Source organism: Petaurus breviceps, unplaced genomic scaffold (genome assembly GCF_028583685.1).
Source record: "Petaurus breviceps papuanus isolate PSGF00001 unplaced genomic scaffold, PetGlider_PUasm1.0 187, whole genome shotgun sequence".
Classification (NCBI taxonomy): Eukaryota; Metazoa; Chordata; class Mammalia; order Diprotodontia; family Petauridae; genus Petaurus; species Petaurus breviceps.
The window spans coordinates 26,124,681-26,196,769 of NW_027185799.1; the positions used below are offsets into that span (position 1 = coordinate 26,124,681).

The 72,089-nt window shown below is 38.8% G+C and overlaps 1 protein-coding gene across 5 annotated transcripts; it reads right to left on the reverse strand.

The window, feature by feature from the left end:
- Window positions 1-946: 946 nt before the first annotated feature.
- PDCD1LG2 (programmed cell death 1 ligand 2) lies at window positions 947-56,440 on the reverse strand. 5 transcript variants are annotated; one of them, XM_069090771.1, is made up of 7 exons: window positions 56,166-56,432; window positions 42,114-42,198; window positions 31,273-31,341; window positions 24,432-24,779; window positions 19,456-19,728; window positions 11,160-11,294; window positions 947-1,738 (listed from the first exon to the last, which is right to left on the reverse strand). In XM_069090771.1, exons 2-7 carry the CDS (start codon window positions 42,136-42,138, stop codon window positions 1,725-1,727), a joined length of 864 nt encoding a protein of 287 aa, XP_068946872.1. In that variant the 5' UTR covers window positions 42,139-42,198; window positions 56,166-56,432; the 3' UTR covers window positions 947-1,724. The 5 variants fall into 5 exon arrangements, with proteins under 5 accessions (XP_068946872.1, XP_068946874.1, XP_068946875.1 ...); XM_069090773.1 differs by lacking the exon at window positions 42,114-42,198 and adding an exon at window positions 33,446-33,566 and having other exon boundaries at window positions 56,166-56,431; XM_069090774.1 differs by lacking the exon at window positions 11,160-11,294 and having other exon boundaries at window positions 56,166-56,440.
- Between the last annotated feature and the right edge of the window lie 15,649 nt (window positions 56,441-72,089).

Sequence of the window (72,089 nt, forward strand, 5' to 3'; positions counted from 1 at the left end):
GGGTTTTTTTTTTCCCCATCACAATTATCCTCTCAGTAATCTTCAATTTCTTCTTAATTTGTTTCTTCCTCACTACCTCCAAACATGATCTCTGAAACAACCATATGTATGTGTGTTATCTCCAGCCTCAAAACAACAAACAACTCTTACTAGACCCTATCATCTCTTCAAGATATCATTTTATATCTTTCCTTCATTTTTTAGGCAGAGTCCTAGAAATCTCTATCCAACACTCATTACCTCTATTTCCTTTACTTCTCAACCCTTTGCAATCTGGCCTTCAACCTTATCACAACTTTGTCCAGAGTTATCAGTGATTTTTTTAAACTGCTAAATCCAATGTGCTTTTCTCGGTCCTCGTCCTTCTTGACCTCTCTTCCCCATCTGATGTTCTTGACTACCTATTCTTTGTGGCTCGATGCCCTGGGCTTTTGTGACACTGTTCTCTCCTGATTCTCTTCTGATTTGTCTGACCACTCTTTCTCAATCTTCTTTGATGGGTCATCATCCACATTCCCAATATTTATATAGATATGCATCAAGACTCTACCTCAGGCCCCATTCTCTTCTCTCTCAACATTTTCCCACTTGGAGATGTCATCAGCATATGTGGGTTCAATTATCAACTCTGTGGAGATGATTCCCACTTCTACATATCCTGACTTAGTCTCTCTCTTGAATTCCAGATCAGAAATCACCAATTGCCTGTTAGATATTTTGAATGAGTTATAGCATAGACATCTCAAACCCAAAATGAGTACAATAGAATTTATCTTTTCACCCAAACCCATCCTTGAGAGCAATTTAGACATGGCTGCCACATTAACACTTCCATATTTTCAGTCAATATTCATCATTGGGTGGAAAATGAGAATTGTTCTTGGAGAAATTACAATCATAAATACATGATTTCACACTGAAAAATGACAGACCCAACCCAAGTTGCTATAGATATTTTTGAATTTACGTCAATTTTATTATATAGTTTAGAGGACTATTACATAGTTCCATATTTTCTCTTTGGTAGAGTATCTTTAGAGGGCTCCCCGAAGGTCTGTAGTTTCTATATGTACATTGTATCCTTGTACTTGTTGGTTCCCTGCTGTGCAGCTCATAACCTGAATTACAATTCAAGTAACTCTTAGATTATGGAGGAGAGACCAAATATTATCCTTTCCCCAGTAGAGGGAGTCTCATTGGCATGCTGTCAATTCTTATACAAGAGCAAAGGCCAACTCTTCTCTATTCTTGAAATTTGTCCTGTCCAATAAATTTGGGGGAAAATGGTTCTTTTCTTTCAATCCAGTAGTGATGGAAAAGAGCCTCAGACTGGGATCAGAGGCCACCAGGTCCTTACCCTTTCCAGAAGAGAAGTCAAACGACCAGTAGGGTTTTCTTTCAAAGTACAGAAACCCAAATAAACATGAATTGAACAAAAAGGTCAATATCCAAGATACCATTGCTATTTACTGTCCAGCAGTATTTAGCACCTTTGTAACAGCTGGTATCAATAAACTTAAGAAACATCATGGCCAGGCTATATATCACAAGGATTTGGAGAGGTTTAGTGCTATGCTCTTGCTGTTATCCAAGATTCAGCTAACTTTTTGTGGGTTTGAATCTAAAGTGCTGTGCTGTTCAAGTTTTTTGAAAAGTGCAAGCTGCAGGTGTAGCAAACTAGTCTCTTGAGTCTGTCAAATCAGAAAAATCTCCAACTCTTGAGGTCACAGGTCCAGACCTGAAAAAAAAAAATAAAGATAAAAAAATTTTTTAAAGATCATCAGGGTTTTTTATTCATTCATTTTAATAAAAACCTTAAACTTTGGCAAAATTTTAAAAAATAACTCCATCCATTTTAGTATTTGGGGGCAGCATGGTGCAGTGGAAAGCATACTAATGGTAGGGTCCTTTGATTTCTGACTTCAAGGGTCCTGTGATCTGTGGCAAAAACACTCTTGTGGGAACAGAAAAGGTCACAGAATGTGTTGTCAAGGATATGGCTGTTGCAAGCATTTTGAAATAGAGCCACCGTTACACAACTGTGTGGTTTTCTGTTTTGATGAAAAAACTACTTGTGATGTGACCCAAGACCTTTTCCAGAAGGATATGCAACACAGAGACCAGGGAAAACTGTCCAGGTAGCCATACTCCCTTCAAGCTAAACTATTCTGCCACAGTGAAATATCATCTGATTCTCTTGCTTTCTGTCCTATCAACTCAGTCAGGTCCAGAGTCATTTTATAAGGACCAGTTTAGAAGGGATAGCCAAAAGCTTGGACTTACACTGCTTTTATTCTCTGCCTGAAGGTAGCCTCATAGTATAAGAGAAGTTGGGGTCCTTGGGACTATTGCTGCTCCCTTTATACATCCATCTGCATCTTATGTGCCCTTCCTCCCTGAGTTTTGTTAACAACTAGTCTAGCATTTTGAGGAGTCTAATTTAATTTCTAATTTGCTTTGTGGCATTGGGCAAGTCACCTCACATCTCTAAACCTCAGTTTCCTCACTGAAAAAATAATCTCTAAGGTCCCCTTCAACTTTGACATTCTGTGATCCTAGAAAATAACTGCTCTTAGAAGTTTTGTTTTGTTTTGTTTTGTTTTTAAAGCAATTAGGATTAAGTAACTTGCTCAAGGTTACACGGCCAGTTATTTTGTGTGGGTGCCAAGTACCTGAAGCCGGAACCGATTCCGAGGCTTCTGACCCCGGGGCCAGTGCTCTTACTCTCTGTCACCTGGCAGCCCCTCTCAGTTTTGTTCCTTTTTAATGGAAAGAATGGAAGATGATAAAAATGATACCAAAATTTAGACTCTCCTAAGCTATTCTGCATGTTGTCTTATCTATTTGAATGTAAGCTTCTTGAGGATAGGGATGGGTTTTACCTTTATTTTGTATCCTCTAATGCTTAACACAGTGTCTGACACATAGTAAACATTTAACAGATACTTGACTAATCAACTGGATGACTTCATATCTATTTACATAAACACAACTGGGAATGGACCTAAATGGCAATATCCAATGGAATGAGGTTAGACACAAGGAAAACTTTCGAAATGGAAATGTTCTTAAGAAACTGGAATGTGTCCTGAAAGGGGATTGTGGTATTGTCTTTCCTAGACTATGTTAGGGACAGAACTTCTTGACAACATTAGGTACATCACTGTTGAGATGAAGAGTGAGGAACTGGAAAAGCACTGAATCATCTAAGTATGCAGGGCAGACAGTGGTAAGAGCCATAGAAAGGCTCTTTCCTACCATGTTTTCCCACACTCTCCCAGCCCCATGCCCAGGCAGAACTGTGAAATTAGTACTTCCCACCTCCCTCATTCAATCCAGACCAGTTTAACTGATAACAAAGGTGTGATCATTTCCAGGAATATTTGTTCTTTAAAGAAGGACTGCTACTGGAGAGAAAGGGTCCAAATGGTTCCAAAGGGAGGACTTGTGTCATATCTTTCATTACATCTCCAGTGCCTTAGCACAATGCTTGACACAATGCAAGGCTTAATAATTGTTGAATATTTGTTAAATATAGGCTTTCCTGGAAGAGAATCCATAAAATAAAACTGGAAAAAGGTAGGTTTGAGCTGATTGTGGATGGCCTTAAATTATACTTTAAGGAATTTGTATTTTATTCCATAGGCAATGTGGAACCACTACAGTTTTGGGTTTTGGTTTTTTTTTTTTTTTTTTGAGATGTTTTGGAAACAAGCAGCCACTGGAGTAAATAAGATATATACATAGAACCATCCTGAAAATGGTGTCAAACTGACCTGAGATGTGAGAGTCATGCAGAAGAGTGAGCTCCAGGCATTATTCACAAGCCCTGAGGCAATTCAAAGTAAGAACCATAAAACTGGAGAGGATCATAGCATTTTAGAATCTTAAAGATCTCTCCAAAGCTGTAAGACTGGAGAATTTGTCAGGATAGGGCTGGGGATAGCAATGATAAGTCAGTACTGTTTTTATGTTTATTCATTACATATATTCTGTTGAAAACATCAGGGTCTCATCTAATGACTGAAGAAAGATAATTAAATCTGAGAATGTTATGCAGCCAGGATTAGATAAATGTATTAATTCCTTCATTTATTTTCAGTGAGCTGCACAGAGTTGATGACCTATAAGACTTTGGGGCATTTCCACATCTATTTAAATCTGAAGGTCAAGATCACTGGGTAAAATATTTCAATTCCTCATTAGTCAGTGGCCAAGAAAACAGTGTATTATATCAGGCCCCACCAGGATGAGAACTAAGCTCATGATTTTTATCATAATCCTCATGAGAAGTCATTTCCAGTTCAATATTTGGATAAAAATTTTTTATCATTTCAAGGTCCTAGTCATTCTGGCTGCTGGTTCTTTCCAGCTTTACTTAAAAGTTCATGATTTCAATCTATGGCTAGAAAAACGCTTATCAAACTACATATGATCTTTGGTCTCTGGCACCTACATTCTTTCAGGGGAGCAGATGCTTTGCATGCATTTACATATAGTTATATACAGCTTGAAAAGAGAAGAGGCAGTGGGGTGAGAAAGAAATCTGCAGAAATAAACAAAAAGCCCCAAATCAACCTTGCGTGCAAACCTGGAGTCCCCAAGTTTGAAGCATAGTGGTTTAGGAGAAAGGGCTCTGAATCCCCCAACTGTTTCTCCCTTCTGTTCTTGATGTTCTCTCCCACCTCAGTTATATCTCCATATTTGTTTAATAATAATAGCTAGCATTTCTATAGCACTTTAAGGTTTACAAAGAAATTTATGTAACATGTCATTTGATCCTCACAAGAACCTGGTGAGATAGGTGCTATTATCACTCCCATTTTACAGATAAGGAAACTGAGGCAGGTTACAGGACTTATCCATGATCACATAGGTAAATTTCTGAGGCAGGGTTGGAATTCAGATCTCCCAGATTCCAAGTCCACCACTCTGAACACTGAGACACCCACGCTGCCTCTTTTTGCTTCTTGTATCCTCCTAGCTCCTTAAAGGGACAGAGTATTGGTTTTCATTTTGCCTTTGTATCCCCGGCAGCTAACATAGTCATTGCTCAGAAGGAGGTGCTTAATAAATCCTTGTTGGATCTGCAACATATAGGTTTTCGAGTCAGAGGACTTTGATTGAAATTCTGGTTCTGTTACTTGATACATGTGAGACTCTTGCCAAATCGCCGAGTTAGTTTCTTTGTACAATGAAGGCATATGTAGAGATTCTGGACATGGTTAGACTAGGTCCTTTCCAGTTTTAATCTAATGTGATCTCAAGTTATGTGGAAATTACGTGTGACTTTAAAAATGAATTTTGATTGAATTCTGAACTCATGACTGATCCAGAAATGACTGGTAAAGGAAATACTACTCTCTCAGGAAGACTAGAGTTACTTGTTTCACAATGAGGGGAAAGAGCATCTGAAGAGTCACATTTACATCCTCTCCAATGATTCTGGCCTTTGGCCAGGCTCTCCACTAAAAGACAGTGGAAAAAGCATTAGCTCAAGATTTAAAGGACCTGGGTTTGAATCCCTCATCTCTTACTGCCTACCTATATGACTTTTGGCATTCCTTTAACCTCCACAGTTAGTCAACCAACAAGCATCTATTAATCACTATGTATCAGGTACCACACAAAATGCTGCAAATGCAAAGGAAGGCAAACATATGCCCTGTCCTCAAGGAGCTTACAGTCTAAAGGGGAAGACAACATGTAAATAACTAAGTATATTTAAGACATATACAATCTAATGGGAGTTGATCTCAGAGGGAAAAGTGCTAGCAGCTAGGGAGACCAGGAAGTCCCCTGAAGAGGGTGGAACTCGAGCTAAATCTTAAGGTAAGTCAGGGAAGTCAGGAAGGGAGGCTAGGAGGGAGAAAATTCCAGGCATGGAGTACAGCCAGTAAAAAGTCATGGAGTGGGGATGAAGAGTCCTGTGTAGGAGCAACAAGGAGGCCAGTGTCATTGGATTTTAAAGTAAATGGAGGAGAGTAGATCATTAAATAACTGGACAGGTAGGGGTGGGTCAGATTATAAAGGGCTTTAAAAGCCAAACAGAGGATTTTATGTTTGATCCTTTGGTAACAGGAACCTCTGTAGTCTGTTGAGAAAAGGGAATGGTGAAATGGTCAGACTTTTAAAAAAAAAAATATTTCACTTCCTTCTCAATTACACATAAAAATAATTTTTAAAACATTTTTTGTTTTTAAGTTTTGAATTCCAAATTCTATCCCTCTCTCCCTGCCCCCCCCCCAGATGGTAAGCAATCTGGTATATGTTATATGTATACAATCATGTAAAACATTTCCATATTAGTCATTTTGTGCACAAAACTTAGAAAGGAGAAAGAGAAAAAGCAAGAGAAAGCAAGAAAGGGGAAGAGAGAAAGTGAAAAATAGGATGCTTCATTCTGTATTCAGACAATATTAGTTCTTTCTCCAGAGGTTGGATAGCATTTTTTATCATGAGTCCTTCGGGCTTTGGTCAGATTTTGTTTGAGGAAGGTCACTAGCAACTGGTGGAGGATGGAGTGGAGACAGAAGGGATTTGAAGCAGGGAGACCAACCAAAATATGAGCACCAATTCTGGGAAACCAGACTGAAATGTCTTAGAAGGGCAATAAGCAAGTGCCTTTTGGTAAATGGCACAATTTGGAGGCAGTGCTGAATGATCCTCACATCCTTGGGTTTGAAGGCAGCCTCAGTAGACAGTGCTGAGCACCTTCCTTGAAATGAGGTGATAGTCTGTACCTCTACCATGAAGATTGTAATCCCACCTAGCTCGAGGGTGGTGGTGAAGATTAAATGAGAAAAAGTATTAGAGCACTTTAAAATAAAAGGTATGAGGTGATGGTCTCAGTCTATTGAATAAACGAAACATTCCCAACCATTTCTAGTATTCAAGGCCTTCTAGAATCGGGCTCCAACTGTCTCATCATCTTGTGATGGGGCTGAGAGATTGTGGATGAGAGGTTTCTGTGGCACCTTCTACCACTAAGATTCTGACTATTGACTGATATTGATGTTACTATGCCTCAGACGCCATCCTTGCTATCTAGGGGAAGACTTTCTATGAATCCCTTAGAGTTGAACAATAACTGCTTGTTGCTGTTAGAGCAATTTTGTAGTGATAACAAGAGCTGACATATTTCTATGGCATTTAGAGTTTTCACATTATCTCATTTGAGTCACACACATACGCGCGCACACACACACACACACACACACACACACACACACCCCTATGAGGTAGATAGAGAAGGTCTTATGACCCTCATCTAGCCACCCAGAAATAGAAAAGTTAAATCACTTGGCCCAAGGTCATATAGCTAATAAATGGCTGGACTGGTCTTGGGACAGTGTCCTGACTCTAAATCCACTGCTGATTCTACTAAACCACAGCTGGTGTTCCATGACACAAAGTATCTTGGCCACAAACAGATATCTATAGCAGGAAAGTCCAATTTACAGTATAAAACTGTTCAGTTTCCCATTGTTTATTATTAGAACAGTGTCACATTTCCCTATTTGTGTTGACAGAGAAAAAGATGTGAAAAAAGGAAAAAAAAAGTTTGTGTCCATCTATAGTTAAGTTCACTTCCCTGTATAGTGTGGCAATGTATTTGTCTTTTGTGTCTGGGAGAGAGAAATGAGTCAAGGTTATATTCGTTCAAAGAAGAAAAAGTGTTTTAATTTCAGGAAAAGAAGTTAAATAGTTGGGTAGTAGGGTATAGTGGAAAGAATATTGAATTTGGATTCTCAGGGTTCAATTCTGACTTTGCTGCTATGGTACCTATGGAACCTGAAGCAAGAACTATTTGAGTTTCACTTTCTTTGTCTAAAAAGTATGGTACTGGAGTAAATAACCGTTAATGTCCCTCCCAGTTCTATTTTCTGTGACTCTGTGACAGTACCAAAAAAGAAGTACATATAAATAAAGTTTAAAAATATCTGCATTGATTTGGGATCACAGATTGAGCTCAACTCTCAAAACTAGTCCTATGTAGTACTATCAAATAGTTTCCTTTGCGTCTTTCTCAATATCCTTTCATGTACCCTTCTCTCCAGGGTATCCAGTGTCTTGAATGTTTACTGTTGTGATACTCCATGTAGAATGACTTCCTTAGGCACTGCCACTTCTCCAATGGCATCCCTCCCTCTTTCTCTCACTTTTAAATTTCCTTTGTCTCTGGTATTAGAGCATAAATTTAGAACTGGAGAGGACCTCAGAGGTCATGGGGTTCAACCTCCTCATTTTATAGATGAGGAAACTGAGGGACAGAGAAGTTTTGGTGGGAAGGAACTAACCTGCAAGTATAAACTGAGGGTTATCCTTCCTGCAGAAGAAAAGAGATTTTTTTCTGAACCTCTAAATATTGTACCACTAGAGATATTGGTGGGGGGGGGTAGGAAAGGAAGAGGGAGAAATATAATTCTAACTCGATTCCACTCTGGAAGATGAGGAAGGGAAGGGAACAAGCATGCAGCCATGTTCTTTCTCCTTATTCTCTCAAGGCAGAAATCATAGTCCAATGGAGAGGAATAGACCAGATTCTAGAGATAGCTATCCATGCCTCCCATGAACTGCATCTCTATATTTAGATAATTGATGAAGACATAGATACCTTACATCGATGCATATATCTTACATGTATAACATGTATATCTTACATGATAACTTGGGATAGGTGAGAGGAAAGGGAGTGGAAACACTACATAGCCATTCTGTGTACATAGAAAACACTTTGCAAAACTTACAGTGCTATATACATGTTAGCTGCTATAATTATCATTTTCATCATTATTATTATAATATCTCTCAAAGATTGCAGGGACAAAAGGCTCTGCTACTTCTTCCCAAGTTGAAGAGTTAATTCTTATGGCTTTGAGCCAGAGATGATGGATTAGAGTTAATCATGGACAAAATTGACAAAAAGACTATGTACATTTTGGACATGGTCAATGTGTGGATTTGTTTTGCTTGGCTGTGCTTGTTTATTATAAGGTAGAGTTTTTTAAATCATTTTTTTGTTGGTAGGAGGTAGAATTTGGAAGACGAGGAGAGTGAGTGATAATGTCATATATGGCAGTAACTGTGCCAAGAGGAAACAAGTTCAGTATGGTCTCTGCAGGACTATCCTGTAATTCTTCCTCTTTAAAACAAGGATTTCTCTTACCTTTTCTCTCTTTTTTTATTAATTTATTTTTAGTTTTCAACATTCATTTCCACAACATTTTGAGTTCCAAATTTTCTTCCCATCTCTCCCCTCCCCCTCTACTCTTTTTTTTTTGCCCTCATCCTCCCTAGCCCCTCCCAGTTCTCTGTACTTCACACAATAAGTAGTGGGGGCTCAAGGTCCCTTCCAGCCTAGTCAGCAAACTAATGGACAAAAATTAGGGTTTTATCTCATGATGAACATAAATATAAAAATAATGACTAGGCTAATAAAAGAAACAAAAATAAAACTAAACAATTATCCAATTGGAGTATCATATGATAATATATATTGTTTTCCCTCCTTATTTTGGAATGGGGAACCAGCACTGTGGTCCTTTTGAGAGACTAACTTGGTTCTGATAAACAGATTGTTTAGGAAAGTACCAGACATACCCTACCAACTCTCTTGTTGGTTTTGTAGACAGGGGCCTTTCATGAAAGCCAGTGACAAATATATAGGACCCAAATCTACTAGCTAGGAAATAAAAAGATCCTAAGATCTAGAGCTGGAATGAACCATTAGGCTAACCACTTAATCTTAGAGATGAAGGCAGTAAGTCCTAGGGAGGGAAAGTGACTTGCCCAGGGTCACAAAGGTGGTTCATAGCAGAGCTGGAACTCTCTTGCTCTCATTCCAGCATTGAACACTATTAACATCATGGCTGATTTTCCATTTTGCAGGGTTTTAGTCAAAGGAACTTTCTTTTCCTACTTTTTCTAAGAGTTCAGGACAGAGTTAAGCAAGGGGGCCAGCAAGATGAGAGAAAAGAAAGACCATGCAGGGTGCCCCTTCATTTTTATTTCTATTCATGTCCAAACACCTGACCCAAATTATGGTGGAGCAATATCCTTACAAGGATTTTCTAGGAAATCTAACAGTGGGGAGAGTAAGAGATGAATTCTTCAGGGAAATTAAAATCAAGCCACCCTTGAGGGTTCTGTAGGGTGCTTGATCTTATCTCTTCTATAAGGAGCACTGGTCTGGGAGGTGGATGACCTAAATTCTAAGACTTGGGAAAGGGATTCGACTGTTTTGCTTGGCCTCAGAGCAGCAGAACTGGGAAAAATATGTGGCTGTTTCACATAAGTAGATTTTGGCTCAGAATAAGAAAAAATTTCTTAAGAATCAAAGTTGCCTGGGTGGCCAGATAGCACAGCGAGTAAGAGCACCAGCTCCAGTGTCGGGATGACCTGGGGATCAAATCTGGGCTCAGATACTCAGCACCACACCCAGAAATAACTGGCCATGTAACCTTGAGCAAGTTACTTAACCCCAATTGCTTTAAAAAAAAAAAGAATCAAAGTTGCCTATAAATGTAAAAATGGACTGCCTCAGGAAATAGTGAGTTCTTTGTTACTGGAGGTCTTCAAGTGGAGACTAGTAAGGTTTAGGGGAGATAGCAGCTGAGGTCCCTTCCATGCTGAGACTCTATGCCATTACGTACTCTGAAAGGCTAACACTGACCAATACAGTCCTCAGAGCCAGCAGAATTACTCTTTTAACATCTGGATCTCATAAACACTTACATATCCTTGGATCAGAGAGTGAGCAGAACAAGACAGTCATGCTTTAAGGAACAGAACATTCCTCTTCCCCCCCAAAAAAATTGTTTTTAAATTGAAAGGAAAACAAGTGTTTGCTTATGAAAGATCAGCATCAACTACTTTAGGGGAAACACTATGAGAACATCAAATGAAAACTAGCAGATCAGAGTGGAGTTTATAGTGTCATGGAGATGTAGAACAGAGAGCTAAAAAGGTCCCTACTGATTAGATAGTTCAAACTCAATTAATGAGTTTGAAGAAGAGGCTGAATGCAAAGAAATGAAGTGACTTGTCAGCTATTAAGGATCAGAGCCAAGATTGAATGCCTGATTTCCTGACTCCTGCAAAGTCCAGTGCTTTTTTCATTATGAGTCAAAGCAAGTTATAGAGGCAATGGAGTTTACCTGTTCTGTGTGAGTCCTTTGGGCAAAGTTGTCTTCTAAGAAATATCAGGGCCGCCACAAAAATCAAGATGATGATGAAGGTGGGAATGAAAATATAAGTCAGGGGTAATTTTTCATCTGGAATTTCTGGTGGATCTGTAGAAATAAGTCACACCAGAACACTGTTAACAGATGGCCAGTTTCAACAGGTATTCTGATACATACCATCACCAACTACACTGGGCTACCTGCCTCATGCCACCTACCATGCTGCTAAGGTACTCAGGAATTGCGAGGTGAATTGGATTGGGTCAAAAAACAGTTGGTTCTTGCCCTCTAGGAGTTTATAATTTACAAAGAATTTTTGAGCTGCTCAGGTGAAAGGTACTTTTGAGGGAGGATTCTGGGAAGATGGTGGAGTTGGTCAAAAAACTTTCAGCTCAGGGCGGCCAGGTAGCACAGCGAGTAAGAGCAACTGGCCCCAGTGTCAGGATGACCTGGGATCGAATCCAGGCTCAGACACTTAGCACCCACCCAGAAACACCTGGCTGTGTAACCTTGAGCAAGTTACTTAACCCCAATTGCTTTAAAAAAAAACTTTCAGCTATCCAAATTTCCTCCACAAAAAAAAAAAAAAACCAGTACATTGGCCTCAGAGCAGTAGAAAAAACATGGGGTAAAGCATTATCTTCCTATGACATTTTGAGAAGACCTCAGGAAAGATGACCTCCAGGGGTGGAAGTTTGGTCTTAGTAAAGTACAAACCTCCAGGGTGGCTCCACAGAATCAACAAACAACAAGCCCTGGGAGCAGCTGGGGTTGGAAAGCAGTCCCAACCTTAAAAACATTCATCTCACTGATAGAGTGGGGATCTGATTGCTGAGTAGAAGTCTGAAGGACCTTTTATTGTTGAGGGAAGCCAAGCACAGCTGTGCTGACTTGACATGTTCTAGGTTAGGCTGGGCTGCTGCTGTGGGGGAAAAGGAGCTAGCACAGGCCAGGTGAGTGTAGTAGCACTGGGACAGAGACATGGCTGCCTGTGAGTACTTGAAGGAGAGCCGAGTCCCTGGTTTCAGTTTCAGGGCAGAGAGGACATCTGTAGTTTGTATCCATCAGTGGGACCACACAGGGAACAAGATCATTTGTAGGACAGGATGGTTGGGGGCCCTAGCTGTGGCTTAGGAGTAGAGAAGAGAGTCCAAGTTTGAGTCATGGGACAGACCTCAGAAAATAATAGTAAGAAGGGCCTGAGGCTTGGGACATCATTCCTCATACCTCAGGATGAGAACTTGATTACACTAATAGCTGCTAAAAATAAAATAAAACAAAAATAGACAAATAAAAATGAGTAAGCAAAAAAGAAAGAATGCAACCATAGTTACCATGGGGATAGAGAAGATATGGGTTTATGTTCAGAGGGAGATAAAGGAAAAACTACTTCTTTTTCAATGTGAAACATCAAATGACTTTAAGCACAACAAGGATTCTTAGAAGAACTTAAAAAAGGACTTTGAAAATCAAATAAAGGGTGGCTAGGTGGTGCAGTGAATAGGACACTGGCCTGGCAATCAGGAGGATGTGGGTTCAAATCTGACCTCAGACACTTAACACAAAAACTAGCTGTGTGACCTTGGGCAAGTCACAACAACAATTGCCCTCCAAAAGGCAAAAAAATAGATAAATAAATAAATAAAAATAATTGTTTAAAAAATCAAATAGAAAAAAAATCGAGAAAAAAATTAGAAAAAATAAGAGTAATACAAGAAAATTATGAAAGGAAAGTCATCACTGTGAAAAAGAGAATAAAAATCTTAAGGAAGAAAATAATTCCTTGAAAATGAGAATTGGGAAAATGGAAGCCAATGACATTCTAAGATACCAAGAAATAATAAAACAAAATCAAAAGAATGAAAAAATAAAAGAGAATGTGAAACACCTCATCAGAAAAACAACTAATCTGGAGAACAGATTGAGAAGAAATAACATAAGAATAGTCAGACAACCTGAAAATTATGGTTAAAAAAAGAATATTGATACAATATTACAAGAAATTATTGAGGAAAATTGCCCTAAAGTTCTAGAACAAGAAGGCAAAGCAGAAATAGAAAAAATATCAACTGATCACCACCTGAAAGAGATCCCATGGGTAAAACTTAACAGGAATGTCATAGCCAAGTTCCAAAGCTCTGAGGTTAAGGAGAAAATATTGGAAGCAACAAGGAAAAAAAAAAACAATTTAAATATCATGGAGCTACAGTAAGGATTACACAAGACCTAGCAACTACTACATTGATGGACCAAAGGTCTTGGAATGCTATATTTCATAGAGCAAAAGAACTGGGGTTAAGACTAAGGGTAACTTACTCAGCAAAGTTAAATATACTCCTGAATAAAAAAAAAGGACATTTAATGAACTGAATAATTTTCAGGTATTTGTGACAAAAACAGCAGAACTTAAGGGAAAATTCAACATACAATATCTAGGAGAAATGTAAGGTAAACATTAAAGACAAGGTCAAATTGTTTATTTCGTGTATATGAAAATATCATTGCTCTCCTGACTCTCATTATTTGGATAGTTTGAAAGAAAGGCTTGGGCTGAGGGGTCATTCTAAAAATAAAACTGTGTAGGGAGAGATAAAAGGAGTAATTATCTCATACAAATGAGGTATAAAAGGAAAAACTGATACAGAGGAAACTAGTAGGGGGGAGGGTAGGTAGTGCTGGAATCTTACTTTCATTAGGAATGGGTTAAAGAGGGGTCAACATATGTATCTAGAAGGGTATAAAAGTCTTCTAAATTCAGAAAGAAATAATAAGGTAAGGGGAGAAGATGGTGGAGAAGATAAGAGAGGAACTCTGGGAGGGGTGGGTAGGATAAGGAATAGGAGGACAAGGTAGTAGGTAGAAGTAAAGCAGAGGAGTGAAGGATAGGAATTGGGTAAGATAGATAGTTCAAAAAAATAGGAAGGAGAAAAATAAGACAAATAATTATTGCTTAGAATGTGAATGGGATGAATTTACCCATAAAATAAAAATGATAGCGGGTTAAAAATTTGAATTCAGCAATATGTTGCTTTTAGGAAATACTATAGAATTATATGAGAGATAACACACAAAGGTAAAAAAAAAGGTCAGTAGTAGAATTTATTAAGCTAAAAAAAAGAAGAGATAGAAATCATGATCACAGACAAAGTAAAAGCTAAAATATTTAATCAAAAGAGAAAAATAGGGAAACTACACTATGTGTCAGCAATATTATTCAGTATTGTTTTATACCATTTAAAAGAATTAGACAGTATAAAATACCCGAGAGTATACCTGCCAAGACAGACACAGGAAATATATGAACATAAATATAAAAATGCTTTTTATATAAATAAAATCAGGTATAAATAATTGAAGTAATATTTCTTGTTCATGAATAGGTAGAGCCAATATAGTTTTGAAACATGATAATTTTACCTAATGAATCTATTTATTCAATGCCATTACAATTAAATTATTAAAAAATTATCTTACTGAATTAGAAAAAAATAACAAAGTTCATTTAAAAGAACAAAAAGTCAGGGACTTCAAAGAAACCAGGAAAAAAGATGTAAAGGAAGTAAACTCAGTAGTATCAGGCTCTAAACTATATAAGGTGAGAGCACTGTTGAGATGTAAAATGGATAATTTTGATTATTTTAAATTAAAATTTTCTTGTACAAATAAAACCTGTGCAGTCAAGAATAGATGGAATGCAGAAAATGGGGTAAAAATTTTCATAGACAGTCTTTTAAATAGGATATGGTTGTGTTAGAATACTGTTGTGATGTAGGAAATGATGAGCTAGTTGATTTAGAAAAGCATGGAAAACTTGGACTTATGAAGGAAGATGCTATCTACCTTTAGAGAAAAAGATGACAGGTATGAGCATAAGCATAGTATGGTCTTACATATGTGTGTATGAGTATATATGTATATAATTATAGATATGTATGTGTGTGTGTGTATATATACACACACACATACATATACTTATATCTGTGCTTAATTGTAACCTTCTTTAGGGAGGGGGGTGGGGAGAGAAGGGACAAATAAAGTTTAAAATGCACAGCAGAGAACAAAAGAAAACCTACAAGGAAAACAAAGAAAAGCTGGGCAGTATTGAAAATAATGTGTAGTATTTATAAAATAGGTTTTCTTGAAATAGAAATTAGTTTTATATTAAGCCCTCTCTTATGTTCTGCTATGTACATGGCAGGTTTTTTTCTTCTTTTGTATTTGTTTAAAATAAATTTTTAAAATTTCAAAAAAAAAGAAAGAAAAGAAATCTGCTTTTAAAAATAAACTTGCAAGGAAGAAATTCCATTTTAAGCAAACAAACAAAAAAATGATCCAAGGATCCAAATATTATGTTAAGGTAATGCTAAGTTAACTCTGGGACTGCTAGAACTTGAATATATCTTAAATCATTCCATAAGCTGCTGAGGTACACTTGTTCACAATTTCCACTTAAGCTTGCCTTGATGATATATTGAGAAGGACTGTCAGCCACTCCAATTATGAGAAGAATGTGGTCACCCTAAGAAGCCAAGAACAGATGTCTGATAGGGATATATTAGGTAGAGAAGGGGCAAACAAGTCTAAGTACAGTGGAGTGGAAACACATGAAGCATTTTAGGAAGCAGAAATGAAGAGGTTTGAAGGTGAGGTAACCGCAGGGAAGTCAGTGATAGTATCAACACCAGGAAACCATAGAACTGCAGGGGCACTATCAGCTACCATAGAACTTTCCTGCCCTTGCATAGATGTCGACACAGTCCTTTAGGGGAAGGTGTTGGGGGTGGAATGACCCAGCACCAGTGACATCCAATCAACAGATATTCAATGAAAGTCTAAGGCATTCACAGAAGGAAAACTTGAGGGCAAGGACCGTTTAATTTTTGACTTTATATCCCAGCATACAGTACAGTGCCAGACATGGGGTAGGTTCTTAATAAATGCTTCCTGAGTTTAATTGAATCATTGAAGCTTATGCCTTGCTCAAAAGAAAAAAGGTCAGATGGAAGAGGTACGGTATTAACATTATGTCAGAAAGATATGGAAATCCATGAATCTGAGGATGGATACATGAAACAGCATCTGGATGAGCATAAACAGAAGGGAAAATATTGTGGGTGTATACTACTGGTTATCTTGCCAATAGGAGCATATATACAAATTTCTCTTGAGAGATATTACAAAAACCCAGAGATAAAAAAAAAGGAACAGACTCATAAGCATATAAATATCCAGAGCAGCAGTTGGGGGGGAGAGGTGGGAGTGAGGGAGGAGGTTGTAGTAAAGACCTGGAAAATAAGAGAGAGCCCATCAACTGGAGAATGGCTAAACACATCATGGAATATGAATGCAATCATATCATTGTGTTGTCAAAAATAGCAAAAAGGATGAAGTCAAAGAAGCCTAGGAAAGCTCAGATGAACTGATGCCAAGCAAATGGATAGACTTGGGGGATCAGTTTATACACTGACCATTATATTATAAAGAAAAACAACAGCCTTGAAAAATGTAAGAACTCTGATCAGTACAATGACCAGCCAAGACTTCAGAAGACTAATGATGAAGCATGCTTCCTTCCTCTTGACAGAGAGGTGGTGGTCTAGAGATACAGAATGAGGTATACATTTTTGGATATAGCCAGTGTTTGTGGATTTTTTTTTGATTGACTATACTTATTTGTTACAAGGTAAAGTTTAAAAAACACTTTTTTTTTTGTCCAGGGTTGGGGATGATAGAGGGAGATTTTGGGGGAAGAGAGAGGGTAGTAATAGAGATGCTAAAAAAAGAAGAAGAGAAAAAACAAAAGTGCTAGTATAGCATTTCTTAAAATGCACAGAAGAGAATATAAGGAAGTTCAATTGAAGACATAACCAAGACAAGTTTTGGAATTAATGTGTTGTATTTATTAAATACTTTAAAAAACTAATAACTACATAACTGATTCGTGGTTTCATATAAATCCCTAGTTTTTGGTCCTTTGTATATGGACATGTTTGTTAAAGTGTTTGCCAAGTTAAGAATAGCAAAAAAATGAAAATTAAAAAAAATTTTCCAATTAGCACAGAAACAAGACATGATAGGAACAATTTGGATATCTACTTGAAGTCTCATTCTGCTGAAAAGCAGAGAATCTGACAAGTGCTTTACCTGCTAATGTCTCATTACCCAGAAAAATAGAGGAAATGATGAGGTAAGTTACTATTCTAGATCTAATTCTCACCAACAAGGAAGAATTGGTTGGTGACATGGAAATGTTGGGAACCTTGGGAGAAAGTGCTCAAGTAATTTTAGAGTTCACAATAACCAAAGAGGAAAATACTGTGCACACTATCAAAGTCACTGGTGCAGCCTTGAAGGTATGAAGAGGGAGAAGAATAATCAAGGGCACTCTGAGAAAGAGCCATACCCATTTCTATTGTCATATAAGAATGGTTGAAGGAATTGGAAAGGTTTATCCTGGAGAAGAGAAGACCTCAGCAAAGACAAAGCTACTGTCTTCAGTTCCTTGAGGGATGTTATCTGGAAGAGAGATTAGGTTCTTTTCATGGCTTCAAGTGCCTAGACTAAGTCCAATGGCTAGAAATAAGGAAAATGATAGTAATTGTTATTACTCCCATTTCTATAGCTTTCTGTACACATTACCATCCCTATTTTTGTTGTTGTTAAGTCATTTTTTAGTTGGGTCCAACTCTTTGTGACCCCAGTGAGATTTTCTTTATAAATATACTGCAGGGGTTTACCATTTCCTTCTCCAAGGTTCCCATTTTACAGTTGAGGAAATTGAGGCAGAGGATAAATGACTTGCCTAAAGTCACATAGCTAATAAGTCTCTGAGGCTAGGCTTGGACTCCAGTCCTCCTGACTCCAGACCCAGCACTCTATCCACCTGTAATGGGAATGGGAATTTGAAGATCTTCCCTGCCCCTTAATAGACCTAGGGGGGAGTTTGAAGACCTCCCCTGCTTTGAAAGTAAACTCTGCCCCCTAATAGGCTGAATATAGTCATATGGAACCTGTGGTGGGAGGAGGTTTGCTCAAGGGAAGCAGAGCCCATAGGAAGCTGGTTCAGAGCTAGCCTGACATTGGGGGAGAGAGAGAGGGTGCTAATTAAGGAGATAGAGAGGTTTGTGAGTAAATATTGATCTCACATTGGTCTGTGGGAAGGCTGAACGATGCTGTGATTCTCAGCATTATTAGGGCTTCTGAATATCTTTGGAACTATAATGGAATCAGCTTACTGGTTTGGGGATTTGGTTTTCTAGTGTCTAAATAAATGTTTCAGTTCTGTTCTCTACCTGGAGAATCTGGTATATTTTGCAATTGAACCTCATGCGATACTCATAGTCACGGTCTTTATTGTGATTGTGGGTGCTGTAAATATTGCATTAGCGCTCCACCACCTTACCATCTAACTATCCTCATTTACAGGTGAGAAAACAGAGGTTTAGAAAGACTGACTCCTATCATCACACAGCTAGAAAGACCCTTTAGAACAAAGTATCTAAAGCTGTAAAGGACCTTAGAGATCATTTGACCTACACCCTGAATTTACAGGTCAGGAAACTGAAGTCCAGAAGATTACGTTATCTGCCCAAAATAATATAGGTGGTAAATAGCAGAGCTGAGATTATAGGTAGGAAGGTAGCAACCAACAGTAAGGCACCCCAAGGAAGAGACAAAAGGCAGCATGTGCCAACTTGGTCAGTAGAGGAGGGAAGACTGAGTCATCTGGAAACCTTTTATGAAAGAGGCATACCAGCTGGTTCTTGAAGGGTGTATAAGATTTAGGCAAACAGAGAGGAGAGGATGAGGAAAAGTCAAAGTCAAGAAGTATTTGGAGGACAATAAGCCTTTTTGCCTGGAGCCAAGGGCTATTGTACCACCAGATGGTAAAGCCCTTTTTTAAGAGCCTGTGAGGTATTATGGAAAGAGCTCTGTTCTCAAACTCAGGAAACTTGAGTTTGAAATGATCAACTTTGATGTTTACTTGCTGTGCAATTACTTTGCTTCAGCTTCCTCATATGTAAAAAGGGAAGAAAATACTCACAGGGTTGTTGTGAGAACAGAGCTTTGGAATTCCTAAGAGACATCAAAATGTGGGTAAACACCAGAAAGGGTCTAGATTTCCCAAGAAAAAGGCAAAATAAGATTGCCATCTCTGGAAATGAGTTACTGAACTTTTCTGGGTTATGTGTTGTTGCCAAAAAGCATTTGATAAGCAGCCCCCTTCCACTGGCAGTCACTGATGTTTGAAAGGGGAGTCAGTGATTACCTAAAACAGGGTCCACGATGGCAGATGTCCTTTCTTGGGTAGCTTGATTCCAGAACTCACAGCTGATGTTCTTATGAGTATTTTCCTTTAGCCTCAGGACACTGGTGATGTTATAGAGACCCTCGGGGGTCTTGGAGTGGGTGGTATTCGCAGGTTCACTGATATTTAGCCAGGATACCACTGCCAGAGGATAGCCTTTAGACTGACAGGTAAGCTCCATTTCGTTGCTTCCTGGGACCCTGATGACTTGGGTATTTATTGTCTTGTAGGAAGCTAGGCAATGGAAAAATGAAAATGGAGTGAGTTTTCCTTTTCTACTTCACTTATTCCTTCTCCTCATAGAACTTACATTTTCTTGCTAGTTGCTCCCAGGAAAATCTTTGGTTGAAACAGTTAAAAAAAGTGTTCTGAGGGTTTTAAATAATTTTTCAATTCAATAAACATTATTAGTCACCTACTATGTGCATCACTCTGCTGGGTGGAAATATATATGAAATATAAATATGAAAAATGAGACAGTTCCTGCCCACAAGGAGCTTATGGTCTACTTACTGGGAGGCAAGGAGTCTCCTCTTTTGATATTAAAAATAAAGGAAACTGAACATCATCATAGGTCATGACCAGGAGAGCAAATATAATCAGATTAAGGTTCCTAGAGCACTTTAGCTGCATCTTTCCCTTGCCCTTATCATACACTAGCCTGTATTAATATTAAATTGTGTGTGATGGGCCTCCCTCCCTCCTCATAGACCATAAGCTCCTTGAGAGCAGGAACTATGTCACTTTTCATATTCATATTTCATATATACATATAATATATATTTCTGCTTAGCAGAGCCATGTACACAGTAGGTGACTAATAAGTATTTATTAAATTGAAAAATTAATTAAAACTCTTGGAATACCTTTTTAATTTTCAACTAAAGCTTTTTAAAATATAAATTTATTTATTTTTAGTTTTCAACATTCACTTCCATAAGATTTTGATTTTCAAATTTTCTTCTCCTTCCTCCCCTCCTCACCCCCAAATGGCATGAATTTTGCATCTGATATGGGTTCTATATGCATATTAAACATATTTTCATATTAGTCATGTTATAAAGAAGAATTAGAACCAAGGGAAGGAACCACGAGAAAGAAGAAACAAGCAAACAAACAAAAAGAGAACAAATAGTATGCTTCAGTTTGCAGACTCCGTAGTTCTTTCTCTGGATGTGGGTAGCATTTTCCATTACGAGTCTTTTGGAGTTGTCTTAGATCCTTGCATTGCTGAGAAGAGCTAAGTCTAACAAAGCTGATCATTGCACAATGTTGCTGTCACTGTGTACAAGGTTCTCCTGGTCCTGCTCACTTCACTCAGCATTAGTAAGTCCAGGTTTTTCTGAAGTCCACCTGCTCACCATTTCTTATGGAATGATAATATTCCATTGTATTCATATACCACAACTTGTTCATCCATTCCCCAATTGATGGGAACCTCCTCAATTTCCACTTCTTGGCTACCACAAAAAGAGTTGCTATAAATGGGTCCTTTTCCTCAACTAAAGCTTTTCCTGGGGGCAACTTGCAAGAAAATGTAAGTTCTATGAGAGCAAAGATTCTTTCATTTCTTCTGCTGGAGCAGAAGCAAGAAACAGGAACTAGATACCCTCAAATAATCACAAGTTGATGGTATTTACTTAGCACTCACATACTTAATTGTTCTCTGTGTATTGTGACAAAAAAAAAGTTAGACACTGAGATCTAAAACAACATTAGTGATCTTGGTCACTCAGTGGACAGCGTGCTGGACCTAGATTCAGGAAAACCCAAGTACAAATCTCGCCTCAGACACTTAATAGCTGTATGACCCTGAGCAAGACATTAAACTTCAGCCTCCTCAGTTTCCTTAGTTGTAAATGGGGATAATAATAGATGGTTAAAATTAGAGAATATTTATAAAGTGCTGTTCAAATCTCAGAACCCTATATAAATGTTAGCTATTTTATAGAAAGATAAATTGTACGACACAGAGAAGATGACATAACAAGGGACCATGCTAAAAATAGCTCAGTAAATATTGACCTCATTTGTGAACATCAGTAAGCTGTGGAAAATGTGAGTTGCTTGTTGGCATTGGGTGAGAAGTGGAGAAAATCATTCCCAGACTTCCAAGCCAGCAGAGAAGGCCTTTTGGAAGGAAGCAGAATTTTATGATGTTTGCACCTGGCTAATACACTAAATCATGTAATAATGTTATGTTATGATTGTTGGTGTGTGTTTTTTCTCCCTACTATTACTATTATGTAAATTACTATTTTAACTTACTATTATGTAAACTTCACAAAGGTTGGGGTCCCTTTTTGCTCTGAACCTGCTTGCTTCTAGCACCTGCAACAGTGCTCTGCACACAATAGATGTGCTATGTTTGTTGAATGAATCAATGGATGATTAAAAGAATATACTTTGTAGAAGCCTATTCAGGCATAGGGATGAATAGAGAAAAGTAGAAGGCTGGGAATGGAAGCAATAAACAATAGTGACAGTGGTTTTACTTACCTGTGTAGGGCTGAAAGGCAGCTTAGTTTATGTAATTCTTAGACTACTCACTAATTAAGGGTAAAAGTCATTGATCCTGGTATACAGGGAGATACTACAGACTAATGAGAAACGTGAATGAAACACTAAGCAAACTTTGCCATCATCATCTTCATTCACATCAACAGAAAGTGTTCACTGTGAACATAGCACTATGTGAACTGGTGACTTTGGCATCCATTTTCAGAAAGAGGACAAAAGCAGAAAATCCAGGACCTAGAAGGTTGCAATGAAAGTTTTTTTTAATTGAATAGCATAACCTAGTCAGAAGGGCAGCTAGGTAGAGCAGTGGATAGAACACTGGGCCTAGACTCAGGAAGACCTGAGTTCAAATCCAACCTCAGACTCATAGTAGCTGTGTGACCCTGGGCAAGTCACTTAACCTGGTTGACCTCAGTTTCCTTACCTGTAAAAGGAGTTGGAAAAGGAAATGGCAAACCACTCCCATATCTTTTCCAAGAGAATCCTAATTGAGGTTGCAAAGTGTTGGGCATGACAGAAATGACTAAACAACAAACCTAGACAGAAAATGACTAGTGGGTGGATTCGAGATTTGAAATGGAGGCTGAAAGGAGAGAACATAAAAGAGTGAAGTTTGGTATGAAAAATCATTGGGATTTGGAAAACAATCAGCTAGCATTTGTTAAGGACCTACTATGTGCCAGATGTTATATTAAGTGCAGGGGTTATAAAAACAAAAATAAAGCAATCGCTGACCTCAAGAAGTTTACCTTCTATCCAGGGAAACAGCATGTACAGATCTAAGTATATACAGTCATATCAAAAATCACATCAATTCCTTGTTTGAGAAGTGAGATAGCAGCGTTATTCACCCACCTTCCACAAAATGTGGAAGTTGGGCTGAGGGCAAGTTTCTTAAGAAAAGCTGAGCAATTTTTGTGGAATTATATATCATAGAGTCTTAGAGGTGGGATGTTAGTAGCCGTTGGGTCTAGCCTCATGCTCAGGGTGCAGTCCTTTCTATATCAGTCATAACAAATGACCACTCAACCTTTACTAATATGGGGTTCGAAAAGAATGAGATACTATACTCTTTGGGGATAGCCTCTTTCACTGTTGGACAGCTTAAGTGAATCAGGAACATTTATCAAAGACCTAGTAGATGCCAGTCATTATGTTAGGCACTGAAGGTACAAAGAAAAAAAAAAGAGTTCCTTCCATTAAGAAGTATAGGGTCTCCTGGGGAAAGCAAAATATAAACAGATAAATTAATGCAAAACATATATAAGGCAAATTCAGTGTCATTTGGGGATGAGGACACTAATAATTGGGAGAATCAGGAAAGGCCTCACGGAGGAGCTGGGGAGAATATTTTTCTCACCTCTCACTTGCCCCAGCAATAGCTATGGCAGCCACATACATGGTGGTGAGAACAGATGCTGGCCTAGGTGAGCCTGAGATGGGCCCTCAAATTTTTGGCTGCCTCTTTAGCCTTGTGTTTCTTTCCTCAAACACAGGTCATCAAACAACAATCTCAAGAAATTCCTACTTTCAGATTTGGTGGCTACCTCATGAATTCAAGAGGTGTAGAGTCATTGCTTTGGATGCTGCTTGCCCAACAGTAGGAGATGTGCCCTGTAACTGTAGCTTTCATGGAGAAAAAGAATGCCTCTTCTAGGAGGATGGGGCATTCATGCCTGACTGTCCAGAAGATATGGGTGTTGAGTTGCCATTTGGACAGTACATATTTGAAGTGAATGTGAAATATATGTTAAGCAGTCCCATAAATCTACCACAGGTCTTTATCTCCCTGGAGTGTATTTGAGGGAATGAGTTATAGTTTATTTCTTAAGTGTGTATCAATGAGCCCTTTGCATTTTAAGCATTTCTTTTGTTACGAAGTAACTGTGTCCTAAACCTATATCTGCTGTTTTATACAGTGAGTATCCTTGCTAGAATTAGTAATTCCTTTTAAGGGAAACCTTAGATATGAGCCATAACTAAACTTTGTTGTAGAGATTAAAGGACCTATAGATTTAAGCTGGAAGGAATCTTAATATCAGGTTCAATCCCTTCATTTTGTTGGGGGGGGGGGAGGACTGAGACCCAGAGAAGTTGGGTGACTGGCCCAGTATCATACAGCTAATAAATGGTAGCAGCAGGATTTTTACCCAGGTCATCTGACATGAAATACATCATTCTTTCCACCATACCATGGCGACTCCTAGACTTCAGGTAGTAGGCATAACGAATCTCCCTCTTTTTGGGGTCACTCCTCCCCATGAATGGAACCAAATCTGATCAAGCCCAGAGTTGGAGCCCTTTGTATCTGAGATTCAAGGGACCTCACACATTCTGGAATGTATCTTCATTTTTTTATCCTTACACACCCTTACCCACCTTCACATATGGTCATGCACCCTTACAAGATAACCAACCTTTTACTTTCAGAGTGACGTACTTGTAGTCAGCGGCATCCCTATAGAGAAGCAGGCAGTGGTACTGGCCAGCATCCATTATTTGGACATCCCTAATATGCAGCAGGGCCTTCCTGAGGGGCAGCTGGTCCTCTAACATTGTCATTCTTCTTCCATTGTGCTCACTGTAAATTTCCAGGTCTTTCTGTTTACTAGAAAAATTCACAATTTTCCTTTCATCCTTTGCCCAAGTGACTCTTAAGGCTTCAATGTCCACTTGTCCTCCAGTATCAAAGTTACACTCCATTGTCACATTGCTTCCATAGTCTGCTATATACAATTCCTTGGGAACAGTCACTGTAAATAAACCTATGGGGGAAACAAAACAAAAATACCATGGCATTATCTGCCCATAGATCCCAAGTTTTTCTTTTCTTTTCTTTTCTTTTGAGGGGGAAAGCAGGGCAATTGGGGTTAAGTGATTTGCCCAAGGTCACACAGCTAGTAAATGAGGTTGGATTTGCACTCAAGTCCTCCTGACTCCAGGACTTTATTCACCTAGCCACCCCAGAACCCAATTTTGTCTTATTGAGACAAAAAAAGATCAGTCCTATATCATCCCCATGGATTGCATGGTACAGTGAACAGATCACTTGAATAGATGTCAAGATACTCTGTCGCTATTGGTGTAACTTTAATGTGTGTCACTTTCCCTAGTCTAGATCTCATTTTTCTGTAAAATGAAAGGTTTGGACTAGATGGTCTCTAAGGAGCCTCCTACATGTAACTGTCTTTGAATCTACAATCTGTGTCTTCATAACTTTATCTGGGGCTCCTCTTTCTTTTACTTCCTCTCATTCTGCATATCAGTGACTCTTCTTTTTGCATTATTTCTTGGATATACTGTCACTGCCCTTTCTTATGTCCCTAAACAGCTTACACCTGGGTAACACAACTATCTTTGTCTCTACTTCCTTTTTAATACAATCAAAAAATCATCCTCATCAAACAATGTTCTTTTTAAGATCCTGCAGTAGGGCTCCTTCCTAATTATGTCTCATGTCAAATTAAACCTCCTTTAGTGTTGTGGGAAAAAAAATTGCCTCTGAAATAAGAGGATCTGGGTTAAAATCTTCTCTCTGATACTTCCTACCTGTGGGACTGTGGGCAAATTATTTAACCTCCTTTGCTCTAAGTTTCCTCAGCTAATAAAATGAGGGGTTTGGACTAGATGACAGCTCTAGATATGTGGACCCATAATCCTTGTTGAGAGTCTTTCCATGATGTTTTAATAACTGAGCCCTAATCACTTCAGCAATCCTTAGTTTTCATCCATTACCCCAATCATTTGTGCATTCAATCAAAAAACACCCTGTGAATATCTACTGAGGGCAAGGTGCCAACATCTTCCCAGTCACCCAGGTTAGTAATGTCCAAGTCTTTCTGGACTCCTCACTCTCTCTCACCCCCTTCCCCATATCCAATCATTTACCAAGTCTTGTCATTTCTATCTTCTTAATGTCTTACATACATACCACCTCCTCTCTTCTCTGATGCTGCCACCAGGACAGTGCTAACTCTACTACTGCAGGCCCTCATCTCCTCACACCTGGATTATTTTAATATCCTGTTGTTAGATTTCTCTGCCTCAAATTTCCCCTCACTCCAATCCATCTTCTACTGAACTGTCAAATTGATCTTCCAAAAGTGTAGGTCTGATTATGTCACAACTCCCTCCCCCCACATTAAATTATCTCCAGTAGTTTATTATTGCCTTCTGGATTGAACATGAAATCCTCTGTTTAGTTTTTAAAGTCCTCTGTAATGTGCCCCCCTCCTACCTTTCCAGTGTCTTTACACCTTACACCCCAGCAGGTAAGCTGCAGTCCAGGGTCATTGATCTTGTTCCTCAAATGTGACATTTCATCTCCTGACTGAGCATTTGTACTAGCTGTCCCTCATGCCTGGAACCTTCTCCCTCTTCATCTCAGCCTCCTAGCTTTTCTGGCTCCTTTTGAGTCTTAGATAAATTCCTACATTCTACAATTAGCCCTTCCTGACCACCACCTAATTCTAGTGCTTTCACCCTGTTGATTATCTCCAATTTATTATATATGTATATGTGTACACACACACATGCACACAGAGTTTGTACATAGTTCTTTGGATGTCTCCCCATTAGACTATAAGTAGGGATTGTCTTTTGCCTTTGTATCCCAATTACTTAGCACAGTTCCTGGCAAATAGTAAGTGGTTAATAAATGCTAGCTGATCGACTTTACTAGATGTTGAGCTCCAAGTGTAGGAAAAAAAAATATATTTTTAAACTAAAGTGCTCCCTTTTTTTAAGTATGTGCATTTCCTGAAGTTTTCTCCTAGGCTTTCTTCTCTTCTTATTCTATACTTGTTCCTTCCATTAGTGATCTCATCCTGTCCATGGATTCAGTTATTATTTCAATTCGGATGACTCCCAAATCCTAATATACTCAGTCCTGATCTCTCCAGTCCTGGATGGAGAGTGAATATCTAGGTGTCTTATTATCATCTAAAACTCAATATATCCCAAACTCTTCTTACAATCTTCTCTAATAAAACTTGAACCTTTGCTAAACATCCCTATTTCTGTTTAAGGCATCACCCCCTTTCGTAACTTCAGTCTAATCCTTGATTCTTTCCTTTACTTCCCATATCCAAACCACTGCAAATTCTTTTTTTTTTTTTTTGCTTTTTTTGGAGAGGGGAAGGTAGGGCAATTGGGGTTAAGTGACTTGCCCAAGGTCACATGGCTAGTTTTGTGTTAAGTGTCTGAGGCCGGATTTGAACTCAGGTCCTCCTGATTCCAGGGCTGGTACTCTATTCACTGTGCCACCTAGCCTCCCCAATAAATTCCTATTAAACATAACATTTCTCACCATTGTACCCTTTCCTCCATTCAAAGGACCACCAACTAGTTCCAAGTTTCTTGGACTTTTCAACTAGTCTCTCTGCTTCCAAACTCATCCCTTTCCCAACCTTCTTCCACACAACTGCCAAAATAATCTTCCTAAAATACCATCCCATTTCCTAAGGTAAATGTGAGAGAGAGTGAAGAGTCCAGAATGACACCTACATTGCTAGGCTGGGTGGATGGGAGAATGTCCTTAGTAAGTGCTCATTAAGTGTTTGTGATCGAATGCAAAGTGATTAGATAAATGGATGAAGGCTAAAGACTGTTGGAGTGATTAGGGTTCAATTATCAAATTCTACTTCCCCAAAACCTTCACTGGCTCACTATTGCCTTGAAGAAAAAATGCAAACTCCTCAGTCTGGCATAAAAAGTCCTTCAAAATCTGGTTGTTCTTCTTTTCCAGCCTTATTTCAAATTATGTCCCTTCACTGCTCCCCTTTCCTCCTACTATGTAATAATCAAACTGAACTACTATTCTCAAACTTGACATGTCATCTCTCCCTGCAATCCATTTTCACAAGCTATCCATTATATCTGGAATACACTATTTTCTAAGCCTAGACTCTCAGAACACTCTTCCCTTAGGCGCAGCTCGGCTGCTACCTCCTCAATGAAACCTTCCCTAATTCTCTCCATTTGTTAGTATTCTCTTCCTTTCCAAATTGCCCTGTATTTATTTAAATGTGTACCCATTCATCTTAGCAAAATGTAACCTCATTCAGGGCAGTAGCTGCTAATATTTATATCTTTGTAACAAAAAAATCTAGCACAGTATCTGACTTTGTTGGTTCTTCTTTGACGTTTGTTGAACTGAATTGTTAAATGGTAGAAAGCTGTGGTAAAAGCTGCTAGCAAGTAAAAGTGATTTGTGAACTTAGCTCCCCGACATGAACCAAAAATACACTGGGGAACTCCAAACACAGTTAAATATACCCCTAATGACACATTAAAGCAAAGAGCCTCATACAAACAATTAACCTGGTTAATGGAAGCCTTAGTAGAAATTAAATACATGAATTTATTAACCAAAAACATAATTGTAACTCCCATTTCTATAGTACGTTGTAGCCTACAAACCACTTTTCTCACAACAGCTCTATGTTGTAAAGTAAGTGTGTAACTAATCTTTATTTTGGAGATTAGGATTATACTGCTATGTATAAATAAATATCTCACACAGCTGTTAGTATGCATTGGTATGAATGTTGCTGTTCAGTAGTTTCCGGTTGCATCTGACCCCATTTGGGGTTTTCTTGACAAAGATACCAGAGTGGCTTGCCATTTCCTTCTCCAGCTTACTTTACAGATGATGGGTCAGTTACACAGCTAGTAAGTGTCTGAGGTGCTGGGTTTGAACTCATGAAAATGAGTCTTCCTGATTCGAAGCCCAGTGCTCTGTCTACTGTGGCACCTAGCTGCCTCTATTGGTGTGAATAGCATATGCAATTATGTGTGTGTGTGTGTATGCAAGAGCAGAAGATATTGAAGTAAGAAATACCCTAGGTTCAAATGCCACTACTGATACTTACTGCCTGTGAGCATAGATCAGTCATTTCAACTTCCTAAGCCTTGGTTTCTTCATCTATATTATGGAAATAACAATACTTGCACCATCGATCTCATAGGAATGATGTGTGGAAAGAATTTTGTAAACTTCTCAGTGTTAGAGAAATGTAAGTACTAGGACTCTATTGTGCATATCTATTAACCAATCAGCAAATATTTAATAAGTAACTGCTTTGTGCTCAGTACTCTGCTAAGCTATGCTATGTGTTATGTGTGTACTCTCATCTATATATATATTTATATTATATATATATATATGTGTATGTGTGTATATATGTGTATACACATATATATGAGAGAGACATATAATTGTGTATGCTATTCATACCAATAGGGGCAGCTAGGTGCCAGAATGGACAGAGCACTGAACTTGGAATCAGGAAGTCTCATTTTTAGGAGTTCAAACCCAACTGTCTTCTGCTTTGTTTGTAGAGAAGCTAGCTATTTTGATACCACTTCCAAGTGCCAGTTGGTTATGAAAGGAAGCTTTATTCAAATATTCCATTCAAATGCTAGTAAGTACTCAGACTCATACTAAATACCCATTGATAGATACAACCATGTTGCTCTGTTACAGATTAGAAAATAAAAAACCCGGAATCTCTTTACTCAGATTTAATGTGGATTTTCCTCTCACCTCAGACCCCCACCTTTGATTTTGTGCAAAGAAAGCTTATCTCTATGTGTTCTTCTATCAGCTAGCAAGGTCAGGGGCTTGAGGAAGGCCGCTAAAGGCTTTCTGAGAAGTGTGAAGTTTTGCATTTTTTGGTAGTGTGGCATAGCTCTGAGTTAGCAGCTATGAAAAATTGAGGAAACTACAAACAAATCACTGAATTATGCACCTTATTGAATAAAAAACCTACAGTGACTGATAATTTCTTGGGTCACCTCAGCCAAGGGCTCCAAGATTAGTGAACATTCTGATAAACTCTGTATATAGCTCAGGGTTCAGGAGGTCTGGGACTTGGGAATGTCTACATGGCAGATGAAGCATATATTCCTGCACATAATGACAGCTAGGTGGCACAGTAAAAAGAGTACTGAACCTTGAGTTGAAAAGACCTGAATTTGAATCCAGCCCCTGACACCTTCTGTATAGCTAAAGGTAAGCAACTTAACCTTAGACTGCCTTAGTTTTCTTATCTATAAAATAGGAATGATAATAATAGCACCAGTCTCCCAGGGTTGTTGTGAGGATAAAATGAGATATTTGAAAAATCCTGTATTAATAGCATGTTTCATAATATTAGTTGGATATCATCGTTATTATTTATTCCTTGCCCAATGCTCAGACTGATGTGATCCTTTAGCAGGCATGTGGCAATAAATTCCTTGACTTGCCATGGACTGCTGAGAAACATGTCAGCTAAATCAATATACAATCAGATTGACTCTGAAGAAAGAAAAGGGTAATGGTTGTTGAATGGAGGGCTGAGACCTTCATACTAAACAAGATGATTCAGAATGGGCATCCAACCCCAATATGATTTCAGGAGTGCTCAGGTCACCTAGCTCAGCACACTGCCTGGAAATCCCACCTCTTAGAGAGACAGAAGAGCCAGCAAATCCTTCAACAACTCACTTTCCTTTTCTGGACCTCACTTTTCTCATCTATAAAATGAGGTGCAACTCTTACATTCTATGAGTTTTTTGAAGAAAGATTGGGGGGAGGGTATTTATAATAATAATAACTAGCACTGCTTTAACATTTACAAAGTGATTTATATAAACTTCCACATTTGATCATCACAGCAATCTTGGGAGGTAGGTGATATTATTTCCATTTTACAGATGGGGAAACTGAGTCAGGCAGTGTCACATGATTTACAGCTAATAAGTGACTGAGGCTGGATTTGAATTTAGGCCTTTCTGATTACAGGACGAGTAATCTATCCACTGTATCACCCAGCCGCCTTGCTAATAAACTTATCATGGTATTAAAATGAAATATTTTTCTTTAAATGGAAATGTCAGTGAGATAAATAAACATTTGGAAATAAAAAAAAAATCCCTTTGATGGAAAAGTTTTGCTTGACCCGCAGTATCTAATCCTAAATATGAAGCTCTTTGTGGAAGGGGGAGGGAGAGCAACTCTATGGAGGCTTTCAGGCCCTCTGTTGAGTGGAAGAGTCCCTGATTCATTCACATATTCCTTGATGGCCTATTGTGGCCTCACATGGCCTGGACAGTGGAAGTGTTCCATTAGGAGATGATATCCTTGAGCTCACCCTCATCAAAAAAAGATACTATCGTCATCAGTGGTTTGGGACTCCTGACCACATGCTCTAGCTAAGCTGGACACCAGCACGTGTGCTACCTGCTTCACAGGGTTGTTGTTGTTATCATTACCTGTTGTCAGGCAGACCTTCATTCCCACAATCAGAAGTGAGAGAAGGGAGGACATTTTGCTTCCTGGGTCTGAAAGAGAGACAAGTACAGAAAAATCACCATCAGTCTCCAGTTTTTCTGTGCTGCTCTCTCAGACTGTGAATCATTGTGCCTTGTGATTCAGTGATTTCCCCAGTTTCAGAAGCAGAGCAATGACTTAAACAAATCACTTGGGGAATATAAATGGGTGACAGACGAGAGATTTGTTATTGATTTACTGTGGGAAGAGTGGAAGAAAGAGAGGAAGATGATTCTGAAGAAGGTTTTACAATCCAAATAAGAGGTCACTTTTTCTTTGCTGAACTAAAGCAATTCAGTTCAATTTAGGAAGCATTTATTAAGCACCTACTATTGGACAAAGCTAGAGGCAGTATAGTATAGTGAATTGAGGGTCAGCCTTGGAGGCAGAAATTCTGACACATACTGGTTGTCTGACCCAGTGCAAATCACACAAATATAAATATGCTGATTTAATAACCTCTAAGTACCCTCAGACAATTGCTAAATTACAGAGAGTTTGTCAATTTGCATTATTATGGGTAATTCCTTATACTAATGAAATCAAACACACACTATTATGTTGGGTGCTTGAGATAGAAAGACTAAAACAAATTGGTCCCTGACTTTAAAATCTCTCAGTTGAGGAGACAAGGGACATGCACACAGATTTTGGAGGGAGACAGAGTTATAGGGAACTCCATCTATCAATGCTTTGCAATGTATAGACTTAAAAGACTTGTCTGGGGAACTGGGGGAGGTTAAAGCAATTTGCTCCAGGTAACACAGCCAATAAGTATTTGACAGAAGTAAAATATAAACTCAGGTATTCCCAACTCTCAGGATGGCAGGCTTTCTAGCTATTGCCTCCCTTGCATAAGCTTGGACAGTGAGAGGGGCAAGAGGACACAGATTAGGAAATATGAAGTAGACACAATGCAATTTCCCTATAATACACCCTTACAGAGCTTAAATGACTTGCCCAAGGTCACACAGGTAGTAAGTGTCAGAGACAGAATCCAAACCTTCATTTCTCTGATGCCAAATCCAGAGTGCCTTCTATCGAGCTATTCTTTTTCCCGGTGCTACCTAACATGAGGTTAGGGATATGTAGGACTTTGAGTCAAGAAGACCTGAGTTCAAATCCAGTCTCAGATACTTAGTTGTTATATGACAGTAGGCAAGTCACTTAACCTCTCTCTGCCTCCATTTTCTCATCTGTAAAATGGGGCTAATAAATAATAGGACCTCCTCCCAGGGTTTTTGTAAGGATCAAGTGAAATAATATTTGTTTTATTTTTTGCAAACCTGTATGAATTAAGAAGCTTCTTGATGAGGGTGAAAGAGTATAAAAACTGACTTGAAGCTTAACATTAAAAAACCTAAGATCATAGAATCCAGGCCTATTACTTCCTGGCAACTAGAGGGAGAAGAAATGGCAGCAGTGCCAGATTTTATATTTTTGGACTCAAAGATCACTGTAGACAATTAAATGATTGCAGCCATGAAATTAAAAGACTCTTTTTGGAAGAAAAGTGGTAAATCTGGACAGCATACTAAAAAGCAGAGACATTGCCTTTCCAACAAAGGTCCATAGAATCAAAGCTGTGGTTTTTCCAGTGGTAACGTATGGCTGTGAGAGTTGGAGGAAGGAAAGCTGAGAGCCGCAGAACTGACACTTCAAATTATGGTGCAGAAGAACACTTTTGAGAGTTCCTTGGAGAGTAAAGAAATCAAATCAATCAATACTTACAGAAATGAATTCTGACTATTCATTGGAACAGCAAATATTGAAGCTGAAGCTTAAATACTTTGACCACATAATGAGAAGATGGAACTCATTGGAAAAGACCCTGATTTTGGGAAAGATGAAAGACAAAAGGAGAAGGGGACAACAGAAGATGAGACAAATAGTGCCATGGAAGCAACAAACATGAGCTCAGACAGATGTTGGGAGATCATGAAGGACAATAGAGCCTGGTGTGCTATGGTCATGAAGAGTTGGAAATGACTAAATGACTGAGCAACAACAATAAATGCTAGCAGTTATCATTGTTATTATTACTATTATATTTTCAGTAAATTTGTTTTTAGTAAAATAAACCTGTCGACAAATGTGCAGTTAATAATGTTTTACCTGGTGATTGAGGTGGGGTTGGATTTAATCAAGGTAACTTAAATTATCCAGGCAATATTGTTTGGAAGCACAGGAATGAGCTCAGGCAACAAGGATGCCTTCGAAAATTCAGAATGGGAATCTAGTAGAAAGAAATTTGAAATTATAGGATATAGGTTTAATTTTGACTCTGCTACTTAATAGCCACATCACCTTAGGCAAATTAAATTTCCCCAGTCTGTAAAATAGGGACTACAGGTGATATATGAGGCCTTTTATCCCCCTAAATCAGATGATCATAGCAACAAAACATTACATAAGCATACTTCTACCTATTAATTCAACCAGAGTTCTGGCTAAAGGAAATTTCTCAGAGATTAAAAAAAATCAGGAATGAACTAGACTTCTAGCCCCAGACTATTTAGACAATACCTTCAAAGCAACTAACCCTGAAATACTTACCTGAACTCTATTATAACTTTAAGACTTTAATTCCTCCTAAAAGATCACCCCTTCCCACCTATCCAAGAGAGATAATAGTAGGCATTTAAATCTTAGTGTGAAGGAGCTAATAACAGTGTTTTTTGTTTTCAAATTTGAGGTATTGGAAGGAGGAAGCATTGAAAAAGAAAGCCTGGAGACTTATTTCACTTAAACAGAAGTTGTAAGTAATAATAATGATCAAATAATAACTCACATTTTTGTAGTTTTAAGATAAATAATTAACTTTTTTGACCAATATCCCTGATTATAAAATATCCCATTTTTATAGATGAGGACACTGAAGGTTTTCAGACATGACCAATGTTTTAATATATTTTCCTTGACTATACTTGTTACAAGGGAGGACTTCTATTTGTTGGTCAGAGATGATAGTGCCTAGTGATAGAGATGTAAAAAAGAAGAAGGAAAAGTGCGTCAGTAAAACATTTTTTAAAAATTGAAACCAGGAGTGACTTGCTTATGGCCACACAGCTAGTAAGGTATCAGAAATAAAGGATGAACCCAGGCTTCCAAACTTAGATCTAGTGACTAAAGCTGTTGCTGTTTTCTCCAAAGTGGGGTCATACACACCAATGGGTAAAAAAGAAATATTACAGCTAAGGAGAATAGCACAAATGGTCAGTCCTTGCCTGCCTTTGGGTTTCCTTTCTCCCTGCCTATTCCAAAGTGGGCTGTTCAGGAGAGGTAGGTTGCATGCTCCCATGTATGTATGAGGGGAAAGAGTCATTCCCTGCCTGGCTCCTTATGAGGAACCTATTCTTGGTTTTTTGTTTTTTGGAGGGGGAAGGCACAGAAATTAGGGTTAAGTGACTTGCCCAAGGTCACACAGCTAATTTTTTTTTATGTTGTGTCTGAGGCCGGATTTGAACTCAGGTCCTCCTGACCCCAGAGCTGATGCTCTATTCACATTCTTCTAACTGCCTCATTACACTACTCATTCATATTAAGCTTATAGTCCACTAAAACCCACAGATCTAGCCTCCCCAAGAGGAGCCTATTCTTGGAAACTCCCCTCCCCTTTCTGTAGCATCAATGGACATCTTCTGTGTCCTAGGCCTTCAGTTCCCCAATCAAACTTCTGGATGACTGCCTGGACTCTTCTCCATGTTTTTACCCTCCAGCATTAAGGAAGATAGAAATATGCTAGCCAAATTTCAATAAAAAACTGAACAACTGTTAGATGGGGTTGAAAAAAGGAGTATCACAATTTAATAAGGGGAGGTAATGTTATACTTTATCCATTTGGAGCTATGCATTTTTTTTTTTTGCCTATGGTAGCCATTGAAACCAAGCACTGAAATAAATGGAACTTAGAATCAGACCACTGAATCTTTGTACCACAAAATATTAAACAATTTTCAAAGATGAGATAGAATATTCAAATAACTTTCACTGAAAATATTATAAATTTTAGTGACAGCATAAAAATTTTTATACTGTTAATAAAATATTTTAAAATATCATTTATTTCATATGTATCTCATCCTTTTAAAATTTCTTTTTGTGTGTGTTTTGTAATGTACACAATATATTGGTAAAGTAGAATATATTATGTATATGGCATACATAGTATGCTATGTATACTACTATATTCATGTATAATTTATTATTAAATATGGAGAGTTCTTTTAATTCTCTCTTTTCCTTAGAGATGCCTCTGACCTCAATTCTAGTGAAACTGACAAAGATGAGTCAGTATACTTTCTTTATACCTTCTATTAGTGGGAAAAGACTGAGTAATGAATGATGTAGGAAGGTATAATATACAGTACTACCAAATTGGTTAATGGTGTGAAATAAACTTTCCTGCTGGAGACAACTAACAAGATTTTGTCAAAGCAAAACTAACAGGACAGGTAACCAAGAAATGAACTCAACTGCATGTCAGAGTCTTGGCAGAAGGTAGTCTTTATCTCAATTTTTTTGGCACGAATGACCATGCTGATACTTTAGTAGGACAGAGTTAGGATACAAAATGTTCTTCAGAGATCAGAGCAATGATCTGAGTCTAGTAAAATGAATGCAATAGGGATAAAAATAAAATTTTGTACTTGGGTGCAAAAAAATCAGCTTTACAAGTACAAGACTGGGAGGGGGGCATGGTTAGACATCAGTTATTCTGAAAAAGATCTGTGGGTTTTAGTGGATTATAAGCTTAATATGAATGAGTAGTTAAAAGAATGTGGTTTTGAACTGTATTCAGAGACATATCTCTTAGGAATGGGGAAGTATAGTCCCCCTGTACTCTGCCCTTGTCAGACTTTCATATTAGTTAGTCCTGGGCACCATAGTTTAAAAAAGTCACTGATCAACTGGAGAATGTTCTGAGGAATACAACCAGAATGGGAAAGTACCCTGAGTCCATGTCAGACAGTGGTTAAAAGAACTTGCCATGTTTAGCTTGGACAAAAGAAAGTTCAAGGGATACATGTTAGCTATCTTTAGGTATTCAAAGGATTGTCAGAGGAAAGATTGTTCTACTTGGGTAGGACCTTAAGCATTGAGAGGAAGTTACAAAGAAGAGTTTTGGGCTTTATGTCAGGAAAAATTTTCTAACAATTAGAGTTGTCCCAAAGTGGACTAGGATGCTCTGAGGGGTAGTGGTTTTTCCTTCCTCAGGGATCTTCAAGCAGATGCTGGATGACCATTTGTCAGATATGTTATGTTGGAGGTTCCTTTCATTCATGGGATGGACCAGATGGTTACTGAGTTCTCTTTCAAAATCAGCATTTTGTTAAGGAAGCTTATAGGGTTCTGGAGCTCAATATAACTAGCAGAACATCATTAGCAAAAAGGAGCATTTGAAGGACCTCTCAGTGTATAAAGGGGATTTCCTGCTTCCATTTGAACTCTGACTGATATTCTCTATGACCTTGGTGATGGGCACTTTTGACAAGCATGCTTTTCCCCTAGGTGATGCATTGCTCAGAGAATCTTAGAACAAAGTTATCTCTGGGATTGTACCCACCAAAGAACCTTGTATGATCTTAGCATATGTACGAGAGGAATGTCAATGGGAGGAGAGCCTTTAATGCTGAGTTTTGTTCTTCTGTTGTTGTTGGTCAGTCATTATCTTGTCTGACTCTTCATGACTCCGTGGACCATAGCATACCAGGCCCTTTTATCCTCTACCCTTTCATAAAGTCTGTCCAAATTCATGTTCATTATTTCCATGATACTCTTTCCATCTCAGCCTCTGCTTTCCCTTTTCCTTTTGCCTTCAATCTTTCCCTATATCAGGGTCTTTTCTGATGAGTCCCATGTTCTCATGTTGCCAAAGTATTTAAGCTTTAGTTTCAGTCAAATTATTATTTAAAAAAATTAATTAGCAAACAATAGACACAGCAAAGTCTTCTATTAGGAGACCTTAGAGGTCTCACACTTCAAGCTCTGTGATCCTGGGCAGTTCACTTCTTTCTGAACCTCAGTTTTCTCATGTACAATACAATTAAATGGGAACTTGTAATAACTCCCTCACAGGATGGTATAAGGAAAGCTCTTTCAAGTCTTTATAAACATTAAAGCACTATATAAATGTGTGGGATTTTTTATTATAATTATTTTCTTTATTTCTCAGCTAGGTGACATAGTAGGGGTAGAACACTGGACAGAATCAAAAAGATTTGAGTTTGAATGCTGACTGAAATATTTTCTAGCTGTGTGACCATGGGCAAATCACTTAAACTCTCTGGATCTCAATTTTCCTCTGTAAAATGAGGGTGTTGGACTTGATGGCTTCTAAGGGCCTTTCCAGCTCTAAAACTAAGATTCTGTGATCCTAATTGTGTGACTGAAAGAAGATTTAAAAAAAATGAACATAGAAGCCAAAGCTACCTTGTAGGTAGCTGCTTGTAAGGATCACGGTGATCTTAATCATTTCATTAATCATTCCCCTTGACTATGACTTGCCTAATACTTTAGAAGATCTGAATTTAAACAACTAGGAACAAACAAATAGCTAGATCTTAGATAGCTAGATACATACATACATACAGGAATGAAGGAATGAATAAATGTTTCTGACAAATGGGAAAACAGCTAGAAAGTTCTCTCTCATCTATTTTCACTCTGACTCATTTCACATATCAGCTAAAACTCATAACCAAAACCATTTCTAACAACAGTTTTCCCAAAAATTTTTCTAGAAGAAAGTTATTTTCTCCTTAGGTGTTACCAAGCCACCATGTCCATAGAGCACCATGGGGGAAAGCTTTTTGTGAATCTTCATGAGCCCTGTGCCTTGTACAGTTTACCATAGTTGGTGCCATTTATATAGCCTATGTTAGAAGCAGTGACTGATGATGAAAATCGCAACCCTGAATTCTACCCAGGCCAGGCCTGTGGAGAAGAACCCTATATTGGAATGGACAGTCAAGCCATAACTAGTGTGGGACAACTGGGGTTTTATCCATTAAAATTTAGTGGATGCCAACAACACTTGTGCTACTTCAAATGGGCAACTGAGCTTAGCACATATTTTGCAATAATTAGTTAACAATGGAAGCTACCACATAGGACCTCTCTCTATCCCTCAATAGATCCTTCTGAGCCGGCCCTGAGCTCTGCTTTGTCCCTTCAAGGCTAACCTCTACACAGATGCCTTTGTCTCTTTCTGCTCATAGCATCTTAGGGACTTTTCCATCCCTCAGGCAAGACATTACCCTGCATTGTCTCCAACACTGGGGCATTTGGTTCCAAGATAAAAGATTTCTTCCCCCACTCCTCACCCAAGGAAATTTGTTTTAAAAAGTTGAAAGCCTGTCATGGGCAGCATGGGAACCTTATTCTCATTGGAACTGGGCTAAAGAGGGAATAACATATACATCTAATTGGGTAGAAAAGTCAACTTACAGAGAAATAGGGCATGGAGATAGTATAAAGGAGGATAAGAAGGGTGTGTAGATTAGGAAGGCAGTTGTCATAAGACTTCTGAAGAGAGATGCAGGAGAGAGAGAGAGAGAGAGACAGAGAGAGAGAGAGAGAGAGAGAGAGAGAGAGAGAGAGAGAGAGAGAGAGAGAGAGAGAGAGAGAGAGAGAGAGAGAGAGAGAGAGACAGAGAGAGACAGAGAGAGAGACAGAGAGAGAGAGACAGAGAGAGAGAGACAGAGAGAGACAGAGAGAGAGAGAAATATTTGGGGGAAATAAGATGGAGGAAAATATGTAAGTAGTAAATTATAACTTTGTGAATGGGATGAACTCACCTATAAACAGATAGCAGAATGGATAAAAAACCAGAACCTGATAATATGTTGTTTATAAGGAACACATTAAAAATGAGAGACATACATAGAGTTAAAACACAGGACTGGAGTAGAATTTATTATGCTTCAGCTGATGTAAAAAAAGCAGGGGTAGCAATCATGATCTCAGAAAAAGACAAAGTTGAGATATATTTAGTTAGAAGAGATAAACAAGGAAACTATGATACTTTAAAGGGTACCACAAATAATGAAGTAATACAGTACTAAATATATATGCAACAAATGCTATAGCATCCAAATTTATGGAGGAAAAGATAAATGAATTAAAGGTGGAAATAGATAGGAAAACTATAATAGTGGGGGGTTTCAACTTTCTTTTCTCAGAACTAGATGAATCTAACAACAACAACAACAAACAAAGAAATAGTCAAGGAGATGAATAGATCTTAGATAAGCTAGATATGATAGATAGCTGGAGAAAATTTAATGGGAACAGAAAGGAATATACCTTTTTCTCAGCAGTATATGGCACCTTTACAACAATTGACCATATATTAGGGCATAAAAACCTTCTAGTAAAATACAGAAAAGCAGAAATATTAAATGTACCCTTTTCACATCATAATGCAATAAAAATTACATTCAATAAAGGGACCATGGAAACACAGACTTAAAATTAATTGAAAACTAATAAAAATTTAAATACTGAATGAATCAAAGAACAAATCATAGAAACAATAGTCTTATTAAAGATAATGATAATAAAGAGACAATGTACCAAAACTTATGAGATGACATAAAAATGGTAATCAGAGGAAAATTTATATCTTTAAAGCTTACATCAATAAGACAGAGAAAAAGCAAATCAATGAACTGGGTATGCAATTTAAAAAACTATGAAAAGAACCAATTAAAAACTCCAATTAAACACCAAATTGGAAGTAATGAAAATTAAAGGTGGGATTAATGAAATTTAATGTAAGAAAACTATCAAATTAATAAATAAAACTAGGAACTGGTCTTTAAAAACATTAAGGTAGATAAATTATTGGTTAATATGTTTTTAAAAAAAACAGAGAAGAAAACCAAATCATTATTATCAAAAATGAAAAAGTTGAATACACCATTAATGAAGATGAAAGTAATTAGGAATTAGTTTGCCCAATTATATACCAACAAATTTAACAAACTAAGTGAAATGGAAGAATACTTACAAAAATATAAACTGCCCAGATTAACAGAATAGTAAATAAGTATCTAAACAAATCTATTTTAGAAAAAGAAATTGAACAGACCATAAATGAGTTTCCTAAGAAAAAAGCATCAGGACCGGATGAATTTGCAAAAGAATCCTACCCAACTTTAAAGATCAATTAATTTAAAAGATCAACAAAATTTAAAAATCAACTAATTCCAATCTTAAATAAATTATTTGGAATAATAGACAAAGAAGGAGTCCTACCAAACTTCTTTTATGAAACAAATATGGCCCTGATACTTTAACCAGAAAGAGCAAAAATAGAGAAAGAAAATTATAGACTAATTTCACTAATAAATATCAATGCAAAAATGCTAAATAAAATATCAGCTAAGAGATTACAGCAATACATCACAAAGATTATGCCTTGTGACCAAGTAGGATTTATTCTAGAAATGTAGAGGTGGTTTAACATAAGGGAAGCTATTAACATAATTGAGCATATCACTAATAAAAGTAACAAAAATCACAAGATTATATCAATAGATGCAGAAAAGGTGTTTGATTAAATACAATACTCATTCCTGTTAAAGACACTAGAAAGTATAAGTATAAATAGATTTTTCCTTAAAATGTTTAGTATCTGCCTAAAACCATCAGCAAGCATTATCTGTAATGAAGATAAGCTAGAAATCTTCCCAATAAAATCAGGAGTGAAGGAAGGATGTTCAATATCACTAATATTATTCAATATTGTACTAGAAATGCTAGCAATAGCAATAAGAGAAGAAAAAAGAAATTGAAGGAGTCAAAATGGTCAACAAGGAAATAAGGCTCTCTCTTTTTGTGGACAATATGATGCTATACTTGGAAAATCCTAGGGATTCAACTAAAAAATTAGTTGAAACAATAATTTAAGCAAAATAGAAGGATATAAAACAAATCCATTATAAATCATCAGCATTTCTATATATCAACAAAGTATCGCAAAAAGAGATAGGAAGGGGGCAACTAGGTGGCACAGTGAATAGAGCACCAGCTGCAGAGTCAGGAGGACCTGAGTTCAAATCCAGCCTCAGACACTTAACACTTATTAGCTGTGGGACCTTGAGCAAGTCTTGAGCAAGCAACTCAATTGCCCTGTCTTCCTCCTCCAAAAAGCAAAAACAAAAACAAAACAAACAAAAAAGAGATAGTAAGAGATGATTTCATTTAAAATAACCATAGACAATATAAAATATCTGAGAGCATACCTGTCAAGACAAACCCAGGAATTATATGAACATAATTATAAAATGCTTTTTTTATACAAATAAGGTCAGATTTAAATAATTAGAGGATTATTAATTGTTCATGGGAAGGCTGATCCAATATAATAAAAATGATAATTTTACCTAAACTAATCTACTTAGTGCCATCCCAATTAAGCTACCAAAAATTATTTTATTGAACTAGAAGAAATAGTAATAAATTTAACTTGGAAGAACAAAAGGTTAAGAATATCAAAGGAATTAATGAAAAAAAACTTAAAGGAAGGAGGTCTAGTAGAACCAGATCCTAAACTGTATTATAAGGTGTTAATTATCAACACTATCTGGTGCTAGCTAAGAAATAGAACGATGGATCAGTGAAACAGAATAGAGATAAAATTCACAGTAGTAAGTGACTATAAATAATCTCATGTTTGATTAATGCAAAGATCTAAACTATTTGGTAAAAATTGCCGAGAAAACTAAAAAGCAGTCTGGCAGAAACTAGGTATAGACCAATATCTTATACCACTTACCAAGATAATGGCAAAATGGATACATGAATACTTCTTTACAACTTGATTAATGAAAGTATTTGAAGATCCTGTATTTTATTGCATGCTGCCATGGCAGGACGGGAGAGGAGAGAGAGGGGGAGAAAATTAGAAACTCAAGGGATTGTAGAACCTAATGTTGTCAACTAAAAATTAATAAATTTTTATCAAAATGGATACATCATCTAGACAATAAAGGGCGGTATTATAAGTAAATTAGAAGGGCATGGAACATATTATCTATCAGATTTATGGATAAGAGAAGAATTTATGAATAAACAAGAGATAACATTGTGGAATGTAAAATGGATGATTTTTATTACATTAAATTTAAAAGGTTTCATACAAATGTATAAAACCAATGTAGGCAAGATTAGAAGGAAAGCAGAAATTTGAGGGAAAAAAAAATTTATAGTCAGTTTCCTGGATAAAGGCCTCACATCTCAAATATATAGAGAACTGAGTCAAATTTGTAAGAATTTGAGTCATTCCCCAGGTGATAAATGGTCAAAGGATATGAATAGGCAGTTTTTGGAAGAAAAAGTGAAAGCTATCTACAGTCATATGAAAAAATACTCTAAATTATTATTGATTAGATAAATGCAACTTAAAACAACTAATAAGTATCACTGCACACCTATAAGATTTGCTAAAATTATAGAAGGGGCAAATGACAAATGCTGGAGGGGATGTGGAAAAATTGAGACACTAATGGATGGACTTGTGAACTGATTCAACCATTTTGGAAAGCAATCTGCAATTAGGCCCAAAATTATAGAACTATGTGTATGCTTTGCAGTAGCAATAACACTAGGTTTGTTTCTCATGGTGATCAGAAAAAAAGGAAAACAGCCTATGTATTCTAAAATATTTATAGCAATTCTTGTTGTAGTGGCAAATTATTGGCAACTGAGAGGCTGTCTAGCAATTGGGGAGTGACTGAATAAGTTGTGGTATATGATTGTGAGGGAATACTACTGTACTATAAAAGATGACAAACAGATTGCTTTTAGAAAAACATGGAAAGAGTTGCATGAAATACTGTAGAGTGACACAACAGAACCAAGAGAACACTGTATACAGTAACAGCAATATTGTTCAAAGAGTAACTGAGTGACAATTCTTCTGAGTAATATGATCATTCATATGAACTACGAAAGACTTATGAAAGAAGATGCTATCCAGCCTCAGAGAAAGAACTGATATATGGAATTATGTATTGTATAGTTACACATACACACATCTATATCTCTCTGTCTGTCTGTCTATCTATATCTTTATCAAATTTTGACATTCTCTAATGAGAGTTGGGGGAGGGAGGGAGATGACATTTTACACAGGTGATTTTTTTCCAAGTCAATAAAACTTGACATTCACAATGTAACCAAGAAAATTAAGGAGGGAAAATGGAAAGCTCCTGTCATGCTTTTTTTTTTTTTTTTTTTGGTCTTGCTCTGGGGTGTGTTTTATGGGGCAAATGCTAATTACAATTCTGGGAGAGAGGCCCTGAAACAAAAGTCAAAAATTTGGAAAACTTCAGTTGGAATTCCAGTTCTGCTATTGTGACCTGGGGCAAATCATTTAAGCCCTCTAAACCTCAGTTTCATTTATCAGTCAAGTCAGGAGGTTGACCTAGATTGTCTCTAAGATCCCTTCCAACAATGAAAAAAGGAAATTAATTATTCCTCCTCTTCATTAGAATTATTATACTTTCTTCTCCTTCCTCTGACTCTCTTAATTTTAAAAATATAATTGTTTTGAATAAACTTAGGAAAAACAAAAATAAAGGATTAGGGTCAGTTTCCACATTTGGTGATTTCAGGATGATTTCATGGAAGGTGTCCTGACCCGTGTAACACAACTCTCTTATCCTGTTTACTGTTGCCATCAATTATGCAACTAGAATTTCATTTCTTTGGCTCAAAAGCAATGGGAATTTTGTCCCATTAAAATATAATTGACCTTGGGCATCAACAAACCCTTTTCAGCTGAATTTGAATCGATCCATCAGATTCTTTCCAAAGAACAGATTTTAAAAATCATCTTAATAAGAACTGGCATTCATACAGCACTTTAGGGGTTGCAAAAGGTTTTAATCTGTATTATCACATTTGATTCTTATAACAACACTAATCCTGGAGAAGGAAAGAGCAAGAGGATACTGGGTACCTGAAGGGGAGGTTGAGTCACAGGAGGAGAAGATTTAGAGCGGGAATGGTCATTTAGTCATCCTGGGGTTCTTTACCTTTTGTTTTTAAATTGATGAAATAAAATACATTGGATTACAAATGGAAGGAATTACGTTGAAATATAGTAATCAAAATATTTTTTAAAAGTTCATGGAACGAGGGCAGCTAGGTGGTGCAGAGGATAGAGCACTGGCCCTGGAGTCAGGAGGACCTGAGTTCAAATTTGACCTCAGATACTTATTATTTGCATGACTCTGGGTGAGTCAGCCCCAATTGCCTCTAAAATTTTTTTTTTACAATTCATGAAACCCAAGTTATTCTAGTCCAACCTCCTAATTTTATCAAAGGATTTTGGGTGGAGGGGTGGGAAGACAAATAAAGGGATGGAAAAAGGGAAATAGAGAACAGACTCCACTGTAATGTACTTTGCAATTTTTGCCTAGGGCCAGCCCTAGGCATTGCCGAATCTAGTGGTAAGCAAGCAAGCAGCCAGGCAGGCAGGCGGGCAGACAGTCCTTAAGGGACATATTCAAAACAGGGTCTACAGCAGACCACACTTGCCCTATTTTTCCAGGGTTTGTTTGGCAACCTTCCCATTGCAGGCTAAAGCTGTAATGCTGCAGCTGCCCTGGATGCAGAAACAAGTCTGGTAGATCATCTCACTACCCCGTGATTTCTCTTTCTTCCTCTTTTCAGCTGATCAAGCAGGGGCTTTCCACCTGAATTGTTTGCGGCTGCAACTTTGCTCTTCCTAATTTTTGCTGAGCCTGAATTCTTGATCACCCTAGTGTCCCTTGTTTAATCTCATGGCCCCATCACTGGTGCCAAGGCTTCATTGTCTCCAGGACCAGAAGGCAAAGAAAGGAACCAATTTAGCTATTGGTGAACCAGTCTCCTTTCCTCCTTCCTACTTCTGAGGAATCTTCATCAGTAGACCACCCCACAAAGCTTTGTTTTATACCTTAACCTTGTAGCATGTAATAATATTGTCCACCATTGTTACTTAGGTTCATGTCTTAGTACCCTAGTAGACTATAAGCTCTGTGAGAAGAGGGGATGTGTGCTTTCTGGTCTAAATGTTCCATCTCTCCCCTGGCCCACATTACTGTGTTCTGTGTAATAGCTTAGTAAATGTTTACTACTTGTCTCAGACACTTGCTAGCTATGTGATCTTGAGCATATAACCTCTGTTTGTCTCAATTTGCTTATCTGTAAAAATGGGGATAATAACACCTACCTCTTACAGTTGATGTGAAGTTAAATGAGATAAAATTTATAAAATACTTTGCAAACCTTAAAGTCTTGTCTAAATTCTAGTTATCGTCATTATTAAATAAGAGACTTGCCATGATCAGACATCTGTATAGCATACTCAGACACAGATATATGTTGAGTTGGATTGGCCCTTAGAGATCATCTAACCCTAATCCCTTATTTTACACATGAGGAAACTGAGGCTTGAACAGGGGGAAGTGACTTGCTTAAGATCTTAAAGGCTTTAAGTATTTCACCTAATGAGGTGATCTCCCTACAAATCTTTAGCCTGAGCTGAAGACCTTCTCCCCATTTTTCTTACTTTCTGGTCTACAGTGTTTGGTGCCATTCTGAGCAAGCTGGCTTGGAATTTAACAACCTCCTTGGATAATCAGGAACAGCAGTGGCTCTTGAGAGATCCCATATGAATAATAGAAACACAAACAGAAGACAGATTTTGGTTCAGTATTTTTTTAAACTGTCTAACAATTAGAGATCTTTGTAAGTGAAATGAGCTCTTCTATGTGGTATTGAGAACCCTCCCTGCCATTGGAAATTTTTAGGTTAGAAGTGGCGAGAAGTACTTAAGAAAGACAGTAATTCTGAGGGGTGGCCAGGTAGCACAGCGAGTAAGAGCACCGGCTCCAGTGTTGAGAAGACCTGGAGATCGAATCCCAGGCTCAGACACTTAGCACCCACCCAGAAACACCTGGCCTTGTAACCTTGAGCAAGTTACTTAACCCGGATTGCTTAAAAAAAAAAAAAGACAGTAATTCTGGATAAACTTCTGAGGGTTACGTACATTTATGAGGCTCTAAGAACTACTTTGTGGAATGTCAACCTAATATATCAATTTTCTCTAAAATAATGAAGTTAGGCTAAATCAGTGGTATCAAAATAATCAGCCTCCCAAGTGCTGCCAGAAACAGATTAATATACAATTGGGAAATGTTGAATGAAATAAAAATTCCATAGATAATGGCAATTTGTGGTTTTCTAAGTGATTATGCAGATGGGAAGGATCCATTTCTATTTGAATTTGAAGCCACTCAGCTAAGCTCTATCCACTGTGCCACTGGGCAGCTAGGTGGTACCGTGGATTGAACCAAAGCCTGGAGTCAGGAAGACTCATCTTCCAGCCAAATCCGCTGTCAAACACTTACTGTATGACCTTGAGCAAGTCACTGAACCCTGTTTTTCTCAGTTTTTTTTCATCTATAAAATGAGGTGGAGAAGGAAATGGTTTGCCATTTGCCACTCTAATATCTTTGGCAAGAAAACCCCAAATGGGGTCACAAAGAGTCGGATACAGCTAAACAACAGGCTAGATAGCTTTTACTGTTCTTTGTAGGTCTGAATACTAATAATAGCTGATATTTCTGTCCTTTAGAGTTTGCAAAGTGCTTTACATATTTTTTTTTTTACTTAGTCCTCTTAACAACCCCTTAAGCAGAGGTATAATCATTATCCCCATTTTATGGATGGGGCGATCAAAGCTCTGAGAAAGTATATATCTTCCCCAAAGTCATTCAGCTAGTAAATGTCTGAGATAGGATTTGAACTCAGATCTTCCTGAACCCAAGTCTGACATGCTATCCATTATGCCACCTGGCTGACTCTGAATGCTCTGTTTATATGTTTACATACACACATATTTATACGTATATACACACATACATACATATATGCATATATATACATATATATATGTAAAACTTGCTGCCATTGCTAGAGACAGAATATTGATCTTGATTATTTTCCTTATGTTCTTAAATCCAGACTTGTCTTTTTTTTTTGGAGGGCAATTGGGGTTAAGTGACTTGCCCAAGGTCACACGGCTAGTAAGTGTTAAGTGTCTGAGGTTGAATTTGGACTCAGGTCCTCCTGACTCCAAGGCCAGTGTTCTACTCACTGTGCCATCTAGCTGCCCCTTAAATCCAGACTTGAAAAGATAAACATGACAAATTTCAGAAATTTAGGGAGCCCAGGGAAACATTCTAATTTTCCTCCCCTCAAACACAATAATCTCAAATTGCAATAATAATCAAATTACATAATTAATAAGAATAATACATTAATTAATTAATTGAAAAAACAGTCTCAAAATGTGGCCACTGTGGTTATCCTAGGTCCATTTCCTTCCATCTACTCTATATATCGTATATGTACCTAGATATTTACGTGTTGTCTTCCCTATTTTGTGAGCTCATTTGTGGTGTCAGTACCTAGCACAGTAGCTGGCTTATAGAAAGCACTTACTATTTTCTCTCAGCAAGAACTCTAAACTCAGAATAAAGAGATTTGAGATCAAACCCTGTCCCTAATGCTTACTGAGTGAACCCTGTGCAGGTCCCTTTACCTTTCTGAGACTCAGTTTCCCCATCTGTAAAATAGAGATAACATTCATACAGCTTATGTGCAAGGGTTATTGGGAGGAAAATTACTTTATCAACCTTCATATGCCATGGATGTGCTCAGTTGTTTTTTATCAATTTGTTTTTCTCTCAGACATTTTGTGGCCATGATTTGCATTAAATTGTGTTTTGGTTATGGTGAGTACCTCTGTACCTTCACCCCAGCATTTATTTCATACATTGGCCTTTATACAGACTGTGGATTTGCTGAGGATTTGCCAGATTGCAAGGGAAGAGATGATACAGATGGCAAGAAATGGGCACTTAAGGACACTGATTCTCTTGTATAATTTGCTCACAGACTCAACTGCACAAAGGAAGGGAAATTAGAAAGCCAAGAGAAAGAAGTGAAATTGTGTAGAATTTGCTATGTGAATCACTGTGGAGCCTGTGGTTTCTGACTCTCTTATAAACTTTTACCTGGAAAAGTTTTCCTCTTTTGTTTTTGGGTTTTTTTGCTCACAAACTTGTCTACAGAAATTTCAGAAGTTTTCTTGATTTCTCTGGAAAGATTTAGTTTTCTAACTTCAAATCCATTCAGTGCAATAAATACTTATTGTAGGCTAGCTTCTGTGGTAGGCCCTTCCAGGGACATAAAGACAAATTCCATGAGTTCATTCAGCATGAGACTGGATCAGACAGACACTTAACTCCAATTTTTGGCAGGACTTGGTTATCAATCAATAAGCACTTGTTAAGCACTTATTCTCTGCCAGACATTGTACTGGAAACAAAAATAAAAATTAAACTGCTCTCAAGAAGTTTACATTCTGTGGGAGAGGTGGGACACATTCAACATGTGCATATATAAGTAGTTGTACAATAAATATAATGTACTTATTTACAAGTTCTAAAGAGTGTGACAAATCATTCAATCCATTAATTACCATACATTCATTAAGCACCTACATTGTACCAAACAAAAATAGTGATGGGGATTTGGTGGAAGAAGAGTACATCTAGTTCGAGGGCAGCAAAGAAAACATCATGAAATAGGTAGAATTTTGGAGTCTTAGAACTCAACGGTACCTGAGAAGTCCAGTCTAACCAGGGGTTGAGAGAGGCAGCTGAAATTAAAACCCATGAGTTAACTGTTAAATTTTCATTTTTGAGCAGTTATACTTTGGACATCAGCAGGTATTACAAATCAGGGCTTGATATATTGTTTTGTTGATTGTCCAGACTTAAGAGAATGATGGAGAGACTATTAACAATGAAGATTAAACTTTAAAATGTGCCATGGCACTTTTTTTTCTTTTCAGGGAGCCAGTGAAACACTTACCAACACACCAATGTGTCTAACCCATGCAAAAAATAGGAGTTGCCTCTACAAAGTCCCTCATTAACGGTCTTGTCTTGAAGACCATCAGTGATGGGGAACTCCAAAAAAAGATGGGTAAAATTTTGATAGGTGATGATGAGAGAAGTATAAGAAAGAAGAAATATGCTATCATATGTAATTGCTACTAGTGTTCAACTCCTAGAGGCATCTTTTAGTCCCTAAATGGCTCTTTCTGTACCACTTACTTCCACCTGAAAAAGCTCAGGGGTTACACACCTGATCATTTAGTATAATTATCATCATCGTTTCCTCCTCCCAGAGAGTTAGGCCAATGATTTTGCACAGCTCTGTCTCACTTAAATCTAATTCGCTTACAAGTCAAGGCATCACCCTGCTGATGTCATTGTTACTCTTTAAGAATGAAGGATGGGGGTGGCTAGATGGCGCAGTGAATAGAGCACCGGCCCTGGAGTCAGGAGGACCTGAGTTCAAATCCGGCCTCAGACACTTAACACAAAAACTAGCTAAGTGACCTTGGGCAAGTCACTTAACCCCAATTGCCCGCCCCCCCCCAAAAGAGAGAAGGTCCAACCACTACCTTACTGTGTAACTTTAGACAAGGTACTTGCCTCTTCTTGGTCTCAGTTTCCTTATCTGTAAAATGAGTGAATTATATTAAATGGAGCTTATGCATTGTCTTCAAGTTTTTGAAGGGATATCATGTGGAAGAAGGGTTAGATGTGTTCTAGAGATTAGAGGTAGGATCCATTTGTTGTGGAAGTTGCAAAATGACAGATTTAAGCTTCATATAAGGAAACACTATAACAAGCTGTCTTAGAGTGGAAAGGGATGCCTTGGGAGACAGCAAGTTCTCCAGCACTGGAAGTCTTTGAGTTGGGCAGCAGCTTGTCAGGCTTGTAATGTCAGGGATTCTTGCTCAGATGGGATCTGGAATAGCTCATCTCTATAGTTAATTCCAACTCTGAGATTCTGAGAGTCTATTACTCTGTGAATCTGTTCCCTCATGCAAATGGTCATAGGTTTCCAAATTCTCCCTTGTCCCACTGTCTTTGAAGAAAGAAAACAACCTTCCTTGATGATTACAAAGAATTTTAAGTGCAAATAATTATAGGAAAGTAGGGAAGCACCTGTATCTTTGCCAGCAAACATTCAGATCAGTTGGTACACAGGAATGTTCATGAGTACTTCATGACTCTTTGGCCTACAAATTAGCTCAATCGAGTTCTCTAAATGACTTGCTTTGGTTTTCAGTTTAATGATGTCTGGCCCATGGAATGAGTATAAGGAGAGTACAGCATCTTAGAACCTCAGAAATCTGCTAGCTCAACCTCTTCTTCACACTCTTTAAAATGAAACCTCTACCACATCCTCAAGTGGTCATACAGTCTTTGTTTGGAGACCTCTACTGATGGAGAACTCACTATTTTCTAACACAGTCATTCTGGGACAGCTTGAATTATTTGGAAGTTTTCCCCTACTATTGAACTAAAACTTGTTCCCCTGTAACTTCTATCTATTGGTCCCATTTCTGTCCCCCAAAAGAAGAAGAAGAAGTCTAATCCCTCTTCCACGTGAAACAAGAGATGGGATGAGAAGTCACAACTCATAGTGTGGATACTCTGGTAATCGAGAGGTAGCCATTTTGAATTTTATTATAGCACTTCAACTTGGAGCATGCCAGAGTTGTAAGGAATGTAGAGATCTAACCTCCTCCTCTTGTGTCTGAGGAAAGTTGGGTCCATCTTTAAATCTCCATTCTGATGCTTACTGCCTGTGATGTTGGACAAGTCACCCACAAGTCCCTGGGCTTCAGTTTCCTATCTATAAAATGAAATGGTTGAACTCTATCAGATTAAAAGATGCTTTCAGTTCTGAATCTTGTTAATAGAGAGAACCCTTGGCTCATGAATCTAAAGGTGGGAAGGACTTCAGAGGCCTTCGAATCCACGATCCAGCACACTTGTCGATGTTGTTCAGCCGTTTTTCAGCCTTCTCCTGCTTTTCAGGACTTCATTTGGGGTTTTCTTGGCAAAGACACTGGAGTGATTTGCCATTTCCTTTTCTAGTTCGTTTTATAGATGAGGAAACTGATGAAAACAGGGTTAATTGACTTGCCTAAGGTCACACAGACAGAAAGTGTCTGAGGCCAGTTTTGAACTCAGGAAGACTTCCCTTCTATCCACTGTGCCACCCAGCTGCCCTACATCACTACTGCCTTTACCATTTCTCTGCTTCTTCTCTGCCAAGGCCACTCTTGTCTTCTAGGTCTTTTCTTTTAAATGAGCTATTACTAAATCACATACATGTGCACACACATACATCCTGTAGTTGTGCAGTTGGTTTTATTTATTCATTTGGTAAATGGCATTTTATTTTTTCCCCAATTACATATAAAGATAGTTTTTAACATTTTTATAAGATTTTGAGTTTCAATTTTTATTTTTACTCTCCTTCCTGTTCACCCTAAGATGGCAAGCAATCTGATATAGGTTATACATGTGCAATCATGTAAACATATTTCCACATTAGTCATGTTATAAAAGAAGAAACAGAACAAAAGGAAAAAACCACACACACACAAAAATCCCAACCCCCCAAAAGTGAAAATTGTATGTTTTGATCTACATTCTCCATAGTTCTTTCTCTGGATGTGGATAGCATGTTCTATCATGAGTCTTGGAATTGTCTTAGATCATTGCATTGCTGAAAAGAGCTAAATTAGTCATAAGTTAGTTATTGCACAGTGTTGCTGTTACTGTGTACACTGTTCTCCTGGTTCTGTTTACTTCACTCAGCATCAGTTCATATAAGTCTTTCCACGTTTTTCTGAAATCCACCTGCTCATCATTTCTGCAACTGATTTTTTAACCCAAGTATAGAATTTTACATTTATTTCCATTTAAAATGTTATCATGAATGAATGATAAATAAATGAAAAAACATTCCTTAGGCATTTACTGTATTACAAGAACTTTGCCTTTGGGGAATATAATCACAGAATATAAGACAAATCCTTGCTCTCAAGGAGTTTATGTTATAATATAAAGGGAAAGACAATGCGTACAGAGGAATTAGAGACCCCTGTCTGGGTAACCACAGGGTTAGTGAATGAATTCCTAAGCCAGGGTGGGGAACTTGCATCCTCAAGGCCACATATGGCCTTCTAGGCCCTCAAGCATGTCCCTTTGCCTGAATCCAGGATTTGTTCTGTGAAGTTTGGATTTGTGGTCTTGAGGCTGCAGGTTCTCCACCCCTGACCTAGTTCAACTACCTAATTTTATTAATGAGAGAACTGAGGCCCAGATCTAAGACATATTCTCCTGTGCCACCCCTACCTCTTGGGTGAAAGTGATATTTCAGAAAGTTGAGTTTGGTGTCAGGATAAAAAATGGTTTGAGAGAAGAAGAGACTGGAAGCATGGAGCCAAGCCAGTTAGGAGGCATTTGAACAAGGCTGGGCATCAGGTACTTGTGATGATGAAAATAGGAAGAATAATAATAACAGTAGTATTAATAACAATACACCTTTACCTAGAGCTTTAAGTTTGGCAAAGTGCTTTTCTTCATTGATTCTGGGGAAAAGGTAGTGGAAGTATTATCTCTATTTTACAGATAAGGAAATTGAGGTTCACAGAGGATAAGTGACTTTTACCCACATCACACAAGTAGTCAAGGGGAAATTGGAACCCCAGTCTTCTGACTCTAAGTCTAGCACTCTTTCCCATATATCATGCTATATCTTTAATGGAAGTCCAATTTAAGACACGATGTCCTATGCCCCATTCCATGTCCCTAGGATGGTGCCTAGATAACTAACATTAAAGGTATTTTTGAGGTATTCTAAATGCCCTTTTCTCTTAAAATCAACAGAGACTCGGGGGCGGCTAGGTGGCGCAGTAAATAGAGCACCAGCCCTGGAGTCTGGAGGATCTGAGTTCAAATATGACCTCATACACTTAACACAAAACGAGCTGTGTGACCTTGGGCAAGTCACTTAACCCCAATTGCCCTGACTTCCTCCTCCAAAAATTAAAAAAAAAAAACATAGACCCTGCATGCTCCATAGAAAACATTTTATTTTTAATGCAAGACAATCAGTTCATCAAAACACATTAGAAAAACCACTGCTTTCCCCAACACATGACTTTTTAATTTCTGTCCTCATCCCTCAAATGTTCTTTTACAAGCTGTGCCCATCAGTTCCTCAAGATTCCTCTTCTCCAGGAAGTGTTTCCAAATTAAACTTGCTGAGCTCTGATTGATCTCCCTTTTATTTTGTATTACTTCGACATTTATGTATTCATGGAATTTAGAGCTGGGAGGCAATTCAGGGACAATCCAATCTGATATACAGGGCAGCTAGTGAATAGAGTGCAGGGCCTGGAGTCAGGAAGACTCATCCTCCTGAGTTCAAATCTAGCCTCAGACACTTATTAGTTGTGTGACCCTCAGCAAGTCACTTAACCCTGTTTTCCTCAGTTTTCTCATCTGTAAAATGAGCTGGAGAAGGAAATAGCAAAAACACTCCAGTATCTTTGCCAAAAAAAACCTAAATGGGGTCACAAAGAGTGAAACATTACTGTACAACAATGTGATATACTGTACTCATTTTATAAATGAGGAAATTGAATTTCAGAGAGAGTAAGTGACTCATCATACAGCTACTAGCAGTAAATATCACAATGAGGATTTGAATCTAAGCCTTCTGATTCTACATTTAATGCTTATGGGGTAACAGGCTTTAGAGCATGAAGGATACCTAGAAGCCATTTAGTCTAATTTCCAATATTTTTCCTTCCTTTAAAATAAATACATTTCACTTCTTCATCTTAAAAATGAAGAAATTGAGGCCTTGGAGAGAAGTGACTTACCCCAAAGTGGTAAACTGAGATTTAAATTCAGTTCTTCTGATTCCAAAACCAGGGCTCTTTTCATTATTCTATATTGCTTCCTTTTCACTTTGTATTCCATTATTTTGTATTTAGAAAAGTCAGTATGGAGTGGAATTGACTGTGTTCTCAAAGCTTCTGTCCATGGAAGGCAGTTTCTGGTAGGTCCTAACAAGCTGGAAAGATTTTTACTCTCTAGGCGCATCCAGAACACTATTTCTAGTTTGAAGATCTAAGTAAGATTGGAGAGGCTTATTACCAACTAGTTGTCTACCAGATTTATGAAATGTTTTGGCTATGGGAACTGCTGAAACTATGACCTAAAGTGTAGTGGCCAGACCAGCAACATCACAGATTTTTTAAAGAAGTCTTTCTTCCTTCCATTTTCTTTCTTTATCCTTTCCTTTTTTCTTCCTTCCTTCCTCTCATTCTCTCTCTTTCCCTTTCTACCTCTGTCTTTCCTTTTCTCTCTCTCTTTTTCTTTCACTTCTCTCCCCCTCCTTTCTTTCCTTTCTCTTTTTCTTTCTTTCTCTTTTACTTTTTCTCTCTTTCCTTCCTTCCTCCCTTCCTTCCATTCCTTCTTTCTTTTTTCAAACTAAACCTGTGATTTTACTCATGTAGGGAATTCCCGATGAGGAGCTCCCTCCACCAATGCAGATTAATACCGCCTCTGTGACCTAGAGTCTTAGAGAGGTACCTGGGGGCACTAAGAGGTCATACAGGGTCATACAGCTAGTAAGGGTCAAAGGAGTCATTCCAACTCCAAGGCCATCTCTCTATACACTATTCCATACCACTCACTGAAGTACGTTGCTTTGTAACTATCTTCAAAATAAAGTGGGGTGGGAGGGTGGAGGGTGGGAGGCATATTTTATATTCACTAAGCAGATTGCATATTGTCCCAGAATAGAGATAGTGTTGCTGAATTCATTTTTGTTCCCAACACAGTATCTAGGGAATTTACTGGACACAGAGCACATGCTCAACAAATTTGGGTTTATTACTTTTTTTTCCAGTTTTCTTTTAATCCTGCTAACCTCTCTTTGCACATTTAAACTAGAAGGAAAAGGCTCCTTTTTCCCTTTAGTAATGCTGTTGTCATCTGATAGCCTTGTGAACACTCCCATAAAATAATAATTTTCATCTAACATTTAACTGTTCAAATACTCTATAAAGAGGAAAAGAGGAGCTAATCCCAGCACCAGATAAACAATACACACAATGACAATAACAATGTAAATGGCAAGAAAAGCAACACCAAAAAAGAAACTGAATGCCACCTAATTACAGTGATCAAAGTTGGTTCTGAAGAAGAAATATACAAATGTACCTTACTACTTTCTTTGTAGTGGTGGATGGGGCTACGGGTATGGAACTCTGCATATACTGTTGGACTTAGCTGATGTGTTGGTTAGTTTTGCTGAAGTGTTCTTCTTTGCTATAGAGAATCTCTGGGAGTGTGGGGAAGGAGGGATATATTGGAAAACAAAGGTAGTGCAAAACCAAAAAATATCAATTTTTTTTTTTCCCAAAGAGGAATTAGTCTTGAGTAGCTATACTGAATGTCAAAGAGAATGTAATTAAAAGCAGATACCTCTGGGAGAAAAAACACATCTGTGACTGCTAGACTTCAGAAAGCTCTTTAACAGGAACTCTGGAAGGCAGTTCTAATTTCCCAGACAGAGCATTTTTTGCATATATTATTTGTTGTTATTGAATTGTTTCAGTTGTAACTTCCCAATGAAAACAATAATCTTAGGGACAGGAAGGAAACGTCCTAAAATCTTGAGGCAAGAAGAAACTATCTCATCCAGTTCCAGTGCTATCACCTGGACACCACTTAAATCATCTCAAATGACTGGAACTAATTTTAGCTCCCCAAATCTTCCCAGGATGAGACTCCAGAGTCCCTTTTTTCCACCATCTCAACTGTTTGTCATTTGCGCTATTTCAAAGATCAAGTACCACAAACAACATAATACTCACATCAGAGTCGAGCAAGCCTCCTCTGAAAGAAAAACACCACCCAGTCCTCTGCATCAGATTCTCCTCTGGCAACCATCCAATTTCTTCAAAGACCTGTGGCCGAAGAAAGAAGGGAGGAAAGGGTAGAAAATCTTTATAAGTGTGAAGGTTAAGGTCTGTCACGTAGTGTGGAAGTAGATGTTCATACTCCTATGAGGCTTTAGACAAGAGTTTACTGAAAAAAAACCCCACAACTTAAAACTCAGAACTGCCCCTTTTACCACCAGACCCAGCCTACTTTGTTTTCATTTCACTTTCATATTGAAAGCAACTGTGCTGAGAATGCAGACAGAAAAAAAAGAAACAGTCTCTACCCTTAAGGAGTATACATTCCACTGGAGGGATACAAAGTATATAAAGAAATTTTAGAGAAGGATCAAAAACTAACAGCTGGGGGAGTTTGATTAAGAAAGACCCTCATGAACTTGTCCACTTCTAGGGAGTGGGCGTGAGGTCTCTGCTTTTCCCTTGATGGCTATGTCTGACTTCAGTCAGGTGGTGAAGCAAGGTAGAACTGTGTATCATGAGATTTAAAGTTGAACGGACCCTTTGGAGATGATCCTCCTCCCGACTGACATATAGAACCACAGATTTCAAGTTGGGAGGGACCTCAGATGTTATCTAGACTCAACCCTCTCATTTTAGAGTTGAGGAAACAGAGGTTCAGAAAGGCTGAATGATTTTTCCCAAGGTCACACAGGTAGTAAGTGCAGCTCTGGTATTTGAACCCAGGTTCTCTGATTCCAAATCCAGAATACTTTTTTCATTTTGCTATGATACTTCACAGTAGATGAGGAAATTGAAGCCCAGAAGTCACACCTACAGTGAGTTGGTTAATAATCTCTTATCACATGCCTACTGTGTTCCAGGCACTATGCTAAGTACTGAGGATCCAAAAATGAGTAAAAGATGGTCCTTGCTTTATTTAGCCTTATGGTTAAAGCAAATACCTGGGTTTGAGACTTCTTCAAAATTGGTACTCAGGAAAATGATACAATCAGGAGCTTTATTTTGATGTGACACAGGAAGCAGGAAAAAAAGCATATATATCCTATAAAAAATCCATATATATCCTATAAAACATATGTCTGTCTCCACATATGGGAAACTCTCCCCAGCAGCAGGAGAAATATATGTTTTGGAGGAACGCACTCAAAATTGGGGTTTAGATGGTAAGATTACATATCATAAGAATGGACTTGGTTAAGAACCGACAATCAGAGTCAGATGTAGGAGAGGGCATTCCTAATCAGACCCAAATGTAGTAGAAAATTCTTGGGGTCCCTTATCAATACCAGGTTTGAGTGAAGCTCTAATAGGGAGGATTTCTTTATCAAACCAGTGGGAGGATCTAACATTAACCAAGGCAGCAGAAAAAAAAAAATGATTCAAGGCCCCTGCAGCAGGTAAAGAGTTTGTGTTATCAAAAGCTTCAAATCTTTTCTGCCCAACAGAGGTAAAAGTGGAAAAGTACAGCTAAACTGTTTTTACCTTTATGGGCACTAGGATCACTTAGCCTAAACACTCCATATTGGAGCACTATCATCATAATAAGACATTAGACTATAATAATAACATCAAACCACAAAAATGTTTATAATTAGTATAGTCCTTGCCCTCAAGGAGCTTACAGTCAAATGCAGGAAATGATACAATGACAACTATTTACAAATAAGATATATACAAGATAAATTGTAGATAATCAAGAGACGGAAGGCACTAACATTAAGGGGGAATGAAAAAGGCTTCTTGTAGCACATACAGGTCATAGAGGTGGTAGGTAGTGAATTTCAGCATTTGAACTCAGATCCTCTGCCTTCAAATCCAGCACCCTTTTCAATATACCACATTGTTTCTCATATTGAAGTTTATAGACTCTTTTTAAAAAAAGATTTTTTTGTGTGTGTTTTAGAGGGGGGAAGGTAGGACAATTGGGGTTAAGTAACTTGCCCAAGGTCACATGACTGTGTGTGTGTGTGTGTGTGTTAAGTGTCTGAGACTGGATTTGAACTTAGTTCCTCCTGACTCCAGGGCTGGATCTCTATTCACTGTGCCACTTAGCCACCCCAGTTTATATACTCTTTTAAAAAATTTTTTTTAAAGCAATTGGGGTTAAGTAACTTGCTCAAGGTTACACGGCCAGGTGTTTCTGGGTGGGTGCTAAGTGTCTGAGCCCAGATTCGATCCCAGGTCATCCCAATTCTGGGACCAGTGCTCTTACTTGCTGTGCTTCCTGGCCGCCCCCAGTTTATATACTCTTAACCTACTTGATGGGCTAGAATATAGAGGTAGGACCCCAAATAAGCAAGTATGCTTCATTTCATCAGTGATGTTGCCTTTCATCTTACATATTAATCTTTTATAAGCTTGTCTCTAAGACTCACTCCTCTCCCTGTTCATCACTTTCCTCTTTGCACACTCCTCCTTCCCCAGCTTCTACATATGCTTTTATTCCCTTTCTCTTCTCTCAGTCCTCTATTTCCTTCCATCCTTCTCCCATCTTTACCTCACTCCTTCCTTTCCTGAGAAGCAGTGCATTCATTGAAGCAAGAAAGAACCCTAGATGCACACACACACAGATAGAGAGACAGAGACACACACATAGAGACAGAGAAACCGAGAGATGTTTGAATCCCTGATATTTTTATCACCTTAGTGACAATGGTAAAGTCACTTCATTTCTCTCTTCATAGTTTCTTCATCTGTAAAATGGGCACTTTAAGTAATCTTGAAAATCCCTTCCGTCTCTAATGTTATGACATGACGTCATGTCTCAGGTACATTTTAGGAGGATTTTCTTCCTCTCTAGTCTCATAGCTCCCACCCAGAAGCTCGGAGTCACTGTATGGATAGTATCCTTATACTCTTCTATCCCATCCCAGCGTTCTTGTTTGTCCTCAGTTTCTGAAGAGGACCAGTCATCATGGGGTGATGTCTTGACTTGTGCATGAATTGTATTTAAGTGGGTAGAGTTGCACAAAATCATCAGCCTCACTCTGTCTTCCAGGGTAGACAAAGTCCAGTGGCAGGACAAAAGTCAAGACAACTTGCAATGGCCCAGGATACAGTGGATGACCTTGGTGACTTCAGTGTTTGACCAAGCTCTCACCGCTCCGTGGTGCCTGCTTCAGCTGCCTTCCTGGCATTGGAACACATTATTTTCATCTGCCCATTCTATTAGGATAAGCCTTTGCATATTTGGGATAGACATTCTTTTAACTCACTGATGGTTTTGAGGCCTGTTTGTTATCTTCAACCTGGTTTAGCCCATTTACTAAGATGGTTTTTAAGGGGCAGCTAGGTGGAGCAGTGAATAGAGCACAGGCCCTGTAATGGGAATGTAAATTTTTAAGATCTTCCCTGCCCCTGGGCTAAAGTGCACCTGGAGCCTGGGGTGGGAGGCTTGTTTTTCAGTAGATACTTCTTGATTGGCCAGTGAGTCAATAAGGTTGTTATATTTTCTGAGCCAGGAGAAGGCTATATAAACCCTGATGTGTAGCTTTGTTTTGGGGCTCCTTTGAGAAGTGTTCTGTGATTTGATCTGGATTTTGGGAAGCCGTTGTTGAGAGCCCCCCCTCGGCTTTGAAAAACCCAGATGTTGAAACCCAGATGTTGATTTGGTATGGATGTAATGGTTGGACAGTTTGAAATCTGTCTACTTGATCTGTTTCTCTGACTTGATAATTCTGTCTGTATATTCTGAAGTTCAGGATGCTGACCTTTTTCCCCAGAACTAGGTAAACAATACATATTTGACTGATTAAAGTAAGCTTGTTAACTCATTTTGAGTTGCTTTCCTTTATCAAAGCAGATCTAAGAACCTGTGGTGGCAGCAACCCTGGGGATGCTGGGGTGCTTGCTGCTACAGGCCCTGAAGTCAGGACGACCTGAGTTCAAATCTGGTCTCAGACACTTAACACTTACTAGCCATGTGACTTTGGGCAAGTCATTTAACCCCAACTGCCCAGCCTTCCCCCCTCCAAAAATAAAAAAAAAAGATGGTTTTTTTACCAGGGTGTGGCTTCTGAGTAGGCTACAGCTTCTTGGAGTTACAAGTAAGAGTTATACCAAAGGCAGATGAATAACCCTGACAAGGGCTTGACAGGCCCTCACACCAGAGGTGCCCTAAATACCCCCATATGCTCCAATCTCTCCTGGTACACTGAGACTGACTCCATTCTTAAGTATACGTAAAGAATGTTATGGAATAAGGAAAACAAAAAAGAAGGGCCATTATAGTCCAAGCATGCAAGTAAATCCCCTGAGTCCCTTGTAGTCTGGAAAATTAGGTTTGCTTTTGGTGGAGATTTCTTCCTCAATGTGTCCTTCTTGACTTGGCAACACCCTGTTCCTCATTTGGGGTAATATTTCTCTCCTTTGATGGCCACACACCCACACGTCCCTGCCCAAGCTTCCTGCCAGTTCCCAGGGTTTCATAGCATAGTCAATCCATCAGTTTCTCAAGCCAGGCTGGGGACAATCTTTTAGCATATTCCAATTATTCTGTACTCTACTCAAGTTCCATTTTGGGGGAGGGGGAAGGGAATCAACCCCTCCAGAGTTGTCTTTTCTCATTTTTCACCATTCTTTACAGAGGATCTTTCTCCTTTCCCCATCTTTTTTGGCTTCTCCCAATTACCAATCCCACTCATCGCTATTCATAGACTTTTGAGTCAACAAATTTATTTTTTTCTGAGTTATTCAAACTGGAGAGGGAAGGGAGAAGGGCAGACAGCCCATCATTTGCTGGATCCTTGGAATTAGTCTGTATTTTCAGGAGTTCTCTAGACTAGTTGATGTCAAACTTGAATAGAAATGGGATAGACACTAAACCATACATAAGATCCCTGAAGGTTGCATATTGACTTAGTTTTAAAATGTAATGTTTTCTACACTTAATTGTATTTTTATTTTGTTAAACGTTTCTCACCATATTTTCGTCTGGTTCTTGCCCACTCAAGAGTGTTGAGAGCTTGCATGAAGTCCACTTGACACGTCTGCTCTGGATTAGGCAGGACCTAGATAGAAGGGGACAGACTATCTAGGACGATTTCAAATTGAAGCTGGTGGAGAAAAGAAGCACGATACTGGGAAAACAGAAGTGGGTTTGCTGTCTGACTCAGCCAGATATGGACAGTGTGACTTTGGTGCAAACAAAATGATCTTTGACTCTTAATTTCCATACATACATATATGCATATATATACAGGTGTGTATATATACATACATACACACACATACATGTATATAGTTGGTGAGGGAGGGAAATTGGATCAGATTAGATGATCTCCAAGGTCCTTTTTAGTTCTAAATCCAATGATTCCATGACCTGGTATCCTCCAGTTTAAACTCACATTTCTGATGCTGATACATGTATTGGATTGACCCCAGGGTTGGAGAAGCATGTGGGAGGGGCTAGCAAAGCACAGTAATATCTGACCTTATTCATTCAACAAGCATCTATTAAGCTCCTACTATATGCCAGGCGCAGATAATAATAACTGGTATTTAAATAGTATTCTAAGATTTGAGGTTTGCTCGATATATTTGAGATTTGCAACAATCTTGTGAGATAGATAATAGGTATTATTATTCCCATTTTACAGATGAGGACACTCACTGGGGCTCAGAAATGTTGTGGGCCAAGGAGTTAGTGCAGGGGTGAGGTACCTGCAGCCTTAAGGCCACACGTGGCCCTCTAGGTCCTTGGGTACAACCTTTTGACTGAGTTCAAGTTTTATAGAACAGATCCTTTCATTAAGGGGATTTGCTCTGTGAAGTTTGGATTCAGTCAAAGGACTGCACTTGAGGACGTAGAGGGCCACATATAGTCTTGAGGCCATAGGTTCTCCACCCCTGAGTTAGTGGAACTGGGTTGGATTGAGTAGAACCCCTGAACTCCTATGCCATCAGCCTGGGCTCTTGTGAGCCAAATTGTTGTGGAATCTTGCCCTACAAGAACGTAAGGGGGAAAGGGGTAAGGAGGGTCATGGAGGGGTATAAGAGAGGGCAGACTGGGGGAAAGGGTTTTCAGTATGCTTGTCATCTTGGGGTGGGGGTACAGGAGAGATAGGGAGAAAATTTGTAACTCACAATCTTGTGAAAATGAATGTTGAAAACTAAAAATAAATGAATAAATTTTGGGGAAAAAAATTGTTGTGGAAGACATCTGTGTTTGCTTGAGCTAATTTTGCCCCCAGGTGGATTGATGTGAGACCCAGCTGTGGACCCTTTGGGAGAGGGATATATAAAGACAGCTCAAAGACTGTAGTGAAGAGCTCCTGAAATTCTAGGGAATTTTCTGCTTTTGCCTGGGAGGGTGGGGTTTACTAAATGTGTTTTTATTAAAGGAATTAATTATATTCCTCCTCAAGCTTTTAGTGTTCCTTTGCACCAGATGTAAAAGCACAACTTGATAGGGGTTAAGTGGTGTCCTCATTGTCACGCCACCAGGAAGTGTCAGAGACAAGGTTCAAGTTCATTATCATAGAATCATGGTTAGGATAAATTTAGAACATGAAAGAACCATAGAGGTCATCTGTCCAGCTGCCTCATTAGAGGGATGAGTAAATGGTCCCACAGAGGAGATGACTTGTCCTAGGACATCCAGAAAATGTGTCAGAGGGGACAACTAGGTGGCGCAGTGAGTAAAGCACTGGCCCTAGAGTCAGTAGGACCTGAGTTCAAATCCGGCCTCAGACACTTGGCACTCTTAGTAACTGCGTGACCTTGAGCAAGTCACTTAACCCCAATTGCCTTGCCTTCCCCCCTCCAAAAAAAATGCAAAAAGCCCAATTAGGGATAACTCATTAAAGTAGCCATCAACTAACAGTTTCAGTGCTAGCTGAGAGCATGTAAGGTAACAAGAAATGGAGTGGAAGAGATTGGAGGAGTTGGAGGGCTCAGGACGAATAGGGAAAAAATTGCCAAAAGGAGAGAGGTGAAAGAACATGCACCAGAGCCATGCTGTCCAACTTTGCCTACTTTTAAAATTCTCCAAGAGCTTACTCTGCATATTAGCTTCCCTCCCCAATTCTCCTGCAAGATGATCTGGTATTATTATCTTCACTTTGTAGATGGGTAAACTGAAGTGCCCAGATTGAATAACCTTTCCTATGTGGTTTTCTAATATGGTTTGCAGGGGTGGGGAACTGTACTGCCAGTGCAATATTTACAGCCCCTACAGTCACTATAAATATATGGACCATGACTGTAAATATTCCCACATGGTGCTTGATCACAAAATATAGCAGACTCTCCATATAGAAAACAGAAATGAAGCATTTATTCAGACACCAGAAAACCAAATCCCAACACCAGGAAACTGAATCCATCATAGTAACATAGAAATTAATGCACCACAACATAGCAGATCGCCAACATTTGCTTAAAAACCTCCAGCGAGGGAGGAACCCATTCTCTGGAGATAGCCCTACTTTTAGACAGCCTTAGTAATTTCAAAGTTTCTGGTTGTTTTTTCCCTTATGTTGTCTTAATCTGTCTTAGGTAGCTTCTATGCAATACACCTAGCACTGGACTCTGAGACCAAGCAGTACCAGTCTTTCCTTCTCCATTTGCAACCCTTTAAATACTTGAAGATGGCTATTGTATCCCCTACTTCTTAAGGAATAAGAAATAGAAAAGTGCTGTCACTTTAACTGAACCTCAAATGGTCTGTTCTCTAGTCTATTCACCATTATGGTCACCTCTAATGGTAATAGGAATTTGAAGATCTTCCCAGCCCCTTAATAGGCTTAGGTGAATTTGAGGACGTTTCCTGATTTGAAAATAAATGCTGGGGGCAGCTAGGTGGTGCAGTGAATAGAACACCAGCCCTGAAATCAGGAGGACCTGAGTTCAAATTTGACTTCAGACACTTAACACTTACTAGCTGTGTGACCTTGGGCAAGTCACTTACCCCCAGTTGTCCTGGTTTCTCCCCTATAAAAATCCCCTTCCCCCAAAAGAAAATAAACTCTGCCCCCTAATAGTCTGAATGTGGTCACATGGAGCCTGTGGTCAGAGGCTTGTTTCTCAGGAAGGCACAACTTTTGTTACTTTGTAGTCAAATGGGTCATGTGATATTCTCTGATCCTGGAGAAGGCTAATATACCCTGAAGTGAGGTTTTGCTTTGGGGCTCACTTTGGGAAGAGTTGTGTGATTTGGCCAGAGGAGACTCTGGGCAGCTGTTGACCCTCCAGCTTTGAAAACCCAGATGTTGGTGCTTCTCTCTCCGGTGACTAACTCTGTATGTGATGGTCACACAGCTAGAAGTCCTGTCTGTTGGTCTGCTGAATTGTGTTATTTTCTTTGTATGTATATTTGTCTGCTTGTAACTTCTGTTTGCATTCTCTGATGTTCAGGGTGCTGACTTTTTTCCCCTGAACTAGGTAAATGATATATGTTTGATTAAAGTAAGATTGTTAACTTCTTTTTGAGTTGCTTTCCTTTAGAAAAGCAGATCAGAGAGCCTGTGCTAGCAGCCATCCTGGGTATGCTAGGGTGCTTACTGCTACAAATGGCATAGTTGTACAGGATATGCAAACTAAAAGGAAAAGTATGGGTATTGGGATAATTGTTTGTTTCCCAGTGGTGGTAGCTGTGACTCTGTGGAGTCATAGTGCAGGAGCAGAGAACTGTCAGTGTGCCAACTTTGATGAGGTGAGAACAGGAACGATGAGCTACCTGCCTTGGGACTGGGGCAGAAGCCAGGAGCAGCTTCCTCCTGTGGGAGGAGGAGGAGGAGGAACCCAGGAGTTAGGAATTCAGTCATAGGGCAAGATAAGGACTGTGCAGCAAGGCAGGAGCACCAAATGTGTTTTCTTGATGGGACCCAGGGAGAGGATGGAGTTGTGTCTAAGGTGGGTGAGGTGAAGTGCCACAGACTCCCAAGAATCCCACCCAGATGCTTTCTTGCCCAGCCACCCCTCAGAACTTGGAAGTAGGGGTTGGAGCAGTGTTAAGACTGGGACTTGGATCATTAGACCCTGCACCTGAGAGTGCCAGGAGGAAGCCTGCAAGGACAGCATGGGGGGAAGGACATACCCCCAAGAGAACTTTATTTGGACATTTTTGTTCTGGACTAAGGGGATTAAAATACTATGTCCTTTGTGTTCAAGGCCATGAGGCCACTCTGGTACTGAGTTGTTATGTTATGTATCTTGCAAATGTGATGTCTTTATTTTGTGGGGATTATGTTGTACTTAAGGGATGTTAATGCTAATTCAGATATAAGCTGCCTATGCAATGGGCATGAAAGATCTTGGGGATGAATGTAATGGTAATAGGAATTTGGAAATCTTCCCTGCCCCTCGATAGTCTTAGGTGAATTTGAGGACCTTTCCTGATTTGAAAATAAACTCTGCCCCCTAATAGGCTGAATGTGGTCACCTGGAACCTGTGGTAGGAGGCCTGTTTTTCAGGAAGGCACAACTTTTGTTATTTTGTAGTCAAGTGGGTCACAAGGGTTGTGGCATTCTCTCACCCTGGAGGAAGGCCATATATACCTTTAAGATGAGGTTTTGCTTTGGGGGCTTACTTTGGGAAGAGTTGTGTGATTTGGCCAGATGAGGCTCTGGGTAGGCATTGAGCCCCAAAGCTTTGAAAACTCAGATGTTGGTGTTTCTCTCTCTGGTGACTAACTGTATATATGGGATGGTCAGACAGCTAGAAGTCCTGTCTGTTGGTCTACTGAACTGTGTTATTTTCTCTGTATTTTTTTATCTGCTTGTAACTTGTTTGTATTCTCTGAAGTTCAGGGTGCTGACTTTTCCCCCTGAACTAAGTAAATGATATACGTTTGATTAAAGTAAGATTGTTAATCCCCTTTTTCAGTTGCTTTCCTTTAGAAAAGCAGATCAAAGAACCTGTGTTAGCAGCCATCCTGGGTATACTAGGGTGCTTGTTGCTACATCACCCTTTTCTGGATCAACTCCAACTTGATTATGTCTGTCCTAATATATGAGGCCCCAAGATGAACACATTCCATCTACTATGTGCTCCCAAGATCTAGACCCTCTACCTTTCTTAATGAAGATAAGGAAAGCATGAACTTTTTTGGTTGCATTCTCACATAGTTGATTCCTATTGAATTGGTCAGTTAGTCATCAAGCATTTATTAAATGATTACTCTGTATCAGACAATATGCTGAACAGTAGAAATACACCAAGATGGCGGAGTAAAAACAGGACTTCTGCAGGGCTCCCACTCCCACCTCCTCCAAATCATATAAAAAATGACTCTAAACAAACTTTGAAGTTATAGAACCCACACGATGACACAGAGAAGCTAATCTCCCACTGAAGACAGTCTGTCAGGCCTGCAGAAAGGGGCCAGCGCAGTGCTCTGGGAGCCAAGCCTAGCCCTGGGCAAGCCCAAGGTTTTAGCCTCAGGGTGGCCACAACCTGCCATGGGCTGGAGGGACTTCAGATCACCAGCAGCTGTGGCAGTTTCCAGAATTATCAACCCATAGATGCTAAGGACAAAGTGAGAGGTCAGTGCAGTGTGGACTTTGGGACCTGGGAGTTTGGAAGTGTGGTCTGGCCTTTGCGCCCCAGGACAAGGAGCTACTGAGGTGTGGCAGCTGTCCAGCCATTGCCACGTGGCTGCTTCAGAGCTCCAGGCCTGCAGATCGTAGGGGGACCAAGCATCCAGTCTGAGGGGTAATCACTCTTGCTTTAACCTGCTTGGATCTAGATCACTGTCTGGGGTGGAGGCCCTGGGGTGCATGACCATTGTGTCAGAGCGTATGGAGGCTTCAGAGAGGGCAGCCAACTAATAGCTCCAGCAACTGAGAAAACCCCAATGATTTGGGACAAAACTGTGGCAAAAAGCTCAAAAGTCAAGTAATTGAGTGGCAACATGAGCAAGCGAGGGAAGCAGGGCAAGCACAGCAGTCTGACTTTAGATTCCTTTTTTGGGGACAAAAAGGATCAAAGCATGGAACAGGAGGAAGACAGGGAAGTCAGAAGTTCTGCACCAGAAGCTTCCCTTAAAAGAATAAGCTGCTTGCAGGCCATAGAGGAGCTTAAGAAGGATTTTGAAAACCAAATAAAAGTAGTGGAGGAAAAATTGGGAAGAGAAATGAGAATGATGCAAGAAAATTATGAAATGAGAGTCAACAACCTGACTGAAGAAAATAACACCTTAAAAATTGACTAACTCAAATGGCAAAAGAGGCTCAAAAAAGCCAATGAGGAGAAGAATGCCTTAAAAAGCCGAATTTGCCAGATGGAAAAAGAATCTCAAAAACTCACTGAAGAGAATCATTCCTTCAGAATTAGATTGGAGCAAATGGAAGCTAGTGACTTTATGAGAAATCAAGATACTATTAAACAGATACAAACAAATGAAAAAACACAAGGCAATGTGAAATATCTCATTGGAAAAACCACTGACCTGGAAAATAGATCCAGGAGAGATAATTAAAAAATTATTGGACTACCTGAAAGCCATGATCAAAAAAAGAACCTAGAAATCATCCTTCAAGAAATTCTCAAGGAAAACTGCCCTGGTGTTTTAGAACCAGAGGGCAAAATAGAGGTTGAAAGAATCCACCAATCAGCTCCTGAAAAAGATCCCAAAAAGAAAACTCCTAGGCATATTATAGCCATGCTCTTGAGATCAAGGAGAAAATATTACAAGCAGTTAGGAAGAAACAATTTCAATACTGTGAAAACACAATCAGGATAACACAGGATCTGACAGCTTCTACACTGAGAGATTGAAGGGCTTGGAATATGATATTCCAGAGGTCAAAGAAACTGGGATTAAAACCAAGAGTCACCTACCCAGCAAAACTGAATATTGTATTTCAGGGGAAAATATGATCATTCAATGAAATAGAGAACTTTCAATCATTCTTGATGAAAAAAACAGTTGAATAGAAAATTTGACATTCAGATACAAGAAACAAGAGAAGCATGAGAAGGTAAACAGGAAAAAGAAATTATAAGGAAATTATCAAAGTTGAACTACAATACATTCCTACATGGAAAAACGATAATTGTATTTATGAAACTTTTCTCAGTATGAGAATAGTTGAAGGGAAAAGAAATGTATATACATATGTATACATATATATGTGTGTGTGTATATGTATACATACATATATATGTCTATATAGGAGGGCATATGGAAGTATGAATACATATGTGAGTATGTGTATATATGTGTACAGGTATACATAAACAGAGGGCACGGACCAATTGAATAGGAAGGGATGATACTTAAAAGGTGAAAGTAAGAAATGAGAGAGGAATATAATGAGAGGAGATGGGGAGAGATAGAATGGGCTAAATTATCTCATATAGAAGAGGCAATGGAAAACTGTTACAATGGAGGGGAAGAACAGGAAGGTAAAAGGGAATGAGTCAACCTTATTCTCATTGAATTGGGCTTAGGGAGGGAATGACATACACACTAAATAGGGTATCTCACCCTACAGGAGAATAGGGGGGAAGGGGATGAGAGGGGGGATAATGGAAGGGAGGGAGGACTGGCAGGGAGGGAAGTTGGAAGCACCCACTTTTGAAAAGGGACAGGATCAAAGTAGAGAATAAAATTAGTGGGGGGTGGGATAGGATGGAGGGAAATACAGTCAGTCTTTCACAATATATCCACTATGGAAATGTTTTGCATAGCTACACTTGTACAATCTATATTGAATTGCTTATCTTCCCAGTAAGGGTGGGTGATGAGGGAAGTAGGGAAAGAATCTGGAATTCAAAGATGTAAAATCAAATGTATAAAATATATGTATATTATTATTATTTTACTTGCAACTGGGAAATAAGATATACAGGCACTAAGGCACCATGCCCTACTGGAAAGTCAGAGGGGGTATGGGAGAAGATATGGGAGAGAGCAGATTGGAAGAGGGGATATTCAGTGAGATCGCTATTTTGGGGTGGTGGTTAGGGGGAAAATGGGGAGAAAATTTGTAACTCAAAATCTTGTGGAAATGAATGCTATAAACTGAAAAAATAAAAAAAATAACAGTAGAAATACATAGAAAGGTAAAAACAGTCCCTGACCTTGGGAGCTTAACATTCTAATGGAGGAGACAATATGAAAATAATAATATTTGTACAAAATGCATACAGAGTAGATGGAAGATATATGTGTATATATATATGTGGCTATGTATGTCATATGCATATGTATATTACATGTGCATATGCCACACATATGTATGTTATATGTGTATGTGATGGAATCATTATAAAGCTGCCCCCAGTCCCAATATTCTAACTTCATTATAGGCCTGGCCCTCATGAACAGCAGTCCCACTGCACCTACCTACCCCCTCCCCCAATGTCCTAACTTCTTTGTAGATGCCTCACTGATCCCTGGAACAACAGATGTGTCCCTGAACTCTTAGTTCCCATAGAAACAGCAGGTGTGTCCATATGATGGGAACCTAGCTACTGTCTCTACCTGGTCACTGCCCCCAGACCCATTCCCACAGAAACAAGTGTGTTAATGTATTCAGTCACAATCACATCATCCATCTAGCCCAAGACAGGACCAAAATAGCTAGCCAGTTGGAGGGCAGAATGACCAGAATATTGAACCACTAAACCATAGATGCGACCCCTCCTCCATTACCTAATTCTTTAACAAACCCCTTCTCCATTACCTAATCCCTTAACAAACTCCTCCTGCCTTTTTAATATTAATGATATCCTTTATTCTGTGTAAATTTCTGTTGTGTAATTGCATCTTTACCCTATAAAAATCTATCCTGCTTTCTCTAAAGCTGATGGTTCCTCTTGGAATTTAGCCCGCTTCATGAGAGGCGTCAATCTCAATAAATGCCTATACTTGGATTAGAGGTGGTCTGACTCTGAATTCTTTGAGATGGTTCCACCACAACACATCATTAAACCACAACAGTTTTGGGTGGGCAGAGCCCCCACCTCAACAGTTTTTGGCGTCCCTGGGTGGGCCTGAGTCTCTGGCTCTGACCTTCCTCTCCACATAGAGCAGAAGTCTCTGATTCAGACCCCAATCCAAAGGTAAGCCTATCTTTTTCCTTCTCTTAGTTGGGAGATACTTCAAGCACCTAGGAAGGCTTAAATGGATTGCTTGGGCCCCTGTGGCTAGCAAATTCCCTCTAGACAGAGGATGCTCTGCTTGGGAATTTCGTGGGGAGTTCTTTATGAACTCAGTTCTTCATCCTTCAGTGGGATGCAACTGAAGAGATGGATGTGGCTATAGTGGGGATTTCCTTAGGCTTAGTGGCATTTAGTCCCAATTCCCATCCCAGTGGATTACTAAACTGTAAGAGCACCTGGTCTTTATATAATCTGGAAGACAAAGAAAAGTTATCGCTATCTCTGCTTTCTGTTTGTATCTGTCTGTATCTATGTCTGTAAAAATCTGAGTCTGCCTCCTTGTAATGTTCAAAATGCAGCCAGCCAGAAAACAAAAAAACTGTATCTGTACTAGAAAGATTGATAGTCTCTAAAAGAAAGGTTGTCGGCAGAAAAACATTTCTCCTTCTTTGGATTCCAACCAAGTTCTGGAAGTAGAAAATGGACAAAGAGAGAAAGGGGAAATTTCTCCCTTAAGATCCATCTAAGAGAAAAGGGGTCACTTCACTGATCAAAGAGAGTCAGGTTTCAAAGCTGAACTTTGGAATAGGACTAGCACTTAACCCTTTCTTGGATCACAGAAAGAGAACTGTATAAAATCATTGGGAATATAGATTCAGGAAATTGAATTCATTCTGGTTAGTATTTGGCACTAAGATAAATTGGGAAAATGCATAGATCTGAAGAAAAAAAATGTCCCAGATGTGACACTTGGAATTCTCCAGTACCAGGAAAAGGGGACCAGGTGCCACTGGATCTTTTCCAGGCTCCCACTCACCTCGACTGGAAAGTTCAAAGCTCTCATTTTCAAAGAAGTTTTTAAAGGAGTGAACACCTTAGTGAAGTTTACTTGAGCAAAAGGACAAAAAAAAAAGCCACCACTAAGATTCTCTTCCTTGTGGTCCCAGTTCTTCCCAGGCTAGGGCTACATTGCCTTCTCCCTGTCATCCTGGCTCTGACTGAGCTGAGGATACAGCGAAAGGTTAGAACCATTAAGATCCTTTACCCTGTCATTCTGACTCTGACTAAGCTAAGGCTGCAGTGAAAAGTTAGGAGAATAATAGGGAATTTGAGTTAACGTCCCCCACCTGGTGAAAGGAACAAGGGGGTAGGCACAGCAGCTACACTGGAGCTACACTGGCAATAGCCCTAGGTCCCTTCGCACCCTGAAGCCCACTCCTCTAGGTAAGCAGATGAACCTCTCATCTCAAAACCCCAAGTTCTTGCTCCCACACCACCAGAACCTTGAGTTTCTGTTCCAAGTTCCCTGAAGCCAAGCAACCCCTAGAAGGAAGCTTGTGGGTTCCTCAGGGACCCTCCTCCTTATTCACGAAAACCCCCTCCTCACAATGCCCCCCTGGAGTTTTAATTCAGGTGCTGGACTCTACAACCTCCTGGCACTACCTGGTCCTTAGTCTCTCCCACACAAGTAGTAGTGGTGCCCTCTTTCTCCTTCCTTCCCAAATTGACCACCCCCACAACCAGGCTCTGAAACTGTGGGGAGATGAGAAAAGGAGAGGAGAAAATGAAGTAAGAAGCCAACAAGCCTCTACACTTGGTAAGACCAATCTTCTATCAATAATTTTTATATATGATTGGAAATACAATTAATGTCATCTTACTGTTTGTGTTATTATTATATTTCTACATTGTAGTAAAATTCTTTCATGTTGTAAAACTTGAGTGACCATTGTGAGCCAGAAATGGTGTTAAACAAAGCAACTTTTAATCTGAATTTAGTTGAAACTGAAAGACAGTGAAAAAAATTTTGTTTAAAACCAGATATT

Bases quoted from the DNA above. Each gene is read 5' to 3' on its own strand.
- PDCD1LG2 (XM_069090771.1), bottom strand. From the start codon at position 42,138: ATGTATCCATTTTGCCATTATCTTG. The intron at 24,780-31,272 runs GTAATGATAACA...TTTCCCCCATAG, and splicing joins GAAGGTCTGCCTGACAACAG to GTTTATTTACAGTGACTGTT. The intron at 11,295-19,455 runs GTAATCACTGAC...TTATTTCTACAG, and splicing joins CATCGTGGACCCTGTTTTAG to ATCCACCAGAAATTCCAGAT.